This window comes from Triticum dicoccoides, chromosome 5A (assembly GCF_002162155.2).
Source record: "Triticum dicoccoides isolate Atlit2015 ecotype Zavitan chromosome 5A, WEW_v2.0, whole genome shotgun sequence".
NCBI classification, from domain to species: domain Eukaryota; kingdom Viridiplantae; phylum Streptophyta; class Magnoliopsida; order Poales; family Poaceae; genus Triticum; species Triticum dicoccoides.
This window is the reverse complement of record NC_041388.1, coordinates 615734267-615800876: the sequence shown is the minus strand read 5'-3', so window position 1 is coordinate 615800876 and position 66610 is coordinate 615734267. Positions and strand designations below refer to the sequence as shown.

The 66610-nt window shown below is 42.4% G+C and overlaps 2 protein-coding genes across 3 annotated transcripts; one reads left to right on the top strand and one right to left on the bottom strand.

Moving 5' to 3' along the window:
- Positions 1-16169: 16169 nt before the first annotated feature.
- On the bottom strand, positions 16170-21280 carry LOC119303426 (endoplasmic reticulum-Golgi intermediate compartment protein 3-like). The gene is made up of 12 exons (XM_037580548.1): positions 21125-21280; positions 20717-20812; positions 20529-20611; positions 20074-20149; positions 19887-19954; positions 19375-19459; positions 18414-18526; positions 18221-18304; positions 17488-17634; positions 17018-17126; positions 16820-16939; positions 16170-16606 (listed from the first exon to the last, which is right to left on the bottom strand). The coding sequence occupies exons 2-12, from the start codon at positions 20802-20804 to the stop codon at positions 16533-16535; spliced, it is 1047 nt and encodes a 348-aa protein (XP_037436445.1). The 5' UTR covers positions 20805-20812; positions 21125-21280; the 3' UTR covers positions 16170-16532.
- Positions 21281-21456: 176 nt separating this feature from the next.
- On the top strand, positions 21457-25739 carry LOC119303425 (protein ARV 2-like). Of its 2 annotated transcripts, XM_037580546.1 has the most exons (11): positions 21457-21613; positions 21718-21853; positions 21949-21996; positions 22292-22381; positions 23311-23356; positions 23438-23520; positions 23607-23701; positions 24108-24174; positions 24257-24332; positions 25044-25180; positions 25303-25739. In XM_037580546.1, the coding sequence occupies exons 2-10, from the start codon at positions 21743-21745 to the stop codon at positions 25139-25141; spliced, it is 714 nt and encodes a 237-aa protein (XP_037436443.1). In that variant the 5' UTR covers positions 21457-21613; positions 21718-21742; the 3' UTR covers positions 25142-25180; positions 25303-25739. The 2 variants fall into 2 exon arrangements, with proteins under 2 accessions (XP_037436443.1, XP_037436444.1); XM_037580547.1 differs by lacking the exon at positions 21457-21613 and having other exon boundaries at positions 21719-21853; positions 21949-22006.
- Positions 25740-66610: the final 40871 nt, after the last annotated feature.

Sequence of the window (66610 nt, the reverse complement as noted above, 5' to 3'; positions counted from 1 at the left end):
CCCTCGGGGCTCGATGTGGTCACCCTTTTCGTGTAGCATATAGCCCGGCCTTGAGGACAATGACATCCACAACACAACACCATGATATTTCATCATAATGCTGAGACAATGGCACCTGCGCAGAAAGCATCAACATTATCTGGTGAATATGATTGTAAATACGAGCTCACAAAGGGCACGAGTACGAAACAAGGTGGTGTTGCAAATGTGTGTGAAGTTGTAGATCATGAACCTCAAGGATTTAAGTGCGGAAGACAGATAAAACTGTCTGATGATTGTTTTAGTGTGGATATATGTCTTGATGTCAGGGGCAGATCCGCAGTTGGTCATGGGTGTACAGATGTACACTAAAAAAATTTGGCTAGAAACTTTTATACATAGTGTATACTTTAAGACTTTGAGCCCCCAAATGACCTTTTTCGCTAGTGCCATGGCATCACGGCTGTTACCTATAGCACGAGTTACACAACAGCCTACACCTACGCATGTCACCAGCACATATTAAAAAATTGACAAAAAGATTGTAAGGGAGTTTAATTGGTGCAATAAACTCAAATTACAAGTACCATGCATTGAAGGTGGGAAGGCATCGACCCCTTTCCACCACTAGGCTATGCCTTAGTTTGCACCGGCAATTAGCATTCTTCTTGCTCATTGTATTTAGATGCATTGTATAATAATGGCTATGTGATCCCCAAATGTATGATTATGTAGTAAATACTCTGTATTTCTTTCGTCATTTCTATAAGGTATTGTCATTTTGATGAAGAATTAAGTCACCGGTGCATGAACATTTTAGATATTAGATCAAAAAATTAAACCCACAATTTTTTTGAACACCCAAGCATGAAATCTTGGATCCGCCATAGCTTGATATGATGGTAAATCAGTGGTGAAATAAGGTACAAACTGGATGTTCGACGAATGACATGATTTTATTACTTATAATCTGTTGAGTCGCTAATCATCAAGGTGGGGGTGCCCACGTGGCTCAAGTGGAGTTGTGTGATGGGTTTGATCCCGCATGAAGAATCAGAGGAAGAGAGTTTGACCAGCGTATATATGCCCTTGTGATCCAAACACACTGTCAGGCCTGTTAACTGTTGCGGGTCACCTGACGAGGCACAGTGCCTTTGCGTTTTGCCTGGATGCGTGTCAGTCGTCGAATTGCGATCCAACGGCGATTGGAAGAACTTACCGCTTCGCTGCTGAGAGGCGCCCTCAACTGTTGATCTCCATCTAGACGGCTCAGATCATTGTAACTTACTTTTAAAAGTTACCGCGTTTACTTTTACCTGTCGAACATGTCGCTTTTCTACTTTTGCTCTGAATTTCTCTTTATAAACCCTCCTCCGGCTTGTGGAGAGGGCATTCAGGATTATTCTAGGCTTGGCCCTTGTAGCCGCCGTGTTCCGGCTGGCGAAAACCCTAGCTACCTTGCTTCATATCTGAACGAATCGATCTCAAAATTCCCCACAAATTGTCTGTTTTCCTCTGTTCATGTGAGAAATTCAGTGATAGCCACCTCTAGGGCCTGCCAAGTGGTATACAAAGCGTAGGTTGTAGTCCTTGGAGGCGAGAATTGAGCCCCAGATCCAATCTGGGATCCGATCTGGTGTGGCGGCGGTGGATAGATCGGCAGCAGAAAGGTGGAGTAGTGGTTTCTGAAGAAAAATTCTTCAGTGCAAAATCCCACCCAACCCTCCCTTTCAGTGATGTTTGCTCCGGCGACGCGGTTCTCCTACGAACTGATGGGCGATTGGTTGCCGGGTGACCGGTGTAAAATTCCTTCCGTTTCCCTCGCTAATTCGTCCTTGGACCGGATCTACAAGTAATGACCAACAAAAACCCTGACGAAATGGCAGGTGAGACGCAAGATACTGAGTGTTTGGAGCTCGAATCTCTGCAACTTGACATCAAAACACTCCGGCAAGAATGAGAAGAAGATAGAAAGGAATTTTATCATTTCACAGATTCGGTGAACAAGAACTTTGCCAGCATACAGAAGAATTTCAAGAAAATTCAAACCACCTTGCTGAAGTTAACTGCAGAACAGTCAGTGGAAGAAGATGAGGAGGAAGAAAGGCCTGACCCGTTATTAGGGCAGGGAAGCACTGCTGTTCCTCCAGGGAGGCCAAAGCAACTGCCTAACAATCAATTTCCCACTGAAAAACATGACCCTGCAACTGTGGGATCGGCTGTTCTGGTGGACAAAGCAACGGGCAAAGAACTGAATATGGATGGCACTCCAAAGGGTCCCTATAGACACCCAAGTCATACTGCTAACAAGCAGGAATTCCACACTCCTCAACAACAACAAGGTCTGGTCACAAAACACTTCATGACAGTGGAGGAACTACCTGAAGCAGAGGTTAGAAGGGAAAGAAACAAACCTTATACATCTGAAGTCAGAAGAAACCTCCTGTGTATCAAACCCGCAAAGTTAAACATTGCTGAATTTGATGGAGTAGATGCATACTCATGGATACAGAACATTGAACAATATTTTTCAGCTGCAAGAACTCCCATTGAGCAAAGAACTGAGATAGCAGTTTCTTATTTAAAAGGAGAAGCTATACAATGGTGGAGAGGTATTGGGTTCATTGCTTGTCATACTCCTTGGCACAAGTTCTGCACTGCAATCACACAAAGATTTGCAATAACATCTATGTGTGAAAATGTGAAAGCATTCCACAAGTTAACTCAGCAAACTTCAGTTGCTCAGTATATGGCAGAGTTTGAGCAACATATGAACTTAATGAGGAGGGACAATCCTGCAGTACCAGATGACTACTACATGCATAGTTTCATTGCAGATCTAAACCCTTATATCCAAAGTCACCTGGAATGTTTAGAACCTACTGACATGACCAAAGCTATGTGGTTAGCTAGAAGAATTGAAAAATCTTGTCCTCCTGCTACTACACAAAATCCCTATGTGCCAAACTACAGAAGAGGAACTCCAGGGGAAATTTCTAAACCTGTAATTTCTGCAAGTACATCTCCTGCTGCTGTTCTACAACAAGCTAGAGAAAAGGGCATTTGTTATAAATGCAGAGAACCATGGTTCCCAGGGCACAAGCAGGTGTGCAAGATGTCACAAAAAGCTCAAATTCAAGCACTGCAAGGGCAAGTTGAAAATCCTGACATTATCTACATAGTAGATGCAGAGTAGGTACAATCAGATGTGGATGAAGAAACCCCTGATAACCAAGAGCTCAAAATTTCAATGCATGCAGCTACAGGAGTTCCTGAAGATAAAAAACACACACTGTTACTCTACAAGTCCAAATTGGAAATATAGTGGGCCTTGCTTTAGTGGATAGTGGAAGCACTACTACTTTCATTTCCCCTGCTCTAGCTTTCCAATCTGGATGCCCTGCCACACTAGTAAAACAAGTTCAAGTGACTGTAGCAAATGGGGGAAAATTATACAGTGATTTTTCTCTCTACAACACCAAATACAACATCCAAGGAGTGGAATTGGTGTCTGATTTTAGGATGTTGAAACTCACTAGATATGATATCATACTTGGAGCTGACTGGATGTATAAGCACAGCCCTGTCACATTTGATTTGCCTAACATGAAGTTGGGAATCAAACAACCCAATGGAAAACAGATCACCTTCCTGGATGAGAGCTTGCCAACCAGCCCCTGCACTCCTCTGCTGCAAGATATGGAAAATATATTGGATGACATGCTCACTGGAGCTCTAATGTGGATGCAACTAGTGCAAGTGGAAACCATAAATGACTCTGTGCAAAAACCTGGAATAACTACAATCCTAGAGAACTTCAAAGATGATTTTGCAGAGCCTACTGGTCTACCTCCTCAGAGAGATTGTGACCATGCAATCAACCTAGAACCTGGAGCTCAGTTCTAAATCAGAGAGGATACAGGTTGCCACATCACCAGAAAAATGCTTTAGAGGAAATCATTAAAGACCTTCTCCAAAAAGGGATTATAAGATTAAGTCACAGTCCATACTCCTCTCCTGCTATCTTGGTGAAGAAAAAGGACCTGACTTGGAGGTTATGCATTGACTATAGAAAACTTAATGCACACACAATCAAGAACAAGTATCCTATACCCATGATAGAGGATCTTTTGGATGAACTTAATGGAGCAAAAATCTTCACCAAACTGGACCTCAGAAGTGGTTATCATCAAATCAGAATGAAAGAAGGAGATATAGAGAAAACTGCTTTTAGAACACACATTGGTCTGTTTGAGTTCCTGGTAATGCCCTTTGGAGTGACAAATGGCCCTCCTACCTTTACGGAACTTATGCATACTGTATTGGGGCCCCTTCTGAGACACTGTGTGCTAGTTTTCTTTGATGATATCCTCATCTTTAGTAAAACTTACAAGGAACATTTGGAACATGTGGCCCTGGTATTGGAAGCACTCAGGAAACATCAATTATATGCAAAGCTCTCTAAGTGCACATTTGCACAAAACAAAGTGGAGTATTTGGGATATGTGATCACTGACAAGGGAGTATCCATAGACCCTGGTACAGTAGAAGCAATCATAAACTGGCCAACACCTCAGAATGTGACACACTTGAGAAGTTTTTTGGGATTAGCTGGGTACTACAGGAGGTTTGTTCAGAATTATGGATTGATTTGCAAGCCACTGTTTGAAGCATTGAAAAAGGAAGGATTTCAATGGACTAACACACAAATGGCTGCTTTCCAGCAATTAAAGGACAGAATGACTTCTGCCCCAGTCCTTGCTTTACCTGATTTTTCCTTGCCCTTTGTTTTAGAAGCTGATGCTTCTGGATATGGAATTGGAGCGGTACTAATGCAAAAAGGACAACCTATTGCATATATGAGCAAAGCCCTAGGCCCTAAAGCTGCTGGCTGGTCCACCTGTGATAAAGAGGCACTGGCAATCATTGAAGCAATTAAGAAATGGAGACATTACTTTGCTTCATCCTCTCTGATTATCAGAACTAACCAATAGAGTTTGAAATACATACAAGAACAAAAGGTAACTGAAGGGATCTAGCACAAACTTCTCATTAAATTAATGGGTTACAAATTCAAAGTGGAATACAAGAAAGGCAAGGAAAATAGAGTAGCTGATGCTCTTTCCAGAGTTAAATATGCTCTAAATGCTTTGGGCTCTAGTACTGCAATTCCATCTTGGATTACTGAAGTTTTGAACAATTACAAGGGTGACACTAAATGTTCTGATTTAATTGCTAAACTAGCAACAGATCCAGCTGCCCAGCCTCCATACACTCTTACCAGTGGAGTGCTCAGGTATAAGGGGAAAATCATGATTGGCAACAACAATGCACTGAAAAATTCCTTGCTCACTTATTTTCACAAGTCTGAATTAGGAGGACACTCTGGGAAAGAGCAACTTATCACAGATTGAAAATCCTCTTCACATGGCCTGGAATGAGGAAAGTTGTGCAAACTTTTGTTCAGCAATGCCCTGTCTGTCAGCTGAACAAAGCTCAACATGTGCATCCTCCTGGCTTGTTACAACCACTTCCAGTTCCAGATTTTGCTTGGACCCACATTAGCATGGACTTTGTGGAAGGGTTGCCCAAATCTGAACACGAGGACATGATCCTAGTGGTGGTTGATCGTTTCACCAAATATGCTCATTTTGTTGCTATGAGACACCCCATTACTGTAAAGACAGTAGTGTTGGGGAACGTTGCAGAAAATTAAAAATTTTCCTACGGTTTCACCAAGATCCATCTATGAGTTCATCTAAGCAACGAGTCTAGGGAGAGAGTTTGCATCTACATACCACTTGTAGATCGCGTGCGGAAGCTTGCAAGGTGATGATGTAGTCGTACTCGACGTGATCCAAATCACCGATGACCAGCGCCGAACGGACGGCACCTCCGCGTTCAACACACGTACGGGACGGGAGACGTCTCCTCCTTCTTGATCCAGCAAGGGGGAAGGAGAGGTTGATGAAGATCCAGCAGCACGACGGCGTGGTGGTGGATGCAGGGCGTCACAGCAGCAGGGCTTCGCCGAGACTACGAGGGAGAGACGTAACGGGGGAAGGTGGAGGCGCCAGGGGCTGGTGTATGAAGTCCCTCCTCTCCCCCACTATATATAGGGGTGCCAGGGGGGCGCCGGCCCTAGTAGATGAGATCTACTAGGGGGGCGGCGGCCTAGGGGAGGTTTCCCTCCCCCCCAAGGCACCTAGGGGTGCCTTCCACCACTAGGACTCCTCCTAGGGGGAAACCCTAGGTGCATGGGCCTATAGGGGCTGGTGCCCTTGGCCCATGATGGCCAAGGCGCACCCCCTACAGGCCATGTGGCCCCCCGGGACAGGTGGCCCCACCCGGTGGACCCCCGGGACCCTTCCGGTGGTCCCGATACAATATCGATAACCCCGAAACTTGTCCCGATGCCCGAAATAGCACTTCCTATATATAATTCTTTACCTCCGGACCATTCCGGAACTCCTCGTGACGTCCGGGATCTCATCCGGGACTCCGAACAACATTCAGGTTTCTGCATATACATATCTTCATAACCCTAGCGTCACCGAACCTTAAGTGTGTAGACCCTACGGGTTCGGGAGACATGCAGACATGACCGAGACGCTCTCAGTCAATAACCATCAGCGGGATCTGGATACCCATGATGGCTCCCACATGCTCCTCGATGTTGTCATCGGATGAATGTCGAGGATTCGATCAAACCCTGTATGCAATTCCCTTTGTCAATCGGTACGTTACTTGCCCGAGACTCGATCGTCGGTATCCCAATACCTTGTTCAGTCTCGTTACCGGCAAGTCACTTTACTCGTACCGTAATGCATGATCCCGTGTCCAACACCTTGGTCACATTGAGCTCAATATGATGATGCATTACCGAGTGGGCCCAGAGATACCTCTCCGTCATACGGAGTGACAAATCCCAGTCTCGATCCGTGTCAACCCAACAGCTACTTTCGGAGATACCTATAATGCACCTTTATAGTCACCCAGTTACGTTGTGACGTTTGATACACCCAAGGCACTCTTACGGTATCCGGGAGTTACACGATCTCATGGTCGAAGGAAGAGATACTTGACACTAGCAAAGCTCTAGCAAAACGAACTACACGATCTTTTATGCTATGCTTAGGATTGGGTCTTGTCCATCACATCATTCTCCTAATGATGTGATCCCGTTATCAACGACATCCAATGTCCATAGTCAGGAAACCATGACTATCTGTTGATCACAACGAGCTGGTCAACTAGAGGCTTACCAGGGACATAGTGTGGTCTAAGTATTCACACGTGTATTACGATTTCCGGATAATACAGTTATAGCATGAATAAAAGACAATTATCATGAATAATGAAATATAATAATACTTTTATTATTGCCTCTAGGGCATATTTCCAACAGTCTCCCACTTGCACTAGAGTCACCAATCTAGTTACATTGTGATGAATCGAACACCCATAGAGTTCTGGTGTTGATCATGTTTTGCACGTGAGAGAGGTTTAGTCAGCGGATCTGCGACATTCAGATCCGTGTGCACTTTGCAAATCTCTATGTCTCCATCTTGAACGTTTTCACGGATGGAGTTGAAACGACGCTTGATGTGCCTGGTCTTCTTGTGAAACCTGGGCTCCTTTGCGAGGGCAATAGCTCCAGTGTTGTCACAGAAGAGTTTGATCGGCCCCGACTCATTGGGTATGACTCCTAGGTCGGTGATGAACTCCTTCACCCAAATCGCTTCATGTGCTGCCTCCGAGGCTGCCATGTACTCCGCTTCACACGTAGATCCCGCCACGACGCTCTGCTTGCAGCTGCACCAGCTTACTGCTCCACCATTCAACATATACACGTATCCGGTTTGTGACTTAGAGTCATCCAGATCTGAGTCGAAGCTAGCGTCGACGTAACCCTTTACGACGAGCTCTTCGTCTCCTCCATAAACGAGAAACATGTCCTTTGTCCTTTTCAGGTACTTCAGGATATTCTTGACCGCTGTCCAGTGTTCCTTACCGGGATTACTTTGGTATCTTGCTACCAAACTCACGGCAAGGTTTACATCGGGTCTGGTACACAGCATGGCATACATAATAGATCCTATGGCTGAAGCATAGGGGATGACACTCATCTCTTCTTTATCTTTTGCCTTGGTCGGTGACTGAGTTGAGCTCAGTCTCATACCTTGTAACATAGGCAAGAACCCCTTCTTGGACTGATCCATTCTGAATCTCTTCAAAATCTTATCAAGGTATGTGCTTTGTGAAAGACCTATGAGGCGTCTCGATCTATCTCTATAGATCTTGATGCCTAATATATAAGCAGCTTCTCCAAGGTCCTTCATTGAAAAACACTTATTCAAGTAGGCCTTAATGCTGTCCAGAAATTCTATATTATTTCCCATCAGGAGTATGTCATCTACATATAATATGAGAAATGCTACAGAGCTCCCACTCACTTTCTTGTAAACGCAGGCTTCTCCATAAGTCTGCATAAACCCAAACGCTTTGATCATCTCATCAAAGCGAATGTTCCAACTCCGAGATGCTTGCACCAGTCCATAAATGGATCGCTGGAGCTTGCATGCTTTGTTAGCGTTCCGAGGATCAACAAAACCTTCCGGCTGCATCATATACAGTTCTTCCTTAAGATGCCCGTTAAGGAATGCTGTTTTGACGTCCATCTGCCATATCTCATAATCATAGTATGCGGCAATTGCTAACATGATTCGGACGGACTTTAGCTTCGCTACGAGAGAGAATGTCTCGTCGTAGTCAATCCCTTGAACCTGTCGATAACCCTTAGCGACAAGTCGAGCTTTATAGATGGTAACATTACCATCCGCGTCCGTCTTCTTCTTAAAGATCCATTTGTTTTCTATCGCTCGCCGATCATCGGGCAAGTCTGTCAAAGTCCATACTTTGTTTTCATACATGGATTCTATCTCGGATTTCATGGCTTCAAGCCATTTGTTGGAATCCGGGCCCGCCATTGCTTCTTCATAGTTCGAAGGTTCATTGTTGTCTAACAACATGATTTCCAGGACAGGGTTGCCGTACCACTCTGGTGCGGAACGTGTCCTTGTGGACCTACGAAGTTCAGCAGTAACTTGATCCGAAGTACCTTGATCATTATCATGGTTTTCCTCTTCAGTTGGTGTGGGCATCACAGGAACGGTTTCCTGTGCTGCGTCACTATCCCGCTCAAGAGGTAGTACTTCATCGAGTTCTACTTTCCTCCCACTTACTTCTTTCGAGAGAAACTCTTATTCCAGAAAGCATCCGTTCTTGGCAACAAAGATCTTGCCTTCGGATCTTAAGTAGAAGGTATACCCTACAGTTTCCTTAGGGTATCCTATGAATACGCATTTTTCCGACTTGGGTTAGAGCTTTTCAGGTTGAAGTTTCTTGACATAAGCTTCGCATCCCCAAACTTTTAGAAACGACAGCTTAGGTTTCTTTCCAAACCATAATTCATACGGTGTCGTCTCAACGGATTTAGACGGTGCCCTATTTAAAGTGAATGTAGCTGTCTCTAGAGTGTATCCCCAAAATGATAGTGGTAAATCGGTAAGAGACATCATAGACCGCACCATATCCAATAGAGTGCGATTACGACGTTCGGACACACCGTTTCGCTGAGGTGTTCCAGGCGGCGTGAGCTGTGAAACGATTCCACATTTCTTTAAGTGTGTACCAAATTCGTGACTTAAGTATTCTCCTCCACGATCTGATCGTAAGAATTTTATCTTTCGGTCACGTTGATTCTCCACCTCATTCTGAAATTCCTTGAACTTTTCAAAGGTCTCAGACTTGTGTTTCATTAAGTAGACATACCCATATCTACTCAAGTCATCTGTGAGAGTGAGAACATAACGATATCCTCCGCGAGCCTCAACGCTCATTGGACCGCACACATCGGTATGTATGATTTCCAACAAGTTGGTTGCTCGCTCCATTGTTCCGGAGAACGGAGTCTTGGTCATTTTACCTAAGAGGCATGGTTCGCACGTGTCAAATGATTCATAATCAAGAGACTCTAAAAGTCCATCGGCATGGAGCTTCTTCATGCGCTTGACACCAATGTGACCAAGGCGGCAGTGCCACAAGTATGTGGGACTATCGTTATCAACTTTAAATCTTTTGGCATCTACACTATGAACATGTGTAATATTATGCTCGAGATTCATTAAGAATAAACCATTGACCATCGGAGCATGACCATAAAACATATCTCTCATATAAATCGAACAACCATTATTCTCAGACTTAAATGAGTAGCCATCTCGTATTAAACGAGATCCAGATACAATGTTCATGCTCAAACTTGGCACTAAATAACAATTATTAAGGTTCAAAACTAATCCCGTAGGTAAATGTAGAGGCAGCGTGCCGACGGCGATCACATCGACTCTGGAACCATTCCCGACGCGCATCGTCACCTCGTCCTTCGCCAGTCTCCGTTTATTCCGCAGCTCCTTTGGTGTTGCCGGCCTTCTTATCCGCTAAGTATTTGGGGCAGTTCCGCTTCCAGTGACCCTTCCCCTTGCAATAAAAGCACTCAGTCTCAGGCTTGGGTCCATTCTTTGACTTCTTCCCGGTAACTGGCTTACCAGGCGCGGCAACATCTTTGCCGTCCTTCTTGAAGTTCTTCTTACCCTTGCCCTTCTTGAACTTAGTGGTCTTATTGACCATCAACACTTGATGTTCTTTCTTGATTTCAGCCTCTGCTGACTTCAGCATCAAGAACACTTCAGGAATGGTCTTTTCCATTCCCTGCATGTTGTAGTTCATCACAAAGCTCTTGTAGCTTGGTGGGAGCGACTGGAGGATTCTGTCAATGACCGCCTCATCTGGGAGGTTAATGTTCAGCTGGGTCATACGGTTGTGCAACCCAGACATCTTCAGGATGTGCTCACTGACAGAACTGTTCTCCTCCATCTTACAACTGTAGAACTTGTCGGAGACATCATATCTCTCGACCCGGGCATGAGCTTGAAAAACTAGTTTCAGCTCTTCGAACATCTCATATGCTCCGTGATGCTCAAAACGCTTTTGGAGCCCCGGTTCTAAGCTGTAAAGCATGCCGCACTGAACGAGGGAGTAATCATCAGCGCGAGACTGCCAAGCATTCATAATGTCTTGGTTCTCTGGGACGGGAGCGTCACCTAGTGGTCCTTCTAGGACATATTGTTTCCTGGCAGCTATGAGGATGATCCTCAGGTTCCGGACCCAGTCCGTATAGTTGCTGCCATCATCTTTCAGCTTGGTTTTCTCTAGGAACGCGTTGAAGTTCATGTTGACATTAGCGTTGGCCATTGATCTACAAGACATATTTGCAAAGGTTTTAGACTAAGTTCATGATAATAAAGTTCTAATCAAATTATGAACTCCCACTTAGATTAGACATCCCTTTAGTCATCTAAGTGTTGCACGATCCGAGTCGACTAGCCCGTGTCCGATCATCACGTGAGACGGACTAGTCATCGTCGGTGAACATTTTCATGTTGATCGTATCTTCCATACGACTCGTGTTCGACCTTTCGGTCTCCGTGTTCCGAGGCCATGTCTGCACATGCTAGGCTCGTCAAGTTAACCCTAAGTGTTTTCGCTGTGTAAAACTGTCTTACACCCGTTGTATGTGAACGTAAGAATCCATCACACCCGATCATCACGTGGTGCTTAGAAACGACGAACTGTAGCAACGGTGCACAGTTAGGGGAGAACACTTCTTGAAATTTTATAAGGGATCATCTTATTTACTACCGTCGTCCTAAGTAAACAAGATGCATAATACATAATAAACATCACATGCAATTATATAGTTGTGACATGATATGGCCAATATCATATAGCTCCATTGATCTTCATCTTCGGGGCTCCATGATCATCTTGTCAGCGGCTTGACACCATGATCTCCATCATCATGATCTCCATCATCGTGTCTTCATGAAGTTGTCACGCCAACGACTACTTCTACTTCTATGACTAACGTTTAGCAATAAAGTAAAGTAGTTTACATGACGTTATTCAATGACACGCAGGTCATACAAAAAATAATGACAACTCCTATGGCTCCTGCCGGTTGTCATACTCATCGACATGCAAGTCGTGAATCCTATTACAAAGAACATGATCTCATACATCACAATTCATCATTCATCACAACTTCTGGCCATATCACATCACATGATCAATCGCTGCAAAAACAAGTTAGACGTCCTCTAATTGTTGTTGCATCTTTTACGTGGCTGCAATTGGGTTCTAGCAAGAACGTTTTCTTACCTACGAATCACCACAACGTGATTTTGTCAACTTTTATTTACCCTTCATAAGGACCCTGTTCATCGATTCCGCTCCAACTAAGGTGGGAGAGACAGACACCCGCCAGCCACCTTATGCAACTTGTGCATGTCAGTCGGTGGAACCGGTCTCACGTAAGTGTACGTGTAAGGTTGGTCCGGGCCGCTTCATCCCACAATACCGTTGAGCAAGAAAAGACTAGTAGAGGCAAGTAAGATGACAAAATCCACGCCCACAACAAAGTTGTGTTCTACTCGTGCAAAGAGAACTACGCATAGACCTAGCTCATGATGCCACTGTTGGGGAACGTTGCAGAAAATTAAAATTTTTCCTACGGTTTCACCAAGATCCATCTATGAGTTCATCTAAGCAACGAGTCTAGGGAGAGAGTTTGCATCTACATACCACTTGTAGATCGCGTGCGGAAGCTTGCAAGGTGATGATGTAGTCGTACTCGACGTGATCCAAATCACCGATGACCAGCGCCGAACGGACGACACCTCCGCGTTCAACACACGTACGGGACGGGAGACGTCTCCTCCTTCTTGATCCAGCAAGGGGGAAGGAGAGGTTGATGAAGATCCAGCAGCACGACGGCGTGGTGGTGGATGCAGGGCGTCACAGCAGCAGGGCTTCGCCGAGACTACGAGGGAGAGACGTAACGGGGGAAGGTGGAGGCGCCAGGGGCTGGTGTATGAAGTCCCTCCTCTCCCCCACTATATATAGGGGTGCCAGGGGGGCGCCGGCCCTAGTAGATGAGATCTACTAGGGGGGGCGGCGGCCTAGGGGAGGTTTCCCTCCCCCCCAAGGCACCCAGGGGTGCCTTCCACCACTAGGACTCCTCCTAGGGGGAAACCCTAGGCGCATGGGCCTATAGGGGCTGGTGCCCTTGGCCCATGATGGCCAAGGCGCACCCCCTACAGCCCAGGTGGCCCCCCGGGACAGGTGGCCCCACCCGGTGGACCCCCGGGACCCTTCCGGTGGTCCCGATACAATACCGATAACCCCGAAACTTGTCCCGATGCCCGAAATAGCACTTCCTATATATAATTCTTTACCTCCGGACCATTCCGGAACTCCTCGTGACGTCCGGGATCTCATCCGGGACTCCGAACAACATTCGGGTTTCTGCATATACATATCTTCATAACCCTAGCGTCACCGAACCTTAAGTGTGTAGACCCTACGGGTTCGGGAGACATGCAGACATGACCGAGACGCTCTCAGTCAATAACCATCAGCGGGATCTGGATACCCATGATGGCTCCCACATGCTCCTCGATGTTGTCATCGGATGAACCACGATGTCGAGGATTCGATCAAACCCTGTATGCAATTCCCTTTGTCAATTGGTACGTTACTTGCCCGAGACTCGATCGTCGGTATCCCAATACCTTGTTCAGTCTCGTTACCGGCAAGTCACTTTACTCGTACCGTAATGCATGATCCCGTGTCCAACACCTTGGTCACATTGAGCTCAATATGATGATGCATTACCGAGTGGGCCCAGAGATACCTCTCCGTCATACGGAGTGACAAATCCCAGTCTCGATCCGTGTCAACCCAACAGCTACTTTCGGAGATACCTGTAATGCACCTTTATAGTCACCCAGTTACGTTCTGACGTTTGATACACCCAAGGCACTCTTACGGTATCCGGGAGTTACACGATCTCATGGTCGAAGGAAGAGATACTTGACACTAGCAAAGCTCTAGCAAAACGAACTACACGATCTTTTATGCTATGCTTAGGATTGTGTCTTGTCCATCACATCATTCTCCTAATGATGTGATCCCGTTATCAACGACATCCAATGTCCATAGTCAGGAAACCATGACTATCTGTTGATCACAACGAGCTGGTCAACTAGAGGCTTACCAGGGACATAGTGTGGTCTAAGTATTCACACGTGTATTACGATTTCCGGATAATACAGTTATAGCATGAATAAAAGACAATTATCATGAATAATGAAATATAATAATACTTTTATTATTGCCTCTAGGGCATATTTCCAACAAGTAGCACAAGCTTTCACTGACAACATATTCAGATTACATGGCCTGCCCATTGTCATAGTGACAGACAGAGATAGCATATTTACTATTCATCTCTGGCAGGATTTGTTCAACAAAATGGGAGTCAAATTACACATGAGTACTTCCTACCAACCCCAATCAGATGGTCAAACAGAGAGAGTGAACCAGTGTCTGGAAAACTACTTAAGATGCATGACTTTTTCACATCCCAAGAAATGGCATACTTGGCTTTCCATGGCTGAATGGTGGTACAACACCACATTCCACACATATCTTAAAATGACCCCTTTTCAAGCTCTGTATGCAAGACCTCCTCCCCTGATTGCATAATTGATGTTACCACCAGTGGAAGGAGAAGATCACCAAGCTCAACTGGACAGGGATATAATTGCCCAACAAATTAAGGACAACTTGCTCAAAGCACAAGAAAGAATGAAGTTTTTGCAGACAAGAAGATATCTGAGAGACAACTTGCAGTTGGGGACATGGTTTATATCAAATTGCAACCATATAGGCACACCAGCTTGAGTATACACATACATCTAAAACTTCATTCCAAGTACTATGGCCCTTTTAGAGTAATGGAGAGAATTGGAGTTGTGGCTTATCGGCTCCTCCTGCCTGAGGGCTGTCAACTTCACCCCACTTTTCATGTCAGCCAACTCAAGAAGCACATTGGCCCTGAAGCTGTACCTAACCCCAAGTTGCCACTCCTGGATGAACAGGGTCACATTCTCATTCAGCCTGAAGCACTGCTTGAAAGAAGACTGATTCCACAAGTCCAGGGAGACATTAGCATTCCAGTGGTGCAGTGGCGTATCAAGTGGATCAATCTGCCAGTGGAAAATGCAACCTGGGAATGCGGCTTTCATTCAGAAGATCTTCCCTGAATTCCATCCTTGAGGGCAAGTCTGTTGTTAGACGGGGGCAATTGTCAAGCCTGTTAACTGTTGCGGGTCACCTGACGAGGCACAGTGCCTTTGCGTTTTGCCTGGATGCGTGTCAGCCGTCGAATTGCGATCCAACGGCGATTGGAAGAACTTACCGCTTCGCTGCTGAGAGGCACCCTCAACTGTTGATCTCCATCTGGATGGCTCAGATCATTATAACTTACTTTTAAAAGTTACCGCGTTTACTTTTACCTGTCGAACATGTCGCTTTCTACTTTTGCTCTGAATTTCTCTTTATAAACCCTCATCCGGCTTGTGGAGAGGGCATTCGGGATTATTCCGGGCTTGGCCCTTGTAGCCGCCGTGTTCCGGCTGGCCAAAACCCTAGCTACCTTGCTTCAGATCTGAACAAATCGATCTCAAAATTCCACACAAATTGTCTGTTTTCCTCTGTTCATGTGAGAAATTCAGCGACAGCCACCTCTAGGGCCTGTCACACACTCCCTCCTTTTGGGTTTAGATAGGTCAAGCAATGGGTTTTATGTCTTCGATTTGACTAATATAAAAATATGTATGATAAGCCACAAAAATTCTATGGCTAGAAATTTCATTTGACGATGAATCTAAAGATATATTTTTCATAAAATATAAAACATGTTTTGTAGTCAAATTGAAGACCTTAAATCGTGTGTCAAACTTATAAACCCAATCAGAGGGAGTAGGATCTCCAAGTCGACCAAGTTTAATACAGATACTATGTACCACCCACAGATGGGTTGGACTTTGAGCAAATGAAGAGAGGGCGTTCCATGTGGTATTCGCTCAGATGGGTTGGACTTGGGCATCAAGCGGATTCAGGCCAGGATGTTAGTGTTACACAATGAAACAAAAACCACTTGACCTACACCAACCACCAAGCGCACCCCGATGCTAACAGATTATGCAGTCAGTACACAGCAATACAGCTCCAACGTTTACGCTTTTAATTCCCTTTCAAAGTTGATTTAATGCTATTTGTCATACTGTCATACTGAGGATATGCTTTTTTCCATGGTAAGTACAAGCTACATGACATCGTTGGCGCCTCCCGTTGCATCATTCATAACAAAACTGTATACTTGCCACTAGTGCCAATCTAACATGATTAATCATAAGACTAAAACCATATCTTTTAAGTTATAGATGCATGGACTGGACAAAACATGAAAGCCCGAAGGGGGGTGACCGTGCTTTGATCACTTGGTTGAGACAACAACATCGTCGACGACTGACTTGACTGGTCACCAGGCTGGCTAGTAGCCTCCTTCGGCATGGGATGCCCGGTTACCGCATCCCACTTCTAGGTTTTGAGCTCGAGATAGACTCGATGATCCTGTACATCCACCGGTCAAGCATTCCTGTACCACGAAGGCAGAAAAGTCGATGCCAATTAGAAGAAGGGAAAACTTTGTTTTTGCCACTCTAGATTTTGCCAATTTTGCTGTTTGTTCATGTAACGTGCAGATCATCGTGTGTGCAACTCGGAAAATCATGCGACAGAAGTATTACTGAAGCCAATCCTAACACCAGCATAAGATAAAAAGCACAATCATGTAGTGCTGGATGCAAACCTGTCATTGCAAATGTACCCCCAAGAACTGCACAAAGGCGAGTTATGAAATGTAGGAAGTTACGTCTTTCTTCTCTGATGGTGACTGTGATTGGTGAGAGATCATACAGGAAGTAAACGGCTGCAAAAGGAAAACAGATTAGGCCTAAAACCAGATGAGCATACCATACTTCGAGAGCAAGATGGGGAGGGGGGTTACCTGGCCAGGACCTATCAGTTGGGCGAATGGGAACAAAATACTCTGTCACGGAAAATTGATTTGTTGGCAACACTCCCTTTGAGAGGTATCTGTACTCGGTTGGAACAACCTGCATATATCAATCAAATATGAATAACAGATGGCAACATTGTCTCCCACAAAAAGCAACTGATTGCAGAGAATATCAAGTGTTAGATTTCCATCTGGGGTGCAGATGATCTTTTCGTTGATCTGGTGTACAAGTCAGATCCAGTCAACCAACTTCATATAGGTTGACAGGAAAAAGGAAGACTTCCTTTTGGCCTGCTGATGACTTCGCATAAAAAGGATATTTGTACAATTTTATTTCATCGATATATTCTCTTCAGCAGGGGCCTTATTTATTATTTCCCCTAAATGTTGCAACCACAAGCTGCCGTCTGAACATTATTGACAACAATGGGGAAACTACTGAATGAATGGCTACTAACCTTGATATAGTATTTGAATGTCCCACTTGTGTCGTGCAGTATCCTTGAAGTATCATCAAGTGGATTATGAATTCCAGGGTATTCTGGACCAAAGGACAGTCGATGGATAACATGGCTAACATTGACATGGCTTGACCCATCAAAAATCTGCATGCACCAGATGAATAAAAATCATCTATAGGAAATGATCAGCTGGAAGCTGAAGGACAGTGCAATGAAAAGATTCAGGAATATATACAGAAAGCACAGGGAGAGCATTCTCAGCACCAAGACTTGAGAGAAGAAAACAAAGACCGTGTGTGAACATTTAAAGATCAAAATGAACAACAACGATTTGTTTCATTAGAAGAAAAATCACTTACATAAAGAAATGTAAACAGACCTCAAGGAAAATCGATCCATTCTAACTTACCATCAGAATATACCAATGAAAGGCCCATGTGAAATACCATATGATGCCACTGGCAAAATTACCATGAGATTGAGAACGCCCTGTTTCAGTGATTTCTGTAGGGATTTAGATGCCTAATTCCCTATATGACTATACCTAGCCACAGTTCGGATATATGCTCAACTAAAAACTTAAATGATACCTTATGAAGAAAATGTAAGTAATTGTCTCAGTTTCATACATTACGAATTAGCTAGTTTCCTAAAAGCTTAAATACTTCACAACAGAAAATATACAGTTTGAAGAACAGCACTAAAGTATCTGCAGTTTTAGATGAATAACCTGATTTGCAACAAAAATATTTAAACCATGCACCGATATATGGAAGTTGCCAGCAACCCTCTGCACGTCCAAAGCACCATACACCTGTAAAGTTTGAAGCCAAAAAGTCGTTAAAAACACCAGAATATACTTGATGACCACAGCACTAATATCATTAGTAAAATGAACTAATACTGGTGGAGAAAAAACTTACTCGGCATCCTTCGCCATTTTCCATTGCAAGTTTGACACTCTTAATCATTTTATCTGCATCTTCATTGAAGGTGTGCTCAGGCTTCTTTTCTACATCATGCTCATGGCCATGGTCTGATTTAAACTTTAATGCATCAGCATATTACATGCAGAACAACTAAACACAAAAATAATCTTACAACAAGCCAATTTTCCAGAAGGAAAAAAGAACAACACCTACCACATTGAGAACGCATAAAACCCAGGAAGTACTTATTTAATAATCTAGAAAGCAATTAGCTTTGTGATTTTATCAAAATCGGAATGAACAAAGAAGTAAGCCGACAAGCTGCAACTACTAAGTACAGGACACAGTTGACTGCTCATTTTGGTCCTGTGTGAAACTATGTCTGATGCCCTAGTTCTACCAATGATAACCTGAGAGAGAGAGATCATTGCAGAAATCATTTCTCCATTTGTTGGTATATCTTTGATCTTTCCAGTACATGGTCATGTGTACAGTATAGCGGCAAAGCCCAGAACTATACAGAGATACTACTATTCCCATGTTTGGGTTTCTTCCAGCACACATCAAATATTCTAGGCTTCTAGTTAAATCATGTGTTGGCAACAAATAAAATTTCTAACTACACAACATGTTTGCCGATCAAATTAATCAATGTTGTTGTATTGACATTTTTTCATCATAAACAAGACTGGTGAGCGATAATCCATTCTTCCATTTCAATTATATACTTTAGTGACCTATAAAAAGTCTTATATTTCTTTTCAGAGGTAGTACTTCCAAATTATAATACAAAGGATAATAACTATAACAGAAAATAACGATTAGCAGCCGCCACGGTTTTTATATAGTGAGGAAAAAGGACGCATAATATGGATTGAAAAGGAGACTCTTTTGTATGGCAACTTAGTACTAGTGCTACGTTTGGTTTTCCTTTTATAGAGGAAACAGAATATACCATGATCATGAGTTCCATGCTCCTTTTCAACTAGATCAGACAAGTACTCAGTACCAATGATATGGCCATACTTATCCAAACGAAGCTGCATACATCAGAAAAAGGAGGATGCAAAGTATAATTAGACATGACAGACATATACTGAATAGTTAAAAAATGCACCATTTAAAGAAACTACAATGCAACTTTACTGAGAAAATATATTTGGAAGTATGAAGAACATTGTCAGCACAAGAGCAAGACATGAACCACAGCTTAAAGTGCATGTTCCCTACAACCTACACTAACCTAGGAAAACAACTGGCCAAAATAAGCTAGCGTATGGGCCTGCTTCGCGGATGGTAGGAAACTAGGAATGTGCATTTACATAATGTTTCTCAATCACAAGCAATAGACATAACTATTAATTATTACTGCAGCTAGTGTCATAGTAGAGCATACATGCATATGCATCCGATACCATATTGAATTGCATCCACTGAAATTAACAAAATTTTTATATCAGATGGTACCTTCCAGATATTTGTATGCAAGTCAACCTCATGTTTGCCGGACATGTCGATTGCATCCACACTCAAGACTGTATGACAACAGAAGATAGTGAAATAAATATCAAAAGCATGAACCTTAAGCAAAGGGATCTCCAAATGGAACCTTGTACAAAAAACTGATACTGGATATATTTAATCAATAACTGACCTTCACATGGTAAAGAAGGAAATGATACATTTATATGAATTGGTAGAGTTTCTCCTCGTTTCAGATCTACAGACATCTGCAGACATTGAAAAGAAAAACTTGAGACAGGTTCATGATCTTAATGCTGGTAGCCAAAACAAGGCAAATAAAACTATCATGTTCAAATGAGTTTTCCATGATATGAAAATAACAACTACCAAATTATTTTATATAAATGTAATTGATCGGTTCGATTCATAGGCATCCTTTGTCATCATGAGAATTCCTTGGCCAGATTGGTTTTGTATGTCGAAGTGAATAAACTTAAACAGGAGAAATATCTATCATCCACAGGCATATTCCCAACACAAACTACAATCATAAATGTTGGGGAAGAATGGACAGAACAGCATAGACATCACAATAAGCTGCATATGCTAGTCATACAAGAAAAGGTCAACGAGAACGAAACGTACCTGATGCATCGTATAGGTTGTAAGGTAAAACGTGAGCTCATGCGCGAAAAGTGTAACCATAACAATTAGCCCGAGAATCGTCACTGCCAACATATATCAACGATGACGCGAATTAAACACAAATCTCCAAAAACATAAGCATCCATTAGCAGAGAACAACAGTTCACGAAGCAGCATAATCTATGTACCTATAGCACCCGAGTAAGTCTTCTTCAGCAGGTGGTCTTCGGCGTGCGGGAACGCATTGAAGTTCTTCAGAGACGGTATCCTCCCCATCTTTGCAGCTGTGGCACAAAAGCATACCAACCTCAGTCAGACGCCACAGCAAGCGGCAGCACAAAATCTAGCGGAAGACTCCAGATTTGACGGGAATTCTCCATGAACAAGCACTCCTAGTCCTAAGAAGACGGCGATTCTTCAAATATACAACAGACCGGTACCAAATTCTCCCCTACGAAGCGTCCGGCGGAGAGGCCCCGACGACTCGGCCGCGGGGCGCGAGGGCAGGAGGCAAGCTCCGTCGGATTTAAGCCGGCTGACGGCAACCCTCCCCCAGATCGGACGGAAGGAACGGGCGGGCGAGATGAGTTGCTCACCGGGAAGGGGGGCCGGAAGGCAGTGACGCGCTAGTGGATTCGTCTGCGGCGCAGGCGGCGGCTCTGGATCTCACGGCGATCTCGTCGCCTTAGGACACCGTGCCGATGCCGGTGGCGGAGGCGGAGACGGAGCAGGTCGGAGACACCAGAACCGAAACCCAACGACCCGAGACTAGTATCTTCTCCGCGTGCCCAGGTAGGACCCGTCGGCCGGCCGGCCCAACCCAGCCCAGCCCTAGACCCAGGCCCGTCTGGGCTATTACGGCCCATCTTAGAAAACAAATCGGGCTCTGTTGCTGGCCAGCCCACCAGGCTGCCTGGCATCGCCACCGGCCGCTCATCGATTGCATTCCGCAGTTGGACGACGGCAGCACACTCTGCTTCTCACTGACGCCGCCGGCCACGCCTCTCCCCCTCCGAGCGCCGCTCTGCTCGCCGCCGCCGTCGCCGCCTACGAGCTGCGGCTCCTGCCCCCACTGCGCGCTGCAGGTACGCCACGCTGTTTTACCCCCGGCGACTTTCTCCTCGTCCTAGATCCGCCTCCACTCCCGTCGTCCCCGGCTCTCGCTGTAATTGTGATTGGATGTCTCCAGAGCTCGCGCGGACGGGTTCGGCGTGATGGGGGACGACGGGGCGGAAGGGGAGGCGCCGCGCTGCGTCGGCTGCGGCCGGCGCGTGAGGACGCTCTTCGTGCAGTACTCCGCAGGCAACATCCGTTTGATGAAATGCGTAAGAGCCCAGCCCCCTCCCGCCGCATCGTCAGCGTCGCCCTTTTGCCTCCTGCGTGCAAGCCGGCTTTAACCCTGGATGCTGTTCGTGTGCAGGATGTCTGCAAGGCTGTCGCCGATCCCTACATCGAGTGTGAATTCATGGTATGGTATGGTATGATGATCAATGGTGCATGGGTTCAAACTGTTGCCATATGTGTGATTTGACCGTAGGGGTGCAAGTGGCGCGCTGCTTATGTAGTCCTAAATCGGCCAAATCAGTTGCAGCTTTAGTTTTGATGGGGTTAGCTCACTATATAGTGGCTGATCAATTTGGCGGCTTATGCGTGTGCGCCGCTTGCATCCTTATTGGGCCGTTTTCCTATGCCCGGGACACCTATTTATTGCATGCCTGATGCGCTGCGTGGCCTTAACTCTTACTCTTCTTACCCCGCTGTAGATTATCTTGATCGATCTGATTCTACACAAGACCAGGGCATACCGACATCTACTGTTCAATAAGCTGCACATTGGTTCATCTATTGACAAGGTGCGAATCTTATGGTACCATGCAACCTCAAACAAGTGCTGTTCCGCCTTTTCAAACTCCCTAAGGCCGACTCAGCTCGTAAAACGTTCTGCGCCACATATTTCTTTTTTCCTGAGCTTTTAATAGATACTAATGCTATAAGCATGTAGAGCAGTTAAGTTATAGATGTGATGCTTTTTGTTGCTATCATCATTTGAGTTAAACTATGCAGTTTACTCAGTGTGTACTCTATCTAAATATGGAAGCTGAATTGCTTGGATGCTCCTCTTTTGCATTAATAGCACAAGTATTTCATTTTCCATATCTACTTTGAAGCAGCAAAGGGTGATAACAATTAGCAATTTAGCACCATCAATACTTTCCTATAGTTTTACAATTTACTCTATACTTCCTATGAGTCCTGATGCTTGAGAATTTGAAGTTTCATCTATCATAAATCTGCTCCTCTTTTGCATTAATATCACAAGTACTTCATTTGCCATATATACTTTACTCATTTTACTCAACAAAGGGTGATAACAGTTACCAATTTATCATCATCAACACTTTCCTAGTTTCATGATTTACTCAATACTTCCTATGAGTCCCGATGCTTGAGAATTTGAAGTTTCATCTGTCCTAGATCTGCCTGTTATTTTTCTTGTTACTATTGTTCCTGTATCATACGACATCTTCAGCCTTTTATGCCTTGGCAGTCCATCCAACAAGAGCATATAATCTGATGACATGGAAAATATAGTTATCTATTCATAATTCATCTAAGTTCAAACTTCATCTTGGCACTCATATTGTAATAATTTCTGCCATCGTATACTTTTTCCTCACTCATAAGTCATACTATGTTGCTTTCTGCCTTCCGCAACTATATTCAGTGGCCAAGTCCAAATATGCCTTTTCTCTTATGTCTCTTGTTTTGGTTTTGTTTGCAGGGAATACTGTGCCAGTTCATTCTGATGCATATCGTTCTTGACGCTTGTATCCATTTTCATTTATAAATTTTTTATTTTAATTCTGGTAGTTTCCAACATTCAACCTAAGCTGCCCATAACTATGTAGTCAGAATATCAGTTTCAAAAAGCAACAAAGTTGATGGGGATTCTTCCAGGAGCACATTGTCCACAATTTGCAATTGCAGCGAGGTGATTAAAGTTGACTGCATTCAGATAACAAATGTTTCCACTTCTCATCAACTAAGCAGTGTATTGGGTGTTCTGCTTTTCTTCAGGTTCTGGGTGATGCATTGTTAGGGAACATCATATTTACGGCCATGTTACTCCTGGGAGTACGATATATCCTCAAATTTTCTTTTGACATTACAAGGTATCGTTGTATGCGTGTATCCTTTTTAAAATATCTGAATACCTCTGAGGTGGTACTTTTCAGTTCTCATAATAAAATTATCGTTCCTAGTAAATACACCTGTTGTTATTTCATTCTGTGTGAAGTGTTGTCAATGTACTCCCTCCGTAAACTAATATAAGAGTGTTTAGATCACTACTTTAGTGATCTAAACGCTCTTATATTAGTTTACAGAGGGAGTATCATTTATCCAGTAGGAATTCTATAATAGTAGTACATTTCTATCTTCGAAGAGGATGAGATCATATAAGAGTTTACTGTTGGGCCTCCCCTACAGTTTTCGTATGAAAAAAAGAGGGTTAAATCATGTCATAGTTCTACATCTGTGTGTTATACTTGGCTCACTGTTGCATTCTTCATTACTCAGGTATCGAGAGATTCTGTTAGCCGTCATCATTTCAAGCTATTTCAAGTTATTTCTTCTGACAATGATGGTATAGAAGAATCTTATGTCGACGATTTCCTGTGAATTTATCTATCAAATGTTTTCTTTCTAGCTGATTACTGAATTTGCAGGTTTGGGAGTTCCCATCATCTGCTATATTCATTGTCGAAACATTTGTTCTCTCATCAAATGTTGTAGCCCTGAGAGGTAAGCACTGCTCATTTCTCTCATGAGTTTTTTGTTACCCTTTCTATGTGTACTTTCTTAGTCTTCACATTTTCTAGCTATTAGGATTCTTCCACATCAATAAGAATGTAAGATTCATGGTTGTTGAGCACAAATTAACATATAAATAATCAATAAGAATGTAAGATTCATGGTTGTTGAGCACAAATCAACATATGAATAAACATCTAGTTATGCCATTTATAAGAAGTAGCTGTGGCAGTATTTGAACATTTATAAGATGGTTGTATTAAAGAGGCATCTATGTGGTGACCATCTCCTGCGACTGGACCAGACAGATGCCCCAAGCTCTGCAGCACATGATTGGGTTGTGTCACATTCTCATTGTATCCTACGGAATTGATTGATAGATCTAGGCCTCAGCTTGATCATGCCCAACTTCTAGAATTTCCCAAAGCGCCACCTTCAATGCAGAGCGCCTGTCAATACATGCTTGGTATATGCGTGCACAGGTGTACTAGATTTGTTGGTTTGCTCTAGCTTTCAGTACTGAATGCGGCGAGAGGCGACGGATTGTACTGAAACTGAAACTGGTTAATTTCCTTTCAATGTTTGTAGTTCAAATTTCTTCCCATTCCTACTACTATATAACACTGAAAAGGACCCAAGCCCACTGTCTTCTCTAACAGATCACAATGCTGTGAAGACTGAATGTCCTGCTGTTTTTTTCAGTGGTGACGCGGTTCCCAAAGGCCCACTGTGTTGGTGTCTGCTTCATGGCGCACGCGGCAAAGCACTTGACGGAACGGTGGCTCATGTGGACACCATGAACATGAATTCATCAAGACTTGCCACCGCCTTACTCCAAGGTAAGTGGCGTCCAGATTTACCCTGTTTCACTCCATCTATGCATACTGTGCAGCGTTCATGATCTCGCTCCTATGGCAGCGGATGTACTCATTTGCGACAATCTGATTGACCGTCCTTGCAGTGTTCGTGCAGCATCGATCTGGACCACGCCGGAACTGGAGAGCGGGGAGCTGTCCTGCTGGCCTCTGTACCGTGGCGCTGCAGGTTGAGCGGCGTCTCCGGTCAGCGTATGCCTGAGCTAGTGAAGAGGCAGGCGGTCTGGGGAGATGGGCTGTCCGTTTCGCCTACTTATGGCCCAAGTAGGAGTAGGTACTTGCCCTGTTCGTTCACGCCCGGAAGTGCGTCAGCTGACAGGGCCTCTCTACCTTGTGACCACACGTGCAAAACGCACAGTCCAGTGTCTGTATGTTTGTATGTCTCGTTCTTTTTCAGTTTGGTTTTATTTACATCCGTTGTAGAAAAAAAAAAGAGCTTCCGGGTCGACGCACTTCCGTAGGATTACTCTGCTTTTTCCAGGGACAAAATTTGGTTTCCGGGTTTCCACGGTTACTTTCTTCACTGACGTTTGTGTGTTCCTAGAGTTGCTGAGCGTTTCCGAGGATGCGTATGCATTTTTGAGTCGAGCGTTCAGGGTCAATGCTTATGTATTTTTGAGTTGAGTGTTGAGGGTAGACGCGCCATCGACAAGCAAGCACTGTACACTCTTCTCTAGTGCCCTGTTCATAGCTTTGGAAGGCTTAGATCATCTACAATAGAAGATGTAGATGCAAAAATAACTAATTTTTGAATATCTGAGGCCCCAAAACCCCCTTTTCAACAAATAATGTAGATGAAAAAAATTACATCTTCCGAAAATGTAAAATACAACACCTCGTGATGCAAATATACGTCTTCACCTATAGGAGATATAAAAATAATGGTCACATGTCAACTGCCCAACTGCCTTCATTCGGCTTCCACCCGGAGCCCAACTCTGCTGCCGGCCGATTTCATCCAAAATCGATGACTCCACCGCCCGCCTGCCTACCTTTGACCCTGTTGTGACTCCGCCCGCCGCTTGCCTCACTAGAGTAGCGACGACTGCCCTGCTAATTCGATTCCGCCCGTTGCTTCAAATCAAAGCTTTCTTCGGCTGTCGTAATGGCTTCCATGGCACGGTCGTGGACGAGTTGGGCTTGTTCCTAACCTGGTCCCACCCTGTCGTGACTCCGCCGCCCGCTTGCCTACCTCTGACCTTGTCGTAACTCCGCCCGCCTGTCGCCCGCCGCTTGCCTCACTAGAGTAGCTACGACTGCCCCCCATGGTTGCTAATTCGATTTTGGTCGTCGCTTCAAATCAAAGCTTCTTCGGCTGCCGTAATGGCTTCCATGGCACGGTCGTGGACGGGTTGGGCTTGTTCCTAACCTGCACCCATCGCAGAATGTAGGGGAGGTGCGCCACACCACCCGCCTCCACCGTTCTTCCCGCCACGCGAAGCCGGCCGCCCCTTTGATGCTCTTCCGCCGGCCCTATGCCGCTCGTTCTCTCTCCGCCTCGAATCGCCGCCCCGATTCATGACGGCGCCGTCCTGATTCAGCACCCTCGCCGCCCCGACGCCGCCGCCCTGAACCGCATCGCGCTGCCGTGCCGCCGCCCACTAGTTTTTACATCTTCATTTTTGCATCACCTATTGGAGATGCTCTTTTGCATCTCCAATAAACATCATCTGTTGAAGTTGCCTCTTATTTTAAGATGTAAAACACACTTTTTGAGATGTAAATTTTTACATGTTTTGTTTTACATCTCTAAATTTGCATCTTCTATTGGAGAAGCTCTTATCATACTGCTTTGGACGGGAACTTTAGAGGAGCAAGCACTGTACACGAACGCACGCACGCACACAAGCACGCCATCGATCTACATGGGCGCCATGAAGGCTGCGAATCCCACTGCCACTAGCCCGGACGGTGCTGGCACAGCGGCAGCAGCAACGTCGCCATTGCTGGCACGGCTGACCCGGGGCTGGGTGTCGCCGTTTTCGCCTGCGGTTTCAGGCCGTCGAGGTCATCGATTCCCGTGAAGCGATGGCTTACTGGAACTGAGCGTAGCCTTTTCTGGCCTTCTCCTCCATCGACTGATATTGCTCGCGAGCGTCTAGGCGGTTGGTTCATGAGTCAGTCTCTTCGTCCACGCTCGCTTTTTTTTTTTGAGGGTGTCCACGCTCGCTTTCGCCTTGATTCGTCCTTGACAGGCCGACCGATGCTTTGATTCACGGTGAGCTGACTAGGGATGCAGACTGATTGATTGTCCTCTGAGGCTCTGACCCTACTTGGCTCCATCAAATGAACTAGGATTTCTAAAAGTGGTGCCTTTTAAAAAAAATCCTTGGTGTCTCTCGAGTTTCATCCACCCATGCATCGCGTGCACCCAGAGAACAAATGTTGATGCGACCGGGAGTACTGTCTGCAGCCACTCAGACGAGTTGTCTTGAGATTTATTTTTTAGAGAAGTTGTCTTAAAAAAATTTGCGGGTAAGTTGTCTTAAGATATTAACAACAGTTTAACAGAAGTACAGAACAGACAACAGTGTGGTCTGCCCCATCGGCTCTCTGTCCCCTCCTTTCCCCGTGCCGCCACGTCTCTGCCCTCCTTCCTTCGGCCGGTCGCCACCACCACCACTCCACCAGAAGATATCTGCACTTTGCCTCTCCTTGCTACAGTCCATACTTTTATCGATCATGGTTGCGATCGCTCCACACTTTCTATCATGGTCAAACTATTCCGCTTGATGGATTGGTGGTCTCCTGGCTAATGATATACTACATGAAAACCGTGATTTGTTACCAAACTTTCGCACTTTCTCTCTCATCTTCTCTCGAGTGTACGTACGTGTGGCCGGAGGTCGCATGCATTATTGGGTCGCCGTGTCGTGTGCTCGTTATCGTCGCGGCGCCGCCACCGCAATTAACAACTCTTTGCCGCGTACGTGCGCATTCCTTTGTTGGTTTCTCCCTTTTCGTTTTTTCAACAGATTATATCCTAGTTAAACTGGCCAAAATTTAGAACATCAATCTAGAGCTAGTGCCCGACTCTTCCACCCGTGCGCACTTTGTTAATTTGGACGATAATCATAGACTGACTTGGACGCTGCAACTGTACTGTATTAGTCATCCGGCCGTGCACATTGTCCTTGCAACCAGTCTACTATTGGTGAACCCTACTCACACCAACCATGTTCTCATCAAAAGAGATTAACTGCCATTTCCTTTTCTTTTTTGCGAATTAAGTGCCATTTCCTAGGCCAGCGAACAACTATAGGAGTTACAATACGGTCTTGTCAGCCTTTTGGTTGGATTATCACATCAGTTTCTCTACATCAACACTAGTGCAACTCTTGCGCCACTAGTTTTACATGCAATGAATAGCGGCTTCGCTATTTTTCAGATACAAAGAAATCATCGTTGCCCCAGTCACTTTTCTGGGGGAGGCCGGGCCTCGCTGGAGAAGAAGCAACCCCACTATCTATCTTAGGGGATGGGGGATGCAGGTGATCGCCAGAATTGTTCACTGATGATGCGGGACTTAAAGTTGTGGCCAGCGATGGTCAGGACCGGGGAGGGGGGAGAGAGGAGGACGAGGGAAGGGCAAGGGGCGAGGTGGCGATAGCCGCCGACCGCAAGGGGCGGAGGCAGGCGGTTAGGGCTGAGTTAGCCGGCGGCTACGTGCGGGAGAAGAAATTGGAGGTTTGAAGGTGAACAGTGCCCCAATCTGTTTTTAACCATTGGATGAAGATCTAATGGGCGAGAATGAAAGTAACTGATGCAACTATTTCTTTTAGGCACGCGACGTATAGATGGTCCCAATGAATAGTCATATCATGCATGTCATGATGCAAAATGAATAATAAATCCGGCCATAACTTTCTCAAAAGGTTCTTGTTGTAGAGACATATTATATTATCCACCAAAGTAATGACCCTTGTGTTGTCTAACTTTCTTATCCTCTAAAAAATAGTGCCGTCACCTTCGGTCATATCCCAACAAATGGAGGTACTCTCTCCGTTCCGAATTACTTGTTACAGGTATAGATGTATCTATATGTATTTTAGTTCTAGATATATCTATTTCTGCGACGAGTAATTTGGAACGGAGGGAGTACAACGCATTGAGTTGATCTCAATCTATTTTTTCTTGACCATGTGTTATAGTATTCCTTTTAGTTTCGGGATGATCGAGGGTGTGTTAGGATCACTACACTTGCTGGTGTGTGCTTGTCTACTACCTAGCTAAATGGAACTAAAGCATCTTTTCTTTTTACTTCTCCGTTCCTAAATATAAGTTTTTTTAGAGATTTCAATGCAGACCACATACAGATGTATATAGACATATTTTAAAGTGTAGATTTATTCATTTGATTCAGCATATAGTCTGTAGTGAAATCTCTAGAAAGACTTATATTCAAAAACGGAGTGAGTACTATAAAGCAAGAGGGAAATTCACTAACCATGAATCGCGGGCATCTTGCTCTTAATCATCGGATTACATGATCAACGGCCATGATTGTGTAGAACACCTTGCAACCTTAGCTTCGAAGAGTTCTTCCTTGTGCATGATTGCCTCGCGAATATACTAAATCTTACCAGAAAAATCCTTGTCCTATCATATAGTAGATTGTAGAGGCATCATGGAATCTAGCAATCTTTTCACGGGCCACTCAAACTTCAAGGACCACTACTTTAAGTTTCCATTTCTACATATACATAGAGATCAAGCTTTTTTTTGGACGCCGATAAGTGCCACACGTGTGGGCGTTAGGGAGTCCGCCCACACATTTTGTGTGGTGTATAAGAGGAACAACCCACAATCCTACGTGTGGGCAAAACAATTAGCGCCCACACGTCTCTCTTTTTTCCTCCCGATCCCTCTCACACGCGTGTGTGTGGGCGAAGTTGATAACGCCCACACGTCCGTATGTCAGGCCTCGTACCTCCTGGTCCCGCACGCCACGCGTGACGGTCACCGCGCGCCCGCAGTTGCCATGGTCCAGACCCTCGTTCATGTTCGTTTAATTGCAGTTGCCATGTCGCTGAACTACGGTTGCCATGTCGGACAACTGCAGTTGCCATGGTTGCTCAACTGCAGTTGCCATGTATGGTCTGATCTAATGTAGTTGCCATGATTTCATAACTTTAGGAGTTGCCACATACTAACACTAGGCAGTTGAGAGAGTTGCCATGTGCTCACAAGCATGCTAGGGCAGTTGTCATGTAAAAAGAAAGAGTTGCCATCTGCTTACGTGCACGTTAGGGCAGTTGTCATGTACATGCACGTTAGGGCAGTTGCCATGTACCATGCAAAAACATATGGCAACTCGGTAAAAGAGTGTTGCCATCTGCTTACGTGCACACTAGGCAGTTGTCGTGTACCCTGCAAAACACATGGCAAACTCGGGTAAAAAAAGAGAGTTGCCACCTGCTTATAAAAGCACACTAGGGGCAGTTGCCATGTGCAGTGCAAAAACACATGGCAACTAGCAGCTTGGGTGTGGGAGAGGAGAAGGGCGTGTGGGCAAGATGCCAAATGCCCACACACTAGCCCTTATGTGTGCGTGCAAAATGGCGTGTGGGCGAACTGCTGAACGCCCACACAGCAGCCCCTCCTGTGTGGTGAAACGGCCGTGTGGGCGACCGGCTGAACGCCCACACACCAGGCCAATCCTACGTGGCACTAGAAATATGTCAAGATTCATGCGCTTACGAACGGACGCGGATCCATACGTGTGGGCGAGATGCAAACGCCCACACGTGTGGGCGTTAACATTTCCATTTTTTTTCTAGCCAGCCGCCTATATATTGGTAGTACATACACAAAAGGCTAAATGAAGAAGTACATATTTTGACTTTAGGGTGTGTATGATTTAAGTCGAATGACTGGGATACCTGGCCAGCTAGAATTTTGGTGAAGGTTTTGTCGGCCCATTATTTTGCAAGAAAACTAATCTAGTGTGCAATAGGCGCGGACATACTTGAAATTTGCAAACCATCCAAACGCGATTTTTTTTATGGTACATCTTACTACTGAATCAATGTGTACTATTTGTTTGATATAACAATTGATTTTGTAGGGCAATTTAGATATTTCCTATTTGGTTCAGTAGGGGTGTTTTGTCCATTGGTGTTTGAAATTCTTTTTTATTGACCCTTCCTTGTGCTCATAGGTCGCAATCATGCTCCCCAATTTTCTACTTCGCCTCCATCTGCATACGCGACCACTCATTTGCCTTTCATAGCTCGGGTGATATTTCACATAATTGAAATCACGTAGTTCTTTCCAGCTAGTTGCAGTGTTGAGAGAAGGTTGTACCTTGAATCATTATATTCATGAACCATGACTGGTTTGATTCAATTCTTTACTACTCCCTCCGTTCGGAATTACTTGTCGCAGAAATGGATGTTTTTAGATATATTTTAGTTCTAGATACATCCATATTCGAGACAAGTAATTCCAAACGGAGGGAGTAGATAACTAGTGGGGCTGGTGTCTAGTTAGAAAATTGATCTGGCGATTTGTCGAGTCTTGAGTATCCATCTTCACGTGTAGTCCCAACTCCACGTTTTTCGCTTCCCATAATACCCTTTGGGGTAGAAAATTTTGTACCGAGCGAAGATATTATGCAAAATGTGTTGTAGTATTGGTTGTTCTGGTTCATTCGTCCACTAAAATGGATAGCCCATGTAAATTAGATGTACTGTAAAAGGACCATATTTTTTCTTGTGACTTTTTATTTTGTATGGTAGTCTATTAAAGTCACAATTACCAACACATAACCCTGTTTGAAGCGATAAGCACAAACATATGTTAACTAGGTCCCTAATTCTGTTTTCCATAACAATAAGTTGGTTGCAGAGAGTGGTTAAGAAAAGTGGTAATGTGACATGAATGGAATCAACAAAATTAATTACTCATATGCACACACGTAGCTGAATAGACAAGTGGAATCTAGCAATCCTTGCATGGGCCACTCAAACTTCAAGGACCACTGCTTTACGCTTCCATTTCCACATATACATTAGAGATCAACCCTTTTCCAGCCAACCGCCTATATATTGGTAGTAATACACAAAAGGCTAATTATGAAGTACACATTTAGATTTTAGGGTGTGTCTAGCTTGAGTCAAATGACCTGGACATGTGGCCAACCGGAATTTCAGTGAAGGATTTGTCGGTCCATGATTGTGCCAATATTTTGCAAGTAAACTAAACTAGTACTCCCTCCGTTCCAAAATATAGTGCTTCCTCTATTCCCGTGCTTCAATTTTGACCATAAATTTAACCAATGAGACCGACTACGGCGGGAGCAAAAGTTATACCAGTGAATTCTTATTCAAAAGAAGTTTTCAATTATATATTGGTTAAATTTATGGTCAAAGTTGGACCTCGGAAAGTGCAGCCGCACTATATTTTGGAATGGGGGAGTATAAAATAGGGCGCGTTCATACTAGAAATTTGGCAAACCATCCAAAAAAAACAGATTTTTTTACTATACATCTTATTACAGTGTGTAGTATTAGTTTAGTATAATGGTTAATTTTGTCGAGAGGTTTAGGTATTTATGTTTGGTTCAATAGGGGTAATTTTTCCATCAGTGTTTGGAGTTCTTTTTATTGTGTTCATAGGCCGCAATCGCGCTCCCCCACTTTTTACGTACTTCGCCTTCATCTGCATATATGCGGCCAGTCGTTTGCCTTCCACAACTTGGTCGGCATTTCACATAATTGAAACCACACAGTTTATTTTTATTATTTGCAGTGTTAAAAGAAGGTCGTAGCTTGAATCATTATATTCTTGAAGCATGACCGGTTTGATTCAGTTTTTTCAAGCATGATTCATTGATTCATGTAGATGAGGTCTCTTGTCTCCCCTGAATGTGTGAATGTGAAGCAATGGTCTTTGTATTCGTAGATCAGCTTCCTTCTACTTATGAACATATGTTGTTGGGTTCAAATATTGGTATGCTCTCGTCATTGGAGATCTAGAAGCCAAGCCTGGAACGATGAGGGATGGGACGGTCTAACCAGACGGAGGACAAAGGGCGCAAAGGAGATGGGCGCCACGTCGTCACCATGATGAAACCAAGTGTAGCCAATATCTCGCTTAGGTAACTAGTGGAGTTGGTGTCTACTTAGGAAAATGATCTGGCAATTCGCTGGAGTCTCAAGTCTCCTTCATTCGTAGTACAAAACTCCATGTTTTTCGCTTTCCATAATACCTTTTAGGGTCGCAAGATTTGTTCTGAGTCTAAATACTAAAGAAATGTGTTGTACTCCTCTAGTATTGGTTGATCTGGTCTATTGTTCGACTGAAATGGATAGCCCATGTCGATTAGAAGTACCATAAAATGACCCGGTTTGAGTTTTCTGTGATCAAAAAATTGGTATGATTGTCTATTGCGGTCACAAATTACCAATGCATGACCTTGTTTGAAGCAAGAAGCACACACATATGTTAACTAAGTTCCTGATTGCTTGGTAAGCTACCAACAAAGAATTAAACTAGGTTCCTGATTCTGTTTTCCATAATGAAAAAGTTGATGGCAAACAGAGGTTAAGCAAAGTGCCAACGTGACATGAATGGAATCAACAAAATTAATCACCCCTGACCCTTGCACACACGCTGCTAGCTGAATAGATGATGTTGACATGCGAGAAAGCAAAGCATGGGAGCAAAGTGGTCAAGTTTATAGCCTTTTTCTTGCAAGTCCAAGGGCATCTCCAACGGTGACCCACAAATCTCCTCCCGCATCTGTTCGCAGTCAGGGGGACCAGTCTGCGGACATGGATGCGGAAGGCCGCCATCCAACACTTCCCGCATACATCCGGCTTCTCTTTTTTTTAAGTCCACACGTTCAAATAGCCGCATACATAGAGTACAAACGTTCAAATAGCTGCATGTAACACTAGTTCAAATTTTAAAGAAGTTCAAATATTACATTCCAACATCGTTGTCCCCTTTAACCGCCCACTGATGCTCAATCAAATCTTCCTTTAACTGCTCGTGAGTGTTGGGGAACGCAGTTTCAAATATATTCCTACGATCACGCAAGATCTATCTAGGAGATGCATAGCAACGAGATGAGAGAGTGTGTCCACGTACCCTCATAGACCGAAAGCAAAAGCGTTTAGTAACGCGGTTGATGTAGTCGAATGTCTTCATGGTCCAACCGATCCAAGTACCGAACGCACAACACCTTAGTGTTCAGCACACGTTCAGCATGATGACGTCCCTCGAGCTCTTTATCCAGTTGAGGATGAGGGAGAGTTCCGTCAGCATGATGGCGTGGCGACGGTGATGATGAAGTTATCGGCGCAGGGCTTCACCTAAGCACTACGACGATATGACCAAGGTGTTGAACTGTGGAGGGGGGCACCGCACACGACTAAGAGATTGTCTGTTGTGCTATTGGGGTGCCCCCTGGCCACGTATATAAAGGAGGGAGGGAGAGAGGAAGCCGGCCAGGAGGGGCGTGCCAAGGCGGGGAGTCCTACTTGGACTCCTAGTCCAAGTAGGATTCGCCCCTCCTCCCTTTTCCTTTCTTCCACCGGAGGGAAAGGAAGGAGGGGAGAAGGAGAAGGAAGGAGGGGGCCGCGCCCCCACCCCTTGTCCAATTGGGTTTGGGTAGGGGGGAGGCACGCGCCACCTCGTGGCCATTCTTCCCTCTCTCCACTAAAGCCCACTAAGGCCCATTAACTTCCTCGGGGGGTTCCGGTAACCTCCCGGTACTCCGAAAAAATGCCCGAACTACTCAGAACCATTCCGATGCCCAAATGCAACCTTCCAATATATGAATCTTTACATCTCGATCATTTAGAGACTCCTCATCATGTACGTGATCTCATTCGGGACTCCGAACAAACTTCGGTCATCAAATCACATAACTCATAATACAAATTGTCATCGAACGTTAAGCGTGCGGACCCTACGGGTTCGAGAACTATGTAGACATGACCGAGACACATCTCCGGTCAATAACCAATTGCAGAACCTGGATGCTCATATTGGCTCCTACATATTCAACGAAGATCTTTATCGGTCAAACCGCATAACAACACACGTCATTCCCTTTGTCATCAGCATGTTACTTGCCCGAGATTCGATCGTTGGTATCATCATACCTAGTTCAATATCGGTACCATCAAGTCTCTTTACTCGTTCCGTAATGCATCATCTCGTAACTAACTCATTAGTCACATTGCTTGCAAGGCTTATAGTGATGTGCATTACCGAGAGGGCCTAGAGATACCTCTTCGATACACGGAGTGACAAATCCTAATCTCGATCTATGCCAACTCAACAAACACCATCGGAGACACCTGTAGAGCATCTTTATAATCACCCAGTTACGTTGTGACGTTTGATAGCACACAAAGTGTTCCTCCGGTATTCGGGAGTTGCATAATCTCACAGTCAGAGGAACATGTATAAGTCATGAAGAAAGCAATAGCAATAAAACTAAACGATCATTATGCTAAGATAACGGATGGGTCTTGTCCATCGCATCATTCTCTAATGATGTGATCCCGTTCATCAAATGACAACACATGTCTATGGTCAGGAAACTTAACCATCTTTGATTAACGAGCTAGTCAAGTAGAGGCATACTAGGAACACTCTGTTTGTCTATGTATTCACACATGTACTAAGTTTCCGGTTAATACAATTCTAGCATGAATAATAAACATTTATCATGATATAAGGAAATATAAATAACAACTTCATTATTGCCTTTAGGGCATATTTCCTTCAGTCTCCCACTTGCACTAGAGTCAATAATCTAGATTACACAGTAATGATTCTAACACCCATGGAGTCTTGGTGTTGATCATGTTTTGTTCATGAGAGAGGCTTAGTCAATGGGTCTGCAACATTCAGATCCGTGTGTATCTTACAAATCCCTATGTCTCCCTCCTTGACTTGATCGCGGATGGAATTGAAACGTCTCTTGATGTGTTTGGTTCTCTTGTGAAATCTGGATTCCTTTGCCAAGGCAGTTGCTCCAGTATCGTCATAAAAGATTTTCATTGGACCCGATGCACTAGGTAGTACACCTAGATCGGATATGAACTCCTTCATCTAGACTCCTTCATTTGCTGCTTCCGAAGCATCTATGTACTCCGCTTCACACGTAGATCCCGCCACGACGCTCTGCTTGGAACTGCACCAACTGACAACTCCACCATTCAATATAAATACGTATCCGGTTTGTGACTTAGAGTCATCTAGATCAGTGTTAAAGCTTGCATCGACGTAACCATTTACGATGAGCTCTTTGTCACCTCCATAAACGAGAAACATATCCTTAGTCCTTTTCAGGTATTTCAGGATGTTCTTGACCGTTGTCCAGTGATCCACTCCTGGATTACTTTGGTACCTCCCTGCTATACTTATAGCAAGGCACACATCAGGTCTGGTACATAACATTGCATACATGATAGAACCTATGGCTGAGGCATATGGAATGACTTTCATTTCCTCTCTATCTTCTGCAGTGGTCGGGAATTGAGTCTGACTCAACTTCACACCTTGTAACACAGGCAAGAACCCTTTCTTTGACTGATCCATTTTGAACTTCCTCAAAACTTTATCAAGGCATGTGCTTTGTGAAAGTCCAATTAAGCTTCTTGATCTATCTCTATAGATCTTGATGCCCAATATATAAGCAGCTTCACCGAGGTCTTTCATTGAAAAATTCTTATTCAAGTATCATTTTATGCTATCCAGAAATTTTGTATTATTTCCAATCAACAATATGTCATCCACATATAATATTAGAAATTCTACAGAGCTCTCACTCACTTTCTTATAAATATAGGCTTCTCCAAAAGTCTATATAAAACCATATGCTTTGATCACACTATGAAAGCATATATTCCAACTCCGAGATGCTTGCACCAGTCCATAAATGGATCGCTGGAGCTTGCACACTTTGTTAGCACCTTTTGGATCGACAAAACCTTCTGGTTGCATCATATACAACTCTTCTTTAAGATATCCATTAAGGAATGCAGTTTTGACATCCATTTTCTAAATTTCATAATCATAAAATGCGGCAATTGCTAACATGATTCGGATAGACTTAAGCATCGCTACGGGTGAGAAGGTCTCGTCGTAGTCAACTCCTTGAACTTGTCGAAAACCTTTCGCAACAAGTCAAGCTTTGTAGACAGTAACATTACCGTCAGCATCAGTCTTCTTCTTGAAGATCCATTTATTCTCTATTGCTTGCCAATCATCGGGCAAGTCAACCAAAGTCCACACTTTGTTCTCATACATGCATCCCATCTCAGATTTCATGGCCTCAAGCCATTTCGTGGAATCTGGGCTCATCATCGCTTCTTTCGAGAGAAACTCTTTCTCTAGAAAGGATCCATTCTTAGCAATGAATATCTTGCCTTCGGATATGTGATATAAGGTATACCCAATAGTCTCTTTTGGGTATCCTATGAAGACACATTTCTTCGATTTGGGTTCGAGCTTATCAGGTTGAAGCTTTTTCACATAAGCATCGCAACCCCAAACTTTAAGAAACGTCAGTTTAGGTTTCTTGCCAAACCACAGTTCATATGGTGTCGTCTCAACGGATTTATATGATGCCCTATTTAACGTGAATGCAACCGTCTCTAAAGCATAACCCCAAAACGATAGCGGTAAATCAGTAAGAGACATCATAGACCGCACAATATCTAATAAAGTGTGGTTACGACATTCGGACACACCATTACGCTGTGGTGTTCTAGGTGGCGTGAGTTGTGAAACTATTCCACATTGTTTTAAATGAAGACCAAACGCATAACTCAAATATTCACCTCCATGATCAGATCGTAGAAACTTTATTTTCTTGTTACGATGATTTTCTACTTCACTCTGAAATTCTTTGAACTTTTAAAATGTTTCAGACTTATGTTTCATTAAGTAGACATACCCATATCTACTCAAATCATCTGTGAAGGTCAAAAAATAACGATACCCACCGCGAGCCTCAACACTCATTGGAACGCACACATCAGTATGTATTATTTCCAATAAGTCAGTTGCTCGCTCCATTGTTCCGGAGAACGGAGTCTTAGTCATCTTGCCCATGAGGCATGGTTCGCAAGCATCAAGTGATTCATAATCTATGATTCCAAAAGCCCATCAGCATGGAGTTTCTTCATGCGCTTTACACACATCAGTATACATCAATTGTTAACCTTGCATATTTTGGCTTCAATATTGTGAATATGTGTATCGCTACAATCGAGATTCAACAAAAATAGACCACTCATCAAGGGTGCGTGACCATAGAAGATATTACTCATATAAATAGAACAACCATTATTCTCTGATTTAAATGAATAACCGTGTCGCATCAAACAAGTTCTAGATATAATTTTTATGCTCAACACCGGCACCAAATTAAATAACAATTGTTTAGGTCTAAAACTAATCCCGATGTTAGATGTAGAGGTAGCGTGCCGACGGTGATCACATCGACTTTGGAACCATTTCCCACGCTCATCGTCACCTCATCCTTAGACAATCTTCATTTAATCTGTAGCCCCTGTTTCAAGTTGCAAATATGAGCAATAGAACCAGTATCAAATACCCAGGCGCTACTACGAGCATTAGTAAGGTACACATCAATAATATGTATATCAAATATACCTTTCACTTTGCCATCCTTCTTATCCGCCAAATACTTCGGGCAGTTCTGCTTCCAGTGACCAGTCCTTTTGCAGCAGAAGCACTCAGTCTCAGGCTTAGGTCCAGACTTGGGCTTCTTCCCTTGAGAAGCAACTGGCTTGCTATTCTTCTTGAAGTTCCCCTTCTTCCCTTTGCCCTTTTTCTTCAAACTAGTGGTCTTGTTAACCATCAACACTTGATGCTCCTTCTTGATTTCTACCTCTGCAGCCTTTAGCATCGCGAAGAGCTTGGGAATAGTCTTTTCCATCCCTTGCATATTATAGTTCATCACGAAGCCTTTATAGCTTGGTGGCAGTGATTGAAGAACTCTGTCAATGACACTATTATCAGGAAGATTAACTCCTAGTTGAGTCAAGTGGTTGTGGTACCCAGACATTCTGAGTATGTGTTCGCTGACAAAACTATTCTCCTCCATTTTCCAGCTATAGAACTTGTTGGAGACTTCATATCTCTCAACTCGGGCATTTGCTTGAAATATTAACTTCAACTCTTGGAACATCTCATATGCTCCATGACATTCAAAACATCTGTGAAGTCCCGATTCTAAGCCGTAAAGCATGGCACACTGAACTATCGAGTAATCATTAGCTTTGCTCTACCAGACGTTCATAATGTCTGAAGTTGCTCCTGCGGTGGGTCTTGCACCTAGCGGTGCTTCCAGGATGTAATTCTTCTGTGCATCAATGAGGATAGTCCTCAAGTTATGAACCCAGTCCGTGTTGTTGCTACCATCATCTTTCAACTTAGCTTTCTCCAGGAACGCATTAAAATTCAAGGGCACGGTAGCACGGGACATTGATCTACAACAACACAGACATGCAAATACTATCAGGTACTAAGTTCATGATAAATTGAAGTTCAATTAATCATATTACTTAAGAACTCCCACTTACATAGACATCCCTCTAGTCATCTAAATGATCATGTGATCCATATCAACTAAACCATGTCCGATCATCACGTGAGTGATACGTGTCCAGCGTATCTACTTTTCCTAACACTTTTCCTCTTGTTTTGGACTCTAATTTGCATGATTTGAATGAAACTAACCCCGAACTGACGCTATTTTCAGCAGAACTACCATGGTGTTGTTTTTGTGCAGAAATAAAAGTTATCGGAATGGAATGAAATTTTGCGAGGAATTTTTATATAATATATAAGAATTTCTGGAGCCAAGACCTACCGGAGAGGGGCCCCTGGGTGGGAACAACCCACCAGGGCGTGCCCCCTCTCCTGGCACACCCATGTGGGTTGTCCCCACCTGGTGGCCTCGTTGACCCTGAAACCAATGCTATAAATTCCTATTTTTGGAGAAAAAATGAGGGAGATAGAATTATCGCGATCCACGAGACGGAGCCGCCGCTAAGCCCTGTTCTTCCTCGGGAGGGTAGATCTGGAGTCCATTTGGGGCTCTGGAGAGGGGGATATTCGTTCTTCGTCATAACCAACCCTTCTCCATCGCCAATTCCAAGATGTTCCCTAATACGTCTCCAACGTATCAATAATTTTTGATTGTTCCCTGCTATTTTATTATCAATCTTGGATGTTTTATAATTATTTTCTATCATTTTTTGGTACTAACCTATTGGTATAGTGCCAAGAGCCAGTTGCTGTTTTTTACATCGCAGAAAATCAATATCAAACGGAGTCCAAATGCCACGAAACTTTATGGAGATTTTTTATGGGCCAAAAGGAAGGCAATGGGCCCTAGTTGTACCCAGGGGTGCCCCGAGGGGGGCACAACCCACTACGGCGTGCCAGGAGGCCCAGGTGCGCCCTGGTGGGTTGTGCCCATCTCGGGTGCCCCCCGGACCACCTCTTGCTCTATAAATACCCCCAAAATACCAGAACCCTAGGGGAGTCGACGAAATATTCATCCAGCCACCACAGAGTCTAGAACCACCAGATCCAATCTAGACACCATCTCGGATGGGGTTCACCACCTCCATTGGTGCCGCTCTGATGATGCATGAGTAGTTCTTTGTAGACCTTCGGGTCCGTAGTTAGTAGCTAGATGGCTTCATCTCTCTCTCTCTTGATTCTCAATACAATGGTCTCTTGGAGATCCATATGATGTAACTCTTTTGTGGTGTGTTTGTTGGGATCGATGAACTTCGAGTTTATGATCAGATCTATCTTTTTATATCCATGGAAGTATTTGAGTTTCTTTTATCTCTTTTATGCATGATCTCTTATAGCCTCGTATTTATTCTCCGATATTTGGGTTTTCTTTGGCCAACTTGATCTATTTGTCTTGCAATGGGAAGAGGTGCCCGGTAGTGGGTTCGATATTACGGTGCTTGATCCCAGTGACACAAAGGGAACCGACACGTATGTATCGTTGCTACTAAGGATAAAAAGATGAGACCTATATCTACCGTCATATAGATAAACAGATCTTGTCTACATCATGTCATCATTCTTATTGCATTACTCCATTTTCCATGAACTTAATACACTAGATGCATGCTGGATAGCGGTCGATGTGTGGAGTAATTGTAGTAGATGCAGGCAGGAGTCGGTCTACTACTCTTGGACGTGATGCCTATGTAATGATCATTGCCTAGATATCGTCGTAATTATTTGAAATTCTATCAATTGCCCAACAGTAATTTTTTTACCCATCGTTTGCTATTTTTCTCGACAGAAGCCACTAGTGAAACCTACGTCCCTCGGGTCTTCTTTCTCATATATTTGCCTTGCGATCTACTTTTCCTTCGCATTTTATTCAGATCTATTAAACCAAAAATCCAAAAACACTTTGCTGCACTTTATTTTATTTGCGATCTATTATTTCAATCTATTACAACTTTCTCCCGTCAACACGCAATTTCTGGTGTCGTACCCCGAAAGGGATTGACAACCCCTTTAACACGTGGGGTTGCGAGGTCTTGTTATTTGTGTGCAGGGGCCGTTTATGTTGTGTTGCTTGGTTCTCCTACTGGTTCAATAACCTTGGTTTCATAACTGAGGAAAATACCTACCATCACTGTCCTACATCATCCATCCCTCTCCAGGGAAATACCGACGTAGTTCCAGCTACCATCAAGGAGAATTTCTGGCGCCGTTGCCTGGGAGGATCTTCAACATAACCAGGTTCCTAATCACAAATCTCATCTCCTTGCAATTTACATTAATTGCCATTTGCCTCTCGTTTTCCTCTCCCCCACTTCACAAAAATTTGTTGTTTTATTCGCCCCTCTTGTTCCGTTTGCTGTTTTCTTGCCGGATCTGTTTTTGAGTGCAATCTTGTTGTGTGGTCATCATGACTCAAGAGAACACCAAGTTATGTGATTTCTCAAATACCAACTACAATGATTTTATTGGCACCCCGCTTGCTCCTCCCGCCACTAGTGCAGAGACTTGTGATATTAATACTGCTTTGCTGAATCTTGTTATGAAAGACCAATTTTCCAGTACTCCTAATGAGGATGCCGTGCCCCATCTTAATACCTTTGTGGAACTATGTTATATGCAAAAGAAAAAAAAGATGTGGACAATGATCTGGTCAAAATTAAATTATTTCATTTTTCTCTGCATGATTCTGCAAAAAATTGGTTCTCTTCTTTGCCTCACAATAGTATCAATTCTTGGAATAGGTGCAAAGATGCTTTTATCACTAAGTATTTTCCTCCCGCAAAAATTATTTCCCTTAGAACCCAGATCATGAACTTCTAGAAACTTGAACATGAGCATTTCGCGCAATCTTGGGAAAAGATGAAAATGATGGTAAGGAATTGCCTGACTCATGGGATAAATCTTTGGATGATCATATGCGAGATTGAATTTTGTTTTTCGTAATCTTTTAGATTCCGCCGCGGGTGCTACTTTTATGGAAATTACTTTGGGTGAAGCCACCAAATTGCTTGATAATATCATGCCAAATTATTCATAATGGCATACCGAAAGTACTCCTACTAGTAACAAAGTTCATTCGGTTGAAGAAATTTCTTGTTTGAGTGATAAAGTTGATGCTCTTATGAAATTGGTTGCTATTAAAAGTGCTCCTATTGATTTTAATGATATGCCTTTGTCTACTTGGATTGAGCAAAATAGTGATGCCATTGATGTGAATTTTATTTCTCGCAATAATTTCAACAACAATGCTTATAGAGAAAATTTTAATCCTAGGCCCTTTCCTAGTAATTCCTCTAACAATTATGGTAATTCCTATGGAAATCAATCTTACAATAATAATAAGAACACCTCTGATCTTGAGAATAATATTAAAGAATTTATCAATACACAAAAAGTTTTCAACACTTCCATAGAAGAAAAGTTGAATAAGATTGATGATTTGTCTAGAAGTGTTGATAGAATTGCTCATGGTGTGGAAAATCTCAAGATGAAAATTTTTGTGCCTAAAGTAGATGAATCAATTAAAGCTCTTTATGTTTCTATGGATGAAAGTAAGAAAAGAACTGCTATTCTTAGAGCTAAAAGAGAATTTTTAGAAAAGGCTTTTTCTAGTGATTATTCTTGCAAAAGTGATGAAGATCTTAAAATGATTGGTGTTTCTTCTATTGATTCCTTGTTTAGTAAAGTTAATATTGATGAAGAAGGGACTGGAGAAGAGCCAACATTAGGTTAAAGGTGATAACCCACAAGTATAGGGGATCGCAACAGTTTTCGATAAGTAAGAGTGTCGAACCCAACGAGGAGCTAAAGGTAGAATGAATATTCCCTCAAGTTCTATCGACCACCGATACAACTCTACGCACGCTTGACGTTCGCTTTACCTAGAACAAGTATGAAACTAGAAGTACTTTGTAGGTGTTGTTGGATAGGTTTGCAAGAAAGTAAAGAGCACGAAAATAAAACTAGGGGCTGTTAAGGTAAAGAAGCAACTAAAGTAAATATAGCGAGTGTGGAAAAGTGGTGGTAGGAGTTGCGAAATTGGCCCTAAGCAATTGACTACTTTACTAGACCGATAGCAAGTATTATGTGGGATAGGCCACTGCTATCATGTCATCCCCGACTTGGAATTCTATGCACTTATGATTGGAACTATTAGCAAGCATCCGCAACTACTAATGTTCATTAAGGTAAAACCCAACCATAGCATTAAGATATATTGGTCCCCCTTCAATCCCGTATGCATCAATTTCTATGCTAGGTTGAAGCTTCTGTCACTCTTGCCCTCCAATAGATAGTCCTATCAACATACAACTAACCCTAGGGTGTGATCCACACGCGCAATCATATGATGGGCACCAAAGTACAGCAACATAACCACAAGCAAATTAAATCAATCATAGCAACTCATCAACCACCGATAGGACAACGAAAATCTACTCAGACATCATAGGATGGCAACACATCATTGGATAATAATATGAAGCATAAAGCACCATGTTCAAGTAGAGGGTACAGCGGGTTGCGGGAGAGTGGACCGCTGTAGATAGAGGGGGGAAGGTGATGGAGATGTTGGTGAAGATGGCGGAGGTGTTGGTCTAGATCGCGGTGATGATGATGGCCCTCGGCGGCGTTCCGGCGCCACCGGAAGCGAGGGGGAGAGAGCCCCCCTCCTTCTTCTTCTTCCTTGACCTTCTCCCTAGATGGGAGAAGGGTTTCTCCTCTGGTCCATGGCCTCCATGGCATAGGAGGGGCGAGAGCCCCTCCGAGATTGGATCTGTCTCTCTGTCTCTCTCTGTTTCTGCGTTCTCAGATTCTTCCCTTTCACCGTTTCTTATATTCCCGGAGATTCGTAACTCCGATTGGGCTAAAATTTTGACACGATCTCTATCCGGAAATTGGCTTTCTTGTGGCAAAGAAGGGCACAAACCACCTTATGGGGTGGCCACGAGGGTCAGGGGCGCGCCTGACACCCTGGGGCGCCCCCCCCTACATCGTGGCCCCCTCGAGCATCGTCTCGCGTGGATTCTTCTTCCCAAAAATCATATATATTCCAAAAAAATCTCCGTTAGTTTTTATTCCGTTTGGACTCCGTTTGATATGGATATCCTGCGAAACAAAAAACATGCAACAAACAGGAACTGGCACTGGGCACTGGATCAATATGTTAGTCCCAAAAATAGTATAAAAAGTTGCCAAAAGTATATGAAAGTTGAATAATATTGGCATGGAACAATCAAAAATTATAGATATGACGGAGACGTATCAGAAGGCGTCCCAATATTTTGGAGGGTGAAAATCTTGTTGAGAAAATTGATGAAAGTGGGTTTGGAGAGGTCAAAACTTTAGCTAGTGATGTACCCACTCTTTTGGATTACAAAGACTTTAATTATGATAGTTGCTCTTTGATTGATTGTATTTCTTTGTTCCAATCCATGGTAAATTCACCACATGCTTATGAATAAAATAAAGCTTTTACTAAACATATTGTTGATGCTATGATGAAAGCTCTTGAAGAGAAATTGGAATTAAAAGTTTCAATTCCTAGAATATTGCATGATGAGTGGGAACCTACTATCAAAGTCAAGATTAAAAATTATGAATGTTTTGCTTTGTGTGACTTGGGTGCTAGTTTTTCTACAGTTCCGAAATCTTTATGTGATGTGCTTGGTCTTAGCGATCTTGAATCATGTTCTTTGAATTTGCACTTGGAGGATTCTACTATTAAAAACCCTATGGGAAGAATTAATGATGTACACTACTAGGGAAAACCTTATACACAGAGGTATAGCAGTAGCGCTGGTCAAAACACGGTGCTATTGCTACTTATTAGTCGCGCTTGTTACAAAAGCACGCTACAACCATTGTTGTAGCAGTAGCGCGTCTGCGCGGAAAAGCGCTACTACTATAATTCCCTTGCTGGTGCCGGTAGGCTAGGAATAGTAGTAGCGGTTCTTCCAGAAGCACGCTACTGCTAAAAACTTTGTAGCAGCGCATTTATGCTGTAGAGCGCTACTGCTATGGAAAATAAAATAAATAGAAAAGTAAATGAAAATGAAAGAAATATAAAAAGGAGAAATAAAAAAACAAAATGTAAAGAAAACAAAATAAAAATAAAAATAAAATAGAAAGGAATAGATGTAGCGCGTTTCGCTGGAAAACGCTATAGCTAACTTAGCTATAGCGCGTTTCGGCAAAACGCGCTACTGCTAGTTTGACTTAACCCCCGGCCGTGCGGGCTCAAAATTTCGCTAAGTCCTTCCCCCTCCACTCCCCCTCTCCCCCAACTGCTCCATCGCCGTCGTCGCCCTGCCGCCTTCGACTACACCGCCGCCGCCCGAGGCCGCCTTCGACCACACCGCCGCCGCTCGAGGCCGCCCTCGACCTCACAGCCGCCGCCCGAGGCCGTCGTCGACCTCACCGTCGCCTCCCTCGAGCTCACCGCCACCGCCCGAGCCCGCCCAGGACCTCCGCCGCCCGAGCCAGAGCCTGCCCTCGCCGCCGATCGTAAGGCTCTGCCTCTCCTCTCTCCTACCCTCCTCTCTCTCTCTCTGCTAGGGCAATTCATATATATGTTGACGTTGTGTTGATGTTCATATGAACCCTAGGTGTTCATATGAACCCTAGATTTGTTTAGGGCAGTAGGCATTTTTTAGCATTTAGGAAAAATGATTAGCAATTTTTTTAGGAAATTAGCTAGGGCAATTTTTATGAAAATGCCTAAATAGTAATTCCATTTAGCTTTAAATTAATAGAGGGTATGTAAATAATAGTAGCATTTATTTAAATTAACAGAGGCTATAAACAAAAAACACTTAGCTATAAAAAATATTTGGACTATGGACCTAAATCTATTCCAAATTTCATTCAAATGAAATTTGAATTATTTGGACTATGGACCTAAATATTTTTGAATAAATTGGATGTAGGTACTAAGGTCTTGCTGTGGAAATTTCGGTGAGGTCAGAAGGGTTAGAGAAAATGGAGTTCCTAGACTTTTAGCTTTAGACAAAAAACAAAAGTATTTAGCTATAAATAAAAAACAGTAGCTATGGCATTTAGCTATAAACAAATAACATAATTGTTTTTCTTTTCAAAAACTTGGTTAAACTAATTGTTGCTATGTAAAAAGAAATAAGATTGTTGTTATATGATATATGTCATTGATGTTCATTTGCATATTCCATTATTGTTGATTATATCTTTTCATTAAAGTGGCCATGTTATATGCAAATTCCTCAATAGTGTTTTCTCATGTTATATCTTTTCATTGAAGTGGTTCGATTGTGCCCAAGTGGCTTTGTTGTTTCCAGGGAATGAAGCTGAGTGGCCTATGTTTAGCCGCAATGTTGATTCATTTCCGTTCCGGCAAATATCAGGTTCTCGATTTGTCCACTTTTTAGCAAAAGTCATGCCGAATTCTTTTGTGATTTTGGCATGACTTGTGCTACAAACTAGGGCATATCGAGTGCCCGGGATTTGCCGCACCGGGAAGGAATCAATGTACCTGCAAAACATAGGCCTCTTTATGTCATTATTCATTTTATTAGGTTTAGAATTAATTGACTAGATTTAATCGTAGGAAACATGGCTAGCAACGATGAAGGACAGGGTTCTGGTGATTGCGATGACGACTACCTGGCGGCAGACGAATTTTTGAGCCTTGCCGGCGATCAACCGATGTTGTTGCTGGGCCCACCGGTCGCATCGGGGCTGAGACCGACTAGCGAAGATCACTCTAGTTAGGGCATTTTGGGTACGATGAACTTTGTTATTTATGCTTATGATATGTTGCTTCTATTTTTGCCAAGTCTGTCTCTTTCTATTGCTCAACTATATATGCTGCATATCATCGACTCATGTCACGACACAGGTGTATAGATCATCGATGGTGAAGAAGTGCTACGCTAGGAGTATACGACGAGTGGCCGGAATGTCAGGCCTAGGTGTACCGGTTTCCGGTTTCCGAGCGACAGCCAATAGTTAGTTTAGGTTCACGCAAAGTGATAGCTCTTCTCGCGTATATCATTGTTTAGATGGATGACGATGTAGTTGCAAGCAATCGAGATTTGTATCGCTATTTTTGAGATGATGACGAGAGACCACTTTGTGTTGGATGATGATTATGATGATGACATGATTTGATGAGACTATTTGTATGCATATGCTATGATTACATTTGTATGTGTATCATATGCTAAAGATTATTCTATCAAGCCTATTCAAATACAAAATAAATATGCAAAAAAACAAAAACTACTAAAATTAGCAGTAGCGATTGGAGAAAAGTTAGCAGCAGCGCCACAGTAGCAGTAGCGCGTCCAGGAAAAGCGCGCTAGAGCTATGAGTAGTAGCGAGCTTCCACGAAGTGCGCTGCTGCTACACTTGTATAGCAGTTGCGCGGTTGTGCACGCGCTACTGCTACGGGTTAGCTGTAGCGCCTTATTAGTAGCGCCGGTCCCCGCGCTACTGATATACCTAGAACCCGCGCTGCTGCTAGCCTTTTCCCTGGTAGTGTGTTCTTATTCTTGCAAATAGGAATTATATGCCCATAGATTTTATTGTTCTTGATATTGATTGCAATCCGTCTTGTCCAATTATTCTTGGTAGACCGTTTTTACGCACTATCGATGCTGTGATTGATATGAAATAGGAAATATTAAGTTCCAATTTCCTTTGAGGAAGGGTATGGAACACTTTCCTAGAACTAGAATTAAGCCACCTTATGAATCAATCATGAGGGCATCTTATTGATCTTGAACCAAAGATGACAAAACTTAGAACCTTGCTTTATGCCTAGCTAAGGGCGTAAAACTATAGCGCTTGTTGGGAGGCAACCCAATGAATAAAATTAATTTTTGCTTTTTGCTTTCTGTTCTTGAGTGTTAGCACAATTATGCTACTGTTATGATTGTGTTTTTATGTTTTAATTAGTGTTTGTGCCAAGTAAAGCCTTTAGGATCTTCTTGGGCAATAGTTGTTTGATCTTGCTGAAAAAACAGAAACTTTTACGCTCACGAAATTAATTTTCATTTTTTACTAGAGAGCAATAAAATACCCATTACAATTGCAGTAGATCAATATACAAATTTTTTAGGTCGTCCTAATTTTTCAGAGTTTGTTGAGTTACAGAAGTATTCGAAATAGTCAGATTGCTACAGACTGTTCTGTTTTGATAGATTGTGTTTTCTTTGTGTTGTGTGCTTATTTTGATGGCTCTATGGTTTTCCTTGATGAGTTTTTGCCATAGAAAAGTTGGAATACAGTAGATATAATACAAGAAAAATATGAATTGGTTTGATACAACACTTATAGTAGTGGTTTATTATTTTTATACTAATGGATCTCACAAAGGCTTTGTTGAGTTTTGGGTGATTGAAGTTTTCATGTTTTGGGTTATCTTACGATGGATGAAGGAAGGATGTAAGAGCCTAAGCTTAGGGATGCCCCGGCATCACAAGCTATTATCCAAGAATAAGTAACCAACTAAGCTTGGGGATGCCCCCGAGTGGCATCCCCACTTTCTTCCAACAACTATCGATATTTTACTTGAGACTATATTTTTATTCGTCACATGATATGTGTTTCGCTTGGAGTGTCTTGTATGATATGTGTCTTTGCTTGTTTTATTTTGTGTTTTAAGTCATCAATCATTGCTGGACGCGCCTATTTGGGAGACCCAAAATTATGTCATGACTTGTTAGAATTGCTCTCTATGCTTCACTTAAATCTTTTATGAGCTAGGACTTGCTCTAGTGCTTCACTTATATATTTTTGAGCATGGTGTGCTTAGTATTTTTGAAGAAATGCTCTCTTGCTTCACTTAGATTTGTTTGAAAGTTAGTAAAATTTTGAAGAAATTCTCTCTTGCTTCACTTAAATTATTTTGAGAGAAAGAAAATTTGTTATGCTCATGATCTTCACTTATATTTGTTCGAGCTTATGAAAAGCAACACATGAAAATTAGTGCCAGAGTGATAGATATCCAAGAATGATAAAGAAAAGAAAATTTCATGAAGATCATTGGACAAAATAAACTTGATTCTTAGTAATAGTTTTGAGATATGATGATGTGATATGTGAGTTATGTTGATGAGTAATTGTGTTCTAGTAAGAATATTGGTGTTAAGGTTTGTGATTCCCTATGCATGCATGAAAGTCAATAATCATGCAATGAAAATTATATCCTACTTATGGTGCATTATTCGGTGTTAATTATGCTTAATGCTTGCTTATGAGATTGTTCGTTTCTTTGTTGGTCGCTTCCCAATCTTTTGCTAGCCTTCATTTTGAACTAAGTATGACCTCTACTTGTGCATCCAAAAACCATAAACCAGTTTTGCCACATGAGTCCACTATATCTACCTATATGCGGTATTCTTTTGCCGTTCTAAGCAAATTTGCATGTGCCATCTCTAATTTTCAAAATAAACTTCTCTTTTGTGTGTTTGTTTTGCTCCGGAGCGGTGAGGGGTGGCTAATATTTTCCATGCTAGATGTGTTATTCTCAAGATGAGTGTTTATGCACTTGTCATTGCACGAGAGTAAGGCAAAGGTATTAGGGATGCCCAGTACCGAAATGCAAAAAGAAATGAACTTACTTTATATTGTCAAATAATAAATTCTTTGGAAAGTGTTGGTATGGAGGGCACCCGTGCATACGGTTAGCCATAGAAAGTGAAAGTTATGCTGGAAAAAGGAATAAACTTTATTTTCTATTTGGGAACTATCTGTGATATATCTATTAATGGAAAGTATTGGGAACAGTAAGTCATTTTCATTGGTGGGATGGATACACCTCCCAAACTGTTTTATCTCAAAATTTTCATTTTTGAGCTCTGGCACCTCTACAAATCCCTACTTCCCTCTGCGAAGGGACTTTCTTTTACATTTATGCAATTTTTATTTTGAAATTTGAGTCCCCATCTTCTCTCATAAAAGCACCAACAAGGAGGCAATATGATCGTTCTCAAGTATTGGGTGTAGTTAATATTCGTGTGTGTTTCAAGAATGGATCAACGTTTTAGCATGATGGGCTAGGGATAACTAAATTTAGCATTGATATTTTGAAAGACATGGTTGTTTGCTGATAAGCTTGAGTATCTAAATTATTATGTCAAAACTAGAGTATTGCTTTGAATCACATAAAAGTCCAAATGTCCATGCTATAAAGAAAAGAATATGATATGACTTGATGAACAACACTCCACATCAAAAATTCTGTTTTTATCACTTACGTACTCAAGGACGAGTAGGAGTTAAGCTTGGGGATGCTGATACGTCTCCAACGTATTTATAATTTTTGATTATTCCATGCTGTTTTATTATCAATCTTGGATGTTTTATAATCATTTTATATCATTTTTGGTACTAACCTATTGACATAGTGCCAAGTGCCAGTTGCTATTTTTTTCATGTTTTTTACATCACAGAAAATCTATATCAAACGGAGTCCAAATGCCACGAAACTTTACAGAGATTTTTTATGGGCCAGAAGAAGGCAATGGGCCCTGGTTGCACCTGGGTGTGTGCTACGTCTTGAGCTTGCACTACTAGGAAAAGGGATATAGATAGGATTGATACTAATGGCGCACCAGGGAAGTAGTGCGCCACTACTATATACTAATGGCGCACCTGTTGGTGATGCGCCATTAGTGTGGAAGACACTAATGGCGCACCAGAAACAGGGTGCGCCACTAGTATTATTTTTTTTCCATTTTTCCATACATACTAATGGCGCATCAGGTTGACCATGCGCCATTACTAGTTCTAACTAGTAATGGCGCACCAGGCAGAGAGTGTGCCATTACTGTAATTTTTTTCTTATTCTTTTTTTTGCAAAACTACTAATGGCGCACCACCTGCAGGTGCGCCATTAGTAACCAGGGTTACTAATGGCGCATTTCCTTGTGGTGCGCCATTAGAAAGCTTCCCCCCACACTAAATCCCCAATCTCTCTAATCTCTCCCCTGCCTCATCGATCTCACCCGCTGCCCCCCGGCCGTGTTCGCCGCCCCCTCGCCTCCTTCGCCGTCCCCAACCCTCACCGGACTCCACCCCTGCGCCCCCACCCCCGCCGCCCCGACCCTCGCCGGACTCCTCCTCACCGCCTGCGCCTTCTTCCACCTCCGGCCACCGCGGCCTCACCGTCTGTGGAGGTATCTGCTCGACGGACGCGCTCCTCGACGGTGGCGCGAGCCTCCCCGCGCGGCTGCTGCTCATCGACGACGGTTGCTCTCTGTCCCTCCCTCCCTCTCTCCCCCGCTCATCCCCATGCCCCCACGGGGCGGCAACCTAGGGTTAGGAGCAGGAGCTCGCCGCCGCCGCCCCGTCGTGCCGCTGCCGCTGCTTCTTGCGGCCGCCTTTCCCGCGCGCTCGTGCGCGGACGCCGGGCCCCACGTGCTCGTGTGTTGCCGCCGTCGCCGTCACGCGGCTGCTGCTTCTTGTTGTCAGTTTGCTGCCATACCTTCAATTCCTGCCATGCTTATCTTCAATTAACCATAGGGTTCCTAAAGTTTCTCAGATAGAGATATAAGTAATGGCCATTATAGATAGCTGCGTGCAAATCACATGTTGTTAAGATTTCCATACATGTAGCTACCATTTGGTCATACAAATTGGTGCTCCTGCATATTGTTTTTGGTCCTTATAAATTGTCCAGTAGTGTTCCTGGAGGATGACTAAGGAATTAGTGCTCTGTTATGATTTCTTGATAGAATTGTCGAACTACTGTCCTATGTATTAGTACTGATTATTTGGGTCCTTATCCTTGCTTCAAAGGATGCTGGTAGGTAAACCGGTGGCCTTATTAACCATGATATGCCATTGTTAGCTGTATTAGTACTGATTATTTGGTTAGCTGTAGTAGGAGAGTGCCTGCTGATTAGTGTTTATTTGCTTTTTTGGCGCTTAATTGGTTATTTGTCTGAAGTAGTGTTAGTTCTGATCATGATTGTTGTGCTTATGGCTTTAGAAAATGATAAACTGTTTGAATCTGATAGGCAGGTGTCCTTTTAGATTTTGTTGGTAAATCTGTTTTATTCAATGGTTATTGACAGTAGATTATCATTCCTATTTTAGGAAGGTCTATTCCTGCAATATCATTGTTACCTTTTATTTGGACTACTACTACTAGGACTTGCTCCAGATTTTAGGATTTCTTTTCTTTTAGGATTTATTTTCTTCTAGGACTAGGTTTTTATTATTTTTCTGTTGTGATTGTTTTTTGAGCTCTTTCTTTTTGATTTCCTACTATCCTTATCCTAATTATCTTAAATTGTTATGATGTGTGTAACAGGATTAGATCTTGGATTTGCTAGTGGACTTTGGGAGTAATTTGCATGAAAGATTTTTTAAGTCCAACTTCTGAATCCATAATTTGATTAGTTCCATAAATTTGTATGACCACAGATTTAGAAAATTTTCAGAGATTTTTATGACCAAAGATACAGTTCAGATTTGATTAGTTCCATAAATTTGTATGACCAAATATATATTTCAGATTTGTATAGTTTCAGAGATTTGTATGACCAAAGATAGAGTTCAGATTTGAATTGTTTCAGAAATTGGTATGACCAAAGATGCTATTGTATATAAATGGGTTGCTGTAGAACTGTTCTTCATCTTTACAGTGCTGTTGTATAGAAATATGCTGAATTTTCTGCTTTGATTGTTGCTTAAAGAAATTTAGCAAAAAAATGGGGTCCTGGGAGACGCCGCTGCTGCTTGAGGCCCTTGAGAGGCCCTTCGTGTCGTGATGATTTTGCAGGTACCCCGAGAGGCCCTTGAGTTTGCCGGAATGTCGATTAACTTCCGTTCCGGCAAATTCGGGTACTCCATATGTCCTATTTTCAGCAAAGGTCATGCTGAAATTTTCCGTGAATTTTAGCATGACTTTGCTAAAAATCGGACATATGAGGTACTTGCTACTAATGCATGGGCCGGGGTATCTTAGTACTTAATTAAGTAGGATCAACTGCCCCTTTATTCTTGCTGTATTAAACCATAGGTGGCAATAGAGCCAAGTGATTAGTGCCAAGTGATTAGGCCCAACCAAGGGTGCCTCGGCATCGATAAACCCTAAATGATGAAAACTTAACTTGGCTGCCCCGGATGCCTCGGTGTCAATGAGAACCTAAATGATGTACGCTTAGGCTTTTAGGGTGCCTCGGCGTCGACAAACCCTAAATGATGAAAGCTTAGGATTTTAGGGTGCCTCGGTGTCGACAAACCCTAAATGATGAGACCATGATCTTGTTCCTTGACAATAACCAACTTTTTGACCAAACGTTTTTCCTATTTAGAGCAAAACATGGCCCACAACGATGAGGCCGGTGGTTCGGGCAGCAAGCAATTCTGGGAGCTATCCCAGGATATGTCGTCATCATCATCGAACGACGAAAGTCTGCCGGCGGAGTGCGACTGGTGCCACGACAATCGAGGTCTGTGCGACATGCCTCACCTGGATGATGATCGGCGCTTCAGCATTAAGCTCGAGGAGACCTTCGAAGTTGAAACGGTACACAATGACGACAAGTGTTATTTTCATAATTAAGCATGACTTCAACTATTTCAATGTGTAATTTTCATCTTTTACAATTCGAGTATAGCTTACCCCATGCCATGCAAGACGCTATGTCTTGGAGAGGATGGATTTTGAAGACCATGAAATTTCTGAAACAAAGAAAATTCACCTAAGGACTCATCACGATGTGGTCTTTGAAGTAAATCTATATAATTCTGAGAGCGTAACCCATTTTGGTTGCAAAAATTGGGAAGCATTTTGCAAGATGTATGGTTTCGATGAGGGTATGCTTATCACCATGGATCTTGGTAATCCTGACATCAACCAAGACAATATGGACATTTGGGTCCTTGTTGATACGCCTCCAGTTCTACCGCTATGTGAGTTTCTCAAACATAGTTATTAGCTAATTTATATTGTTTATTTCAAAATAGTTGACAACTTATTTCCATTGATAGCTTATTTTTATTGTTCAAAGAATGTGCGGGAGATGGTAGACAAAACCCTCTACACCGATGGCTCCGAATTAACAACTTACAAGGAGAAAAATCATCTGGTCAGATTTTGTACTGACATTGAAAATTACATTATCCACAAACTCCTCAACATTATGGTAAATACGTGCCACTAGTGCATGTGTTCAACTACGGTAACTACCATGGAGATGCCCTGGTAAGATTTTTACTATTACGACATCCGTGCATCTTTTGCATACTTCTAAAACTAGTACATCATTGCTAACTATGAAGTTATTACTATGTTTTTCAACAGATAATCCCAGAGAATTGTGTGCCTCATATGATGTATCTGAAAGGTAGTGTTAATGTTTTTGAACATACAGCCAGGTCGTCCTACGAATCTCAACTGTCCATACGAGATTTCTAAAAGAAGTGGAGACATGAAAATCAAAGGATGGAAAAAATGTATGGACAGTCGTAAGGAGCTTCTTGGAAGCAAAAGGAAGCGAAGCGCAAGAATTGGAGACAGGATGTTCTCCATTCTCTATAATGGAGAGTCAGGGTCTATATTGTTTTATGCTATTTTAGCTTAAATAGGGTATTTAGGTCCTGCCTAATACTGATGATCATGTGCTGATGAACAATTAAGTAGGGTTGGTTCGAAGACTATCAAGATGATGATCGTAAGACTTGTTCTGAATAACGAGTAGAAGTTGTATGATGATGATTAGTAGGACTTGTTAGGATTAGTATTACTTCCGACAAACTCGATACTCGCGGTCTTGAGACTTGTAATGTTTTATCTTTATTCGGTCTTTTGAATTCGGAGACTAATATGATGAATTGTATTCGGAGACTAATCTTCTATTGTATTCGATGAATCTGATGTTGCTGTATGCTGCTGTCTATATTCTGTCTAATAATATATTTTATATTCTGTCTAATAATATATTTTGTAACCTCCGCAAAAATCAGAAAAGGAAAAAACCAAATATTCATACTAATGGCGCATCACCACCAGGTGCGCCATTAGTATGCCAAAGGATACTAATGGCGCATCAACAGAGAATGCGCCATTAGTATGACAAAGCCATGCTTACGTATGGCCCCCCGGGAGGCACACTAATGGCGCATGCTGTTACATACTAATGGCGCACTAGTTGGTGCGCCATTAGTATACCAGATACTAATGGCGCACCTGTGGTGCGCCATTAGTAAGATATACTAGTGGCGTGCTACTAATGGCACACTGGTAATGCGCCATTAGTAGGCAAAACCAGTGCGCCATTAGTAGGCCTTTTCCTAGTAGTGTTGCGTTGGTTTTCCCCGAAGAGGAAGGGATGATGCAGCAGAGTAGCGTAAGTATTTCCCTCAGTTTTTGAGAACCAAGGTATCAATCCAGTAGGAGCCCACGCTCAAGTCCCTCGGACCTGCACAAAGCGATAGCTACTCGCAACCAACGCGATTAGGGGTTGTCAATCCCTTCACGGTCACTTACGAGAGTGAGATCTGATAGATATAATATTCTTGGTATTTTTGGTATAAAGATGCAAAGTAAAAAGTAAAAGCAAAGTAAAAAAGCAAAGCAAGATTAAAGTGATGGAGATTGATATGATGAGAATAGACCCGGGGGCCATAGGTTTCACTAGTGGCTTCTCTCAGGAGCATAAGTATTCTACGGTGGGTGAAAAAATTACTGTTGAGCAATTGACAGAATTGAGCATAGTTATGAGAATATCTAGGCATGATCATGTATATAGGCATCACGTCCGTGACAAGTAGATCGAAACGATTCTGCATCTACTACTATTACTCCACTCATCGACCGCTATCCAGCATGCATCTAGAGTATTAAGTTAAAAACAAAGTAACGCCTTAAGCAAGATGACATGATGTAGAGAGATAAATTCATGCAATATGAAATAAACCCCATCTTGTTATCCTCGATGGCAACGATACAATATGTGCCTTGCTGTCCCTTCTGTCACTGGGTAAGGACACCGCAAGATCGAACCCAAAGCTAAGCACTTCTCCCATGGCAAGAACTACCAATCTAGTTGGCCAAACCAAACGGATAATTCGAAGAGACTTGCAAAGATAACCAATCATACATAAAAGAATTCAGAGAAGATACAAATATTATTCATAGATAGACTTGATCATAAACCCACAATTCATCAATCTCAACAAACACACCGCAAAAAGAAGATTACATCGAATAGATCTCCACAAGAGAGGGGGAGAACTTTGTATTGAGATTCAAAGAGAGAGAAGAAGCCATCTATCTACTAACTATGGACCCGAAGGTCTGAGGTAAACTACTCACACTTCATCGGAGAGGCTAGGATGACGTATAAGCCCTTCATGATGACGGCCCTCTTCCGGCGGAGCTCCGGAACAGGCCCCAAGATGGGATCTCGTGGATACAGAAAGTTGCAGCGGTGGAATTAGGTTTTTGGCTCCTGTTCTAATCGTTTGGGGGTACGTGTGTATATATAGGAGGAAGAAGTATGCCGGAGGAGCAACGAGGGGCCCACGAGGCAACGGGGCGCGCCCTGCTATGTCTTGAGCTTGCGTTGGTTTTCCCCGAAGAGGAAGGGATGATGTAGCAAAGTAGCGTAAGTATTTCCCTCAGTTTTTGAGAACCAAGGTATCAATCCAGTAGGATCCCACGCTCAAGTCCCCCGTACCTGCACAAAGCGATAGCTACTCGCAACCAACGCGATTAGGGGTTGTGAAGCCCTTCACGGTCACTTACGAGAGTGAGATCTGATAGATATAATATTTTTGGTATTTTTGATATAAAGATGCAAAGTAAAAAAGTAAAAGCAAAGTAAATAGTAAAACAATATAAAAGTGATGGAGATTGATATGATGAGAATAGACCTGGGGGCCATAGGTTTCACTAGTGGATTCTCTCAAGAGCATAAGTATTCTACGGTGGGTGAACAAATTACTGTTGAGCAAGTGATAGAATTGAGCATAATTATGAGAATATCTAGGCATGATCATGTATATAGGCATCACGTCTGTGATAAGTAGATCGAAACGATTCTGCATCTACTACTATTACTCCACTCATCGACCGCTATCCAGCATGCATCTAGAGCATTAAGTTAAAAACAGAGTAATGCCTTAAGCAAGATGACATGATGTAGAGAGATAAATTCAAGCAATATGAAATAAACCCCATCTTGTTATCCTTGATGGCAACAATACAATACGTGCCTTGCTGCCCCTTCTGTCACTGGGTAAGGACACCGCAAGATCGAACCCAAAGCTAAGCACTTCTCCCATGGCAAGAACTACCAATCTAGTTGGCCAAACCAAACGGATAATTCGAAGAGACTTGCAAAGATAACCAATCATGCATAAAAGAATTCGGAGAAGATTCAAATATTATTCATAGATAGACTTGATCATAAACCCACAATTCATCGGTCTCAACAAACACACGCAAAAAGAAGATTACATCGAATAGATCTCCACAAGAGAGGGGGAGAACTTTGTATTGAGATTCAAAGAGAGAGAAGAAGCCATCTAGCTACTAACTATGGACCCGAAGGTCTGAGGTAAACTACTCACACTTCCTCGGAGCGGCTAGGATGATGTAGAAGCCCTCCGTGATGACGGCCCTCTTCCGACGGAGCTCCGGAACAGGCCCCAAGATGGGATCTCGTGGATACAGAAAGTTGCGGTGGTGGGATTAGGTTTTTGGCTCCTGTTCTGATCGTTTAGGGATACGTGTGTATATATAGGAGGAAGGAGTACGTCGGTGGAGCACCGAGGGGCCCACGAGGCAGGGGGCGCGCCCTAGGGGGGGCGCCCCCCACCCTTGTGACCACCTCTTTGATCCCCTGCAGTAGGGTCCAAGTCTCCTGGATCACGTTTGGTGAGAAAATCACGTTTCCGAAGATTTTATTTCGTTTGGACTCCGTTTGATATTCTGTTTATCCGAAACACTGAAATAGGCAAAAAAACAGCAATTCTGGGCTGGGCCTCCGATTAATAGGTTAGTCCCAAAAATAATATAAAAGTGGAAAATAAAGCCCAATATTGTCCAAAACAGTAGATAATATAGCATGGAGCAATCAAAAATTATAGATACGTTGGAGACGTATCAGGCATCCCCAAGCTTAATTCATGCTCGTCCTCGAGTAGGTAAATGATAAAAAGAGAATTTTTGATGCGGAGTGCTACTTGGCATAATTTCAATGCAAATCTTCTTAATTGTGGTATGAATATTCAGATTAGAAAGATTCAAGACAAAATTTTATATTGACATAAAAATAATAATACTTCAAGCATACTAACAAAGCAATTATGTCTTCTCAAAATAGCATGGCCAAAGAAAGTTATCCCTACAAAATCATATAGTCTGGCTATGCTCCATCTTCCCCACACAAAGTATTTAAATCATGCACAACCCCGATGAGAAGCCAAGCAATTGTTTCATACTCTAACTTTTTCAAAAAAAAATCAATCTTCACGCACTACATGAGCGTGAGCCATGGATATAACACTATAGGTGGAATAGAATGGTGGTTGTGGAGAATACAAAAAGGAGAAGATAGTCTCACATCGACTAGGCGTATCAACGTGCTATGGAGATGCCCATCAATAGATATCAATGTGAGTGAGTAGGGATTGCCATGCAACGGATGCACTAGAGCTATAAATGTATGAAAGCTCAACAAAAGAAACTAGTGGGTGTGCATCCAACTTGCTTGCTCACGAAGACCTAGGGCAACTTGAGGAAGCCCATCATTGGAATATACAAGCCAAGTTCTATAACGTAAAATTCCCACTAGTATATGAAAGTGACAACATATGAGACTCTCTATATGAAGAACATGGTGCTACTTTGAAGCACAATATATGAGACTTGCTATATCACGGTGCTACTTTGAAGCACAAGTGTGGAAAAAAAGGATAGTAGCATTGCCCCTTATTTATTTATTTATTTATTTGGGCCTTCCTTTTTTCTTTGGCTTTCGTTTTTTTGGGACAATGCTCTATTGAATGATGATCATCACACTTCTATTTATTTACAACTCAATGATTACAACTCGATACTAAAACAAAGTATGACTCTATATGAATACCTCCGACGGTGTACCGGGATATGCAATGAATCAAGAGTGACAAGTATGAAAGAATTATGAACGGTGGCTTTGCCACAAATACTATGTCAACTACATGATCATGCTAAGCAATATGACAATGATGGATGTGTCATGATGAACTAGATGGTGGAAAGTTGCATGACAATATATCTCGGAATGGCTATGGAAATGCCATAATAGGTAGGTATGGTGGCTGTTTTGAGAAAGGTATATGGTAGGTGTATGATACCGGTGAAAGTTGTGCGGTATTAGAGAGGCTAGCAAGGGTGGAAGGGTGGGAGTGCGTATAATCGATGGACTCAACATTAGTCATAAAGAACTCATATACTTATTGCAAAAATTTAGAAGTTATCAAAGCAAAGTATTACGCGCATGCTCCTAGGGGGATAGATTGGTAGGAAAAGACCATTGCTCGTCCCCGACCTCCACTCATAAGGAAGACAATCAATAAATAAATCATGCTCCGACTTCTTCACATAACGGTTCACCATACGTGCATGCTACGGGAATCACAAACTTCAACACAAGTATTCTTTAAATTCACAACTACTCAACTAGCATGACTTTAATATTATCACCTCCATATCTCAAAACAATTATCATGCTTCAATCTTTTCTTAGTATTCAACACACTCAAAGGAAAGTTTCACAAATCTTGAATACCAAGCATATTATTATTAGGCAAATTACCATGCTATTAAGAGACTCTCAAATTAATTTAAGTGAAGCATGAGAGATCAATAGTTTCTTTAAAATGAATCCACCACCGTGCTCTAAAAGATCTAAGTGAAGCACATAGAGGAAAATTATCTAGCTCAAAAGATATAAGTGAAGCACAAAGAGCAAAATTATCTAGCTCAAAGGATATAAGTGAAGCACATATAGCAAAATTATCTAGCTCAAAAGATATAAGTGAAGCACATAGAGCATTCTATCAAATTTTAATTCATGTATGGATCTCTCAAAAGATGTGTACAGCAAGGATGATTGTGGCATACTAACAAACAAAGACACAAATAATACAAGACGCTCCAGGCAAAACACATATCATGTTGGTGAATAAAAATATAGCTCCAAGTAAATTACCGATGGAAGTGGACGAAAGAGGGGATGCCTTCCGGGGCATCCCCAAGCTTTGACTTTTTTGTGTCCTTGTATTATCTTGGGGGTGCCATGGGCATCCACAAGCTTAGGCTCTTACCACTCCTTGTTCCATGATCCATCAAAATAATTCACCCAAAACTTGAAAACTTCACAACACAAAATTCAAAATAGAAAACTCGTGAGCTCCGTTAGCGAAAGAAAACAAAAGACCACTTCAAGGTACTGTAATGAACTCATTCTTTATTTATATTGGTGTTAAACCCACTGTATTCCAACTTCTATATGGATTATAAACTATTTTACTAGCCATAGATTCATCAAAATAAGCAAACAACACACGAAAAACAGAATCTGTCAAAAACAGAACAGTCTATAGTAATCTGTAGCTAGCGCAAGATCCGGAACCCCAAAAATTCTAAAATAAATTTATGGACGTGAGGAATTTATCTATTAATCATCTTCAAAAATAATTAACTAAATATAACTCTTAAAATAAAAATGACAGCAGTTCTCGTGAGCGCTAAAGTTTCTGTTTTTTTACAGCAAGTTCAACAAGACTTTCCCCAAGTCTTCCCAACGGTTCTACTTGGCACAAACACTAATTAAACACAAAAAACATAACCAAAACAGAGGCTAAATAATTTATTTATTACTAAACAGGAGCAAAAAGCAAAAAATAAAAATAAAATTGGGTTGCCTCCCAACAAGCGCTATCGTTTAACGCCCCTAGCTAGGCATAACAAGCAAGGATAGATCTAGGTATTGCCATCTTTGGTAGGTAATCCATAAGTGGCTCTCATGATAGTTTCATATGGTAATTTTATTTTCTTTCTTGGAAAGTGTTCCATGCCCTTTTTTAATGGAAATTGAAATCTAATATTCCCTTCCTTCATATCAATAATCGCACCAACCGTTCTAAGGAAAGGTCTACCAAGAATAATAGGGCAAGAAGGATTGCAATCTATATCAAGTACAATGAAATCTACGGGCACATAATTCCTATTTGCAACAATAAGAACATCATTAATTCTTCCCATAGGTTTCTTAACAGTGGAATCCGCAAGATGCAAGTTTAGAGAGCAATCATCACAATTACGGAAATCTAGTAAATCACACAAAGTTTTGGGAATAGTAGAGACACTAGCACCCAAATCACACAAAGCATAAAACTCATGATCTTTAATTTTAATTTTAATAGTTGGTTCCCACTCATCATAGAGTTTTCTAGGGATAGAAACTTTCAATTCAAGTTTTTCTTCATAAGATTGCATCAAGGCATCAACAATATGTTCGGTGAAGACTTTATTTCGACTATAAGCATGTGGAGAATTTAGCACGGATTGCAACAAGGAAATACAATCAATCAAAGAGCAATTTTCATAATTAAATTCCTTGAAATCCAATATAGTGGGTTTAGCAACATCTAGATTTTTATTTCTTTCATCAATTTCATCATTAAGATCTAAACACTCTGAATTTTTAGAACGCCTTCTAGGTAAAGGAAGATCATATTCAGTTTCATCAAGATTAATATTGCAAAATAAAGATTTAATTGGAGACACATCAATAACTTTTAGATCTTCATCTTGATTTTCATAGGAATTGGAAGAACACACTTTAATAAAGGCATCGTTGGAAGCACGCATCCTAGCGGTTCTTTCCTTACACTCATCAATTGAAATTCTCATGGCTTTTAGAGACTCATTAATATCATGCTTAGGTGGAATAGATCTAAGTTTCAAAGCATCAACATCAAGAGCAATTGTATCAACGTTCCTAGCCAAATCATCAATCTTAAGCAAATTTTCTTCAATCATAGCATTAAAATTCTTTTGCGAAGAAATAAATTCTTTAATATTAGATTCAAAATCAGAGGGCATCTTATTATAATTTCCATAAGAGTTGTTGTACGAATTCCCATAATTATTAGAAGGATTACTAGGATATGGCCTAGGATTGAAATTCCCTCTATAAGCGTTGTTACCAAAATTATTCCTACCAACAAAATTCACATCCATAGATTCATTATTATTCTCAATCAAAGTAGACAAAGGCATATCATTAGGATCAGAAGAAACACTCTTAGTAGCAAATAATTTCATAAGTTCATCCATCTTTCCACTCAACACATTAATTTCTTCTATCGCATGCACTTTTTTATTAGAAGTTCTTTCAGTATGCCATTGAGAATAATTAACCATAATATTATCTAGGAGTTTAGTAGCATCTCCTAAAGTTATTTCCATAAAAGCGCCTCCCACGGCCGAATCTAAAAGATTTCTAGAAGAAAATTTCAATCCGGCATAAATTTTTTGTATAATCATCCACAAATTCAAACCATGAGTAGGGCAAATGCATATCATTAATTTCATTCTCTCCCAAGCTTGTGCAACATGTTCATGATCAAGTTGTTTAAATTTCATTATATCGTTTCTAAGAGAGATGATCTTAGCGGGAGGAAAATACTTAGAGATAAAAGCATCTTTGCATTTGTTCCATGAATCAATACTATTCTTAGGCAAAGACGAAAACCAAGCTTTAGCACGATCTCTAAGCGAAAAAGGAAATAGCTTCAATTTAACGACATCATTATTGACATCTTTTTTCTTTTGCATATCACATAAATCAACGAAGCTATTTAGAGGAGTAGCGGCATCTTCACAAGGAAGGCCGGCGAATTGATCTTTCATAACAAGATTCAACAAAGCAGTATTAATTCACAAGATTCAGCATCGGTAAGAGGAGCAATCGGAGTGCTAAGGAAATCATTATTATTGGTATTGGTGAAGTCACACAATTTGGTAGTATCTTGAGCCATCGCGACAAACAAGCAATCTAACACACAGGCAAACAAAAAGCAAGCGGACAAAAGAGGCAAACAGAGAGGGAGGATAGGGAGAGAGAGGGCGAATAAAACGGCAAGGGTGAATTGGGGGGAGAGGAAAACCTGAGGCAAATGGCAAATAATGTAATGCAAGAGATAGGGATTGTGATGGGTACTTGGAATATTGACTTTTTGCGTAGACTCCCCGGCAACGGCGCCAGAAATCCTTCTTGCTACATCTTGAGCTTGCGTTGGTTTTCCTCGAAGAGGAAGGTATGATGCAGCAGAGTAGCATAAGTATTTCCCTCGGTTTTTGAGAACCAAGGTATCAATATAGTAGGAGCCCACGCTCAAGTCCCTCGTACCTGCACAAAGCGATAGCTACTCGCAACCAACGCGATTAGGGGTTGTCAAGCCCTTCATAGTCACTTACGAGAGTGAGATCTGATAGATAGAATATTTTTGGTATTTTTGATATAAAGATGCAAAGTAAAAAGTAAAAGCAAAGTAAATAGTAAAACAATATAAAAGTGATGGAGATTGATATGATGAGAATAGACCCGGGGCCATAGGTTTCGCTATGGCTTCTCTCAAGAGCATAAGTATTCTACGGTGGGTGAACAAATTACTGTTGAGCAATTGATAGAATTGAGCATAATTATGAGAATATCTAGGCATGATCATGTATATAGGCATCATGTCTGTGATAAGTAGATCGAAATGATTCTGCATCTACTACTATTACTCCACTCATCGACCGCTATCCAGCATGCATCTAGAGTATTAAGTTAAAAACAGAGTAACGCCTTAAGCAAGATGACATGATGTAGAGAGATAAATTCAAGAAATATGAAATAAACCCCATCTTGTTATCCTCGATGGCAATGATACAATACGTGCCTTGCTGCCCCTTTTGTCACTGGGTAAGGACACCGCAAGATCGAACCCAAAGCTAAGCACTTCTCCCATGGCAAGAACTACCAATCTAGTTGGCCAAATCAAACGGATAATTCAAAGAGACTTGCAAAGATAACCAATCATGCATAAAAGAATTCAGAGAATATTCAAATATTATTCATAGATAGACTTGATCATAAACCCACAATTCATCGGTCTCAACAAACACACAGCAAAAAAGAAGATTACATCGAATAGATCTCCATAAGAGAGGGCGAGAACTTTGTATTGAGATTCAAAGAGAGAGAAGAAGCCATCTAGCTACTAACTATGGACCCGAAGGTCTGAGGTAAACTACTCACACTTCATCGGAGGGGCTAGGATGATGTAGAAGCCCTCCATGATGACGGCCCTCTTTCGGCGGAGCTCCGGAACAGGCCCCAATATGGGATCTCATGGATACAGAAAGTTGCGGCGGTGGAATTAGGTTTTTGGCTCCTGTTCTGATCGTTTGGGGGTACGTGTGTATATATAGGAGGAAGGAGTACGTCGGTGGAGCACCGAGGGGCCCACGAGGCAGGGGGGCATGCCCTAGGGGGGGGCCACCCTCGTGACCACCTCTTTGATCCCTTGCAGTAGGGTCCAAGTCTCCTGGATCACGTTCAGTGAGAAAATCACGTTTCCGAAGATTTTATTTCGTTTGGACTCCGTTTGATATTCTGTTTATCCAAAACACTGAAATAGGCAAAAAACAGCAATTCTGGGCTGGGCCTCCGGTTAATAGGTTAGCCCCAAAAATAATATAAAAGTGGAAAATAAAGCCCAATATAGTCCAAAACAGTAGATAATATAGCATGGAGCAATCAAAAATTATAGATACGTTAGAGACGTATCACGCCCTAGGGGGGGCGCCCCCCACCCTCGTGACCACCTCTTTTGTTCCTTGGAGCAGGGTCCAAGTCTCCTGGATCACGTTTGGTGAGAAAATCACGTTCCCGAAGATTTTATTCCGTTTGGACTCCGTTTGATATTCCGTTTCTTTGAAACACTGAAATAGGCAAAAAACAGCAATTCTGGGCTGGGCCTCCGATTAATAGGTTAGTCCCAAAAATAATATAAAAGTGGAAAATAAAGCCCAATATAGTCCAAAACAGTAGATAATATAGCATGGAGCAATCAAAAATTATAGATACGTTGAAGACGTATCAGGCATCCCCAAGCTTAATTCCTGCTCGTCCTCGAGTAGGTAAATGATAAAAAGAGAATTTTTGATGCGAAGTGCTACTTGGCATAATTTCAATGCAAATCTTCTTAATTGTGGTATGAATATTCAGATTAGAAAGATTCAAGACAAAAGTTTATATTGACAAAAAAATAATAATACTTCAAGCATACTAACAAAGCAATTATGTCTTCTCAAAATAACATGGCCAAAGAAAGTTATCCCTACAAAATCATATAGTCTGGCTATGCTCCATCTTCACCACACAAAGTATTTAAATCATGCACAACCCCGATGACAAGCCAAGCAATTGTTTCATACTCTAACTTTTTCAAAACTTTTTCAATCTTCACGCAATACATGAGCTTGAGCCATGGATATAACACTATAGGTGGATTAGAATGGTGGTTGTGGATAAGACAAAAAGGAGAATATAGTCTCACATCAACTAGGCGTATCAACGGGCTATGGAGATGCCCATCAATAGATATCAATGTGAGTGAGTAGGGATTGCCATGCAACGGATGCACTAGAGCTATACGTATATGAAAGCTCAAAAAGAAACTAAGTGGGTGTGCATCCAACTTGCTTGCTCATGAAGACCTAGGGCAATTTGAGGAAGCCCATCATTGGAATATACAAGCCAAGTTCTATAATGAAAAATTCCCACTAGTATATGAAAGTGATAACATGAGAGACTC

Coding starts and splice junctions, on each gene's coding strand:
- LOC119303425 (XM_037580546.1), top strand. CDS start 21,743: ATGGGGGACGACGGGGCGGAAGGGGAGGCGCCGCGCTGCGTCGGCTGC. Junction 21,854..21,948: donor ACATCCGTTTGATGAAATGC/GTAAGAGCCCAG, acceptor GTTCGTGTGCAG/GATGTCTGCAAGGCTGTCGC. Junction 24,175..24,256: donor TATTTCTTCTGACAATGATG/GTATAGAAGAAT, acceptor CTGAATTTGCAG/GTTTGGGAGTTCCCATCATC.
- LOC119303426 (XM_037580548.1), bottom strand. CDS start 20,804: ATGGGGAGGATACCGTCTCTGAAGAACTTCAATGCGTTCCCGCACGCC. Junction 19,460..19,886: donor TGCATACAAATATCTGGAAG/GTACCATCTGAT, acceptor TGATGTATGCAG/CTTCGTTTGGATAAGTATGG. Junction 16,940..17,017: donor AACTGATAGGTCCTGGCCAG/GTAACCCCCCTC, acceptor TTCCTTTTGCAG/CCGTTTACTTCCTGTATGAT.